Here is a 72,089-nt window from a genome sequence, read left to right on the forward strand (position 1 = left end):
ACTATGTGATCTATACAAAATTCACAGATCACAACCCTATATTCAACCAATGATCCAGATTCAATTTCTGATCTACATATTGTATTATAGAATTCTCTTCGTACTATATGATACAAGTGGTCGAGCATTCATATCAATTGGTATGATATAATTGTCCTTCAAACTGTGCGATATGTCCATTTCATATTGTATGACCCACATGTACAAATGGATTACGAAGAATTAAACTCGATTAGTGTGATATTATTGCACTTCGTACTATAGGAACAGCCGTTCGTACTGCACAAATATTTTCAACAAAGGTCGTACTGATGACTCCTCGGAACGAACGTAATTCCTTCAAATTGTACTGTATAATTTGACCACCTTTTCCAAACCAATCCTCCAGACAAAATAAGTGCATATTCGTACTATACGATACTTGATCGTATTATATGATACTTGATTGTACTATACAAATAGTTAAGAATCTTATAAATGGGAGGGGAAACTAGATCATTTCACTCAACCTCTCCTCACTCCATTTGTCTTTACTTATTTTTACTCAATTGCGAGCTCAATCAAACGAGGCTGAATCATTCCAGGAAGATCCTCTTCCTCTCATCGCCATGATGATGAATTTTTTTCTGTTAAGGGAGGCAAATAATATGTTTAAAGCATGCAATATAACTCCTCATATGCTAAACCAAGCAGCCCTCAACTTTGAGGTGATGAGCCTCGTTTCTTCCACTACCTTCCAATTTCTTCTCACCTCAGCTTTTCCATTCAATTCTGAGCTCTTGTATTAGTTCCTTGGAAACTTAAGGATAAATATAGACAACCTGACCCTCACTTCCTTTGTCTGACGTTAAAATATAGAAATCACCAAAGTAGATCTCACTTAATATATCGAGCTCTCTAATAAAAGACGTCATGCCAACTCTTTCTTAATAAATGAATTTAACTGGAGTTTTGTCAATTTGGTTCTTAGAAATGTTGCTTTTAACCAACACAAACCTCTTGTCCGGTCCTTAACCCAAAAAACCCGCATCATCCAACATGTTCTTAGGATATCCATAATACCCAAAGTTGGAGATAGGATACACATGACCCCAATCCTGTCTATTGTCACTTACCTAATTATGTCAAATACTAGATTTGATGAAAATGAATTAATTATTGACTATATCTGGAACGTGACCCAAATTTTCCTTCCTAGCACCCGAAGAAAATTCAATTTAGCCCTCAATCATCTCGTATGATACATTTTCACCACAAATACAAGTTAACTTATCCTAGATAACCCAATAATGTTCTTATTTGTTATACAGATGCCTCCTTCAGTTTCTTATTTTATTGAGGCTAAATGCATGATGAGCCAGATTTTGATGAAGAAGGGGAGGCTGCTCTAGTAGGAGAGCTTGCTCCACCAAAACGACCTGGTGCATAAAGAGGACCTACACCTTCTTATCCTTACGATGACATCATTCAACGACTACACCAACTAGAAACTAGGTTTGAATCTCATATCCGTGAATAACACCAACAGCACGAGGAAGATATGCAATGGTTTGGGGAAAGATTTTCATCAATTGATCAACAATTCAAGTCCACCCATCACTTCTTTCAGCCACCTTCACCACCAACTTATAAGGATCCTCCTTTTTGACTAAGTCTAATCTATTTTAAGTTTTTTTTTGTACTCGTCTTTTTGGTTATGTCGAAAGGGGAAGAAGTTTGTCTATCTTAGTTAGTATGCTTTCCTATTGCATATCATATTTTCTATTCTAGTTTTTAACTTAAAATAAAATCCATGTCTTCTTTTCTTGTTCATGTTTCTATTTCTATTTTTTTGTTCATGTTTTTAGTTATGTTGATTACAAAAATAAATTGTAATACTATTTTGCCTATCTATAATATTATTTGATATCCTCAAAAAGAGGGAGGTTTTTACAGTCTATGACCCCTAGTTTGAGATTTTGATGATGACAAATAATGTTGATTTAATTATCTTTTTATTCTTTGAATATTTTAAATGTTATTTTTGTCTCTGAGTACTAATATTTTAGAAAAATCACATACTGCTCAAGATAATAGAAGACTTAAGACTTGATAGAATAGGATGTGAAAGAGTATGTAACTTTATATTATTTATTTTCTCTATCTCTTGTGTCTGACCATAAAAGTGTATGCAAGTTGAGTAACCATACAAACACATAAGTGGAGAGTTTTTTTAAGGGTAAAAAATATTTTTTTTGAAGATTGTACTATATAATTTTAAATTCTATTATGCAAAACACTAGGCTCAAATGACTATATTATGTGAACTAATCATATTGTACGATCACGATAATACTGTACGATTCATTTTCAATCTGAAACCTTAGCCAAAATATTAATTTAAGAAAGTTTTTAAATCGTTACATTTCGAACTGATCATTTTATGATTACATGATACTGTATGAATATTTGAATACTTGCTAAAATTAACCCCATAATTAGTCAATTAAATCAAGGCTTAATTATTAATTGGTGATCATATTGCACGACCTGGTTCATACCTACGATGAACTTAGGTTATTTTTTATCAACCCAAAGATCATACTTGATGATCCCTTTATTTTTGAACTAATTGTACCAGACGATGTATATATCATACCAGATGCCCTGAAGATTTGTACTTATTATATTGTACGAGTTGGATCGTACCAGATGATGAATAGAGATAAATTTTGGTCATCCCAGCGTTCATCCTGTACGAATAGGTCTTATGCCTTCTCTAGAAGGGAGAAAAATGAGAAGGTCTGCTGCCATCACTGGGAGAGTTACATAGCATTTGGTACTTCGCCACACCAGAGAAGGTGAAAGTGAGTTTGTGTAAAGGCTTCTCCGTCTTACTGTGGGAGCAGAAGGAGGATTACTTTAGAGTAGTGAAATTCTCATAGTGGAGGACTATATGGAGTTGATGTAGGTCAATTGATCGAACCACTATAAATCTTTTGGTCTATTTTTTTTCATTTAATACACTTTATTTTCTTTTTGCATCCTACAATTACGATAAGTGCTTGGTGAGAAATCTATTTTAGAACTTTGTTGTGTGATTTAAAATTTCATTACCGATGTTGCAATCTGGTTTTAATCAATAACTTCAGCTTTAAGTTAAGTTATTTTTATAAAAACAAAAAAAAATTAAAACTCCTATTTAGGATTTGCTTTCTTTCAAAATATACAAATTCATCCCCCCCCCTCTTGAAGTATCTGATACTTTAAAAAATTACTTTTAAATTAAAAAAATATATATAATATGTCAAAATTTTTAGAATTTAAATTCCTTTAATTTAAAATTAAAATTATTTTCAAATATATCATATATTTTAAATAAATTTTAAATTTTAAAATCACTTTATTTTAAAATATTAATTAATATTATATTTTTTTTAAAATATTAAAAATTTCAAATTAAATGTTTAAATTTTAGGTGATTTTCAAAATATATAATTAAAATTAAAGTAAATTAGCGATCTATTTTATTTTTTAAGTAAATTTTTATTATTTTTAAGCTTAAATATATAATTAAATATTTATATTTATTAATTATATTTTTCGAAAATTAAATATTTTATTTCAAAATCAAGGATTATTCCTTTTTAATATTTAATTTTAAATTAAGTTTAATATAAACAGGTATTTTTATTTTAATTAATTTTTAGTTAATTAAATATTTGAATACTAATATTATTTAATTAAAATAAATTTAAAATTTCCTTAATTTTTATAAAATTTTATTTTTAAAAAAATTATTCTAAATTTCAAAGAGCTTTTAAAATTTAATTTACATTCAATTTCTAATTAATTATTTTAAATATGTTATTTTAAAATTTTTTAAATCCTTTTTAATTCCATTAAATTTAAAAATTCATAATAAAAATCATTTTAAATTAAAAAAATCATATAGTTTAAGATTTTTAGACAAATTAATTTTAGAGATTAAATCCTAATTTTTTCTTATTATTCTTTATTATTTAAATTACTTTAATATTAATTGCTATTTAACTAAATAATAATTAAAGAGTATTTTTTAAAAATTAAAATTTTAAACCACTTTTAGATGACCACTGGATCTCTCAAAAATACATTTTAACTTATTTTTAATTATTTTATTTTTAAACCTTTGTATTTATATAGGTTAGTATATAGGTATTTTATAAATATTTTGAAATTATGTTTTTATTTAAACCTTTCAATTTTGAGAGTTCCCAATGAAATTTTAAACATAGATCATGCATGTGAATAGAGTTCAAGGGAAATGATTAGTGATTGTGTCTCAATTATTCACTAAATAAATTACTAATTCTGTTAATTATCATTTAAAATCTTTCGCATGTGTAGGATGCCCGAGCACTTAGCCTAGGCTCTTTTAGTTCTATGGATATGGTTTGTGACGATTTGTTGAATTTTCCCTTTATGTTATCCCAGGGTTAGTCATGACATTTGATTGAAACCTATTTAACCAAACGATACCTTAAGGACAGTAATTAATGACCCATCTTAAAAAATTAGAGAAATTGTACTAGGGTACACCTCCAATTAAAATAAAACTTGAATCATTTAAATTAGTAACATTTCAAACCCCTAGAATTTTTTAGAAATTTTTAGAACCCTTCAAGCCACTTAATTAACAAACCATAATTTAACTCTTTAATTAAACCCCAATAACTTCATAACGTTCTAATAAATCCAAATTAAATCTAAAAATTACTAATAATTTATCAAATTCTTCAAAATTATATTATTAATCCATGAAAATTAAAAGACCATTGATTTTACTTTAATTGGAGCACTAATTTAATTTCAATTAAAAACTACCCCTTTAATTAAATTATTGATTAAAATTTATTAAAAATTCTAAAATTTTCCCAAGCACTTGGAAACTCTTTCTTTAGTCATTCTTGGCCTTTGGAGATGATTCCAAGGGGTGTGGAGCTGAATTGGATCAAAATATCTAAAATATGCTTAATTAAACAGTTTTAATAATTCATTAAATACTCAAACTTTGAAAATATAACTAATTCTAGAAAAATTCAAATTGATTAAACTAAATGGCATTCAACTTCAATTAAAGTATAGTATTTCTTAAAAATATAAATATTCTAGAAATCAACTTAAATTAAAAATTCAACTCCTCGGGCAACCGTGGCTCAATTACTAGGCCCGCAACTTCTAAAAATCATAACTTTGTGTAGAAAATTTAAAATCTATCAAATTCATAGTCTAATTACTCACCTTAAAATCTAATAATTAATAAAAATACTAGGACCCCAAGACTTTGCTTGTATCGAAAAGTTACCTTAAGACCCCGTCGACCTAGCGGGCAAGATGACCCTGAGCCTTCTAAAATCTGCTAATTCAACTTAAATTTAAGAGAACAGGACCCTAAGCATTAAAATTGATCAACTAACAAAATTAATCAAAATTGATCTCATAACATTAATATTTAAAATTTAATCAAAATGCCCCTTCGACCATTAATAAATCAAATCACAAAGAATTTGAACTAATTACCCAACATGTGACATATCCAAGGCCACACAATTTACTACACACACAGAATTATTTGTTAGGACACAACCTCTAGCTCTAGGTCAGGCTGGTGTTTTCTTTCAGTTTCTTTTATGTAACACTCTACATGTGGCACATGTGTTGGTTATTTTGATTTTTTATGATGATTACTGTGAAACTGAGATTTATTATCATATTATATTTATGATGTGGTGTGTGATAGATTACCCATAGGTTATGGGTGATCTTGCTACTTATAATATTTTTGCAGTTGGCCATACTCATGCAATGCTAAAAAAGGGGGCTAAAATAAATAAATTATATATATATATAGAAGGACTAGAAGATGAAGATCGAGATTAAATGCCTTGTTTTTAGAACTTGCGTCATTATATTGGATTAGAATTCATGTTGTTGTCCATGGAGCCTGACCACTATTTCTTTTTCGTAGACCATGAGTTATACATTATATAGCAGTTTCCATAGACTTTTGGAATTTTTCTTACTCTAGCTGATATTTTTATTGATGTGTTTACTTTACTTATGCAGTAGAAATTATCTAGTTTTCATATGTTTCTTTCTTACATGTATGTGCGCCTGATTTTGCTAGGCCCTTTAGGGTACAATTTTTTTACTCGTAAATAAAAAACCAAAAATTTTAAGAATTAAATAATATATAAAGCTAATGATCTAGGGAATAAGCCGGAGATCGTTCGGGGTTGCATGTATATTATTCATCCTCTCTTTTCTTATCTTAAGACACTTCCTTACCTACTAGTAAAGTTTAGATAATCTGACCTGTAAGGATGAGGTGCTGAACCTAGAGAAGCCTATTCTTCTAAAAAAATATTTTTAACCCTTTCTGAAATTTCAAGCACTCATGATTTAAATACTTTAACTAGCATACATTAATTTAGAAACTAACTAAATTAAAATTTAATTGTATTAGTTTTATAAGTATACTACCCTTCATAAGTACAAGACCACTTAGGAATCTGTCTAAATGTCGACCTTGATTTCTAAAGATACAGCCACCCTCCCATCTTTCATAAAGACCAAATAACATGAATTTAATATGACTAGGTGGTTAGCTTGCTTTCATTTTCAAGTAAGATATAAGTCAAGAATGCATTAGATATGATACAGGTGTTAGTTTTGTGTGAATAATATTAAACCAACTTTAAATTTTTCAAGGCTACTACTACTAGTGTCCTTTAGTATGCCTCATCAGCAAATAAGTCTTCTATCCTTCGGGGGCTATAAATCATGCATATCCGCATCACATGGATGACACCACCTCTATCCTTCTCTCTTGTATGCTCTGAGTGCAATGTTGACTTTTTTCTAGTTTCTTTTCACTATCTTAGTCCTTCCAGATGATGATGTGAGCCGTGTATGTTGATTAAGCCAAGTTGAACCTTTCTTTCCCTTTGAAAAAGAACTTCCTAGATTCCTCCCTACGTGCCAATTCCATATGAGAGAATAATGTATAATCCTTAATCAAGAGTCTTTTAGGCCCCGACTTATGATGTAATTAATTACTGGGGCTTGTGCATGTAAAAAAACTTAATCCCACATTAAATAAACTCTACTCGAGCTAATATATCGAGTGGGGGAAATTTCATGACTCTGATCAAGTTGTACATATTATTACCCATCAAGGTTCGTAGGTGAGAGTTGCTACCCTTAATGGTTAGTTATATGTATGATCTCATTTTCCCTCCCATTAGTTCGCATGTAAAGAGTGCAAAGGCCTGTGATTATTTTATCTTATGGGATAGTGCAATTGTACCCTCTATACTTTATCCCCCACTAAGCGGTGTCCTTTCATAGGACCACAATTGGATTTCTTTTTCAAAAGAATTCTGATCAAGCTACACTTGTATATTGTACACGCTTTAATTCATCCTTTGATTGCATAAGATTTATTTTGAAACAAGGCCTAATTTTCTAAGGACATGATGAGTCTTGAATATAAAAAAATCAGGGTAATTGTTTTGAACTAGCATAGTTTCTAGCAAAACATAACAAAGATATACAAGATGTGGTGCCAAAGAATGCACCTGATAATTTGAAATTAATTGCACCTTATATTTAGAAAGATATTATAAGAGGTTTTGCTATTACAACTATAAAGTTCATATATGAGGAGATTGGTGATAAGTTTTTTTCAATTTTAATGGTCTGAAGGCTCTATTTCTTAATAAAAATACATCAACATATTATATTTATTGTTTCTTACATAAACTTTAATTAGCATTGGTGGTAGTTGCAAAAAGTCATGTTTAGATTATTTTATTATTTACCATAATGCCGAGTGTGATAAATATTATTGGTGTTTCTTGTAAGCAGTGTGATCATACATGAGCTACAACGTGAGAAGACATTAAATGCATTACAAAGTAAAAAACTTATAACTGGGCAAGGCTTAAATAAAAAAATAACTCTTAGGCATGCATGCGATACATAGTGGAGTTTAGATTATGAATCAATAATAAGGTTAATCACCATGTTCTCTACAATAATTGATGTTCTGAAAATTATTTTGGAAGATGGTGTATGCTTGGAATAAAAAGGTGAGGAGTATGCATTATTAGAGTCATTACAAATCATTGAATTTCTTTTTTCCTATGTTTGATGAAAGATGTACTTGGTATCACTAATGAACTATCACAAGCTTTGTAGAAAAGAGAACAAGATAGTGTAAATGCTATGTTTTTTATACATATATGTAAAATGAGACTACAAGATAAAAGTGATAACAAGTGGGATGACTTCATCAATAATGTAACTTCATTTTACAAGCAACAAAAAATAATTATTCCATAAATGGATGATAAATGGGTTGCTCGTGGTCGGACTCGCCGCAGAGCTGAAGATATAACAAATTTATATCATTTTCAGATTGAAATTTTTTATAGAGTTCATGATATGCATCTTTAAGAGTTGAATAATTATTTTGCTAAAGCAAATACCGAACTGCTTTTGTGTATTGTCTGTTTGAAACCAAATAATAGTATTTCACATTCAAAAAAGAAAAGTTGATTAGAATGATACATTTTTATCCAATTAATTTTAGTCTTTTTGATCAGACGATTCTTAAAAATCAATCAATACTTATATTATGGATATACGATTTGATGATCAGTTTATTCATTAAAAGATATATGAGTCCTTGTGAGAAAATTATCCAAAGTAGAAAATATAATATATATCATGTTATTTTTAGACTACTGGAATTGGCATTGAAATTGCTTGTTGTTATAGCAGGTGTCGAAAGAGCATTTTTTACCATGAATATTATAAAAAATCGACTGCATAATAGAATTGGAGATTAATAAATGAATGATTTATTAATTCCTTATATTGAAAAGAAGTTTTAGATTCTATTGATAATGAAATAATCTTTCAACTCTTTTAGAATATGAAAAATATATGTTATAAATTATAAGTTGTTTACTATCTCATATTTAATATTATATGAAAATTTTTTTTTTTGGAAAATTTGGGATCCTAAGCTCATATATTAAAGAAAAATTGAGTTACAAGTAAGAAACAAAATTCTGTAATAGAAAAAGAAGAGTGAATCCAAGGAAAAAGAACCAGGATTCAACTCAAAACAATTACAGCAGAAGAGGGAGAGGAAGAAAAACAACAGGGACTCAGGCAAAAAGAGAGCACCCAAAAAACTCATCCAGTATCAGATAAAGATTGTGAATAGAATTTGGGAAAGAGTCTGTTTCCCTGGTTGCCACCGCCATGCAAAAAAGAGCAAAAACAGGAAGTGAACCATCCAAGGGGAAAATCCAACAGCGCACAGTCAATTGGTGCTCCCAGGTCATCATCGTCCCTCCAAATTCCCCCTCCAGAAAACTTGCAATGAAATCCACCAGACAAAGAACTGGTCAGAAAAGATAAGGGAACTTTTCCTTAAGCAACCACATTTTTCCAAGTGCTAGTTTTCTTCCTAATAACCAATTTGATGTTACCAGTCACCCCAAGAGGAGCTAACCAAGAATTTGAGAAATGCCTGTTGTTTCTCTCCCTCTATAGATGATAAATAGTGAATGTCATAACAGAGAAACAAAAGTTTTTCTCAAAGTTGGAAGGAAATTTAGAGTCAAGACAGTCATAAGCTTGCATCAAGGTAGGTCTTAATAAAAACCTATCAAAAATCAAAAAAATTAATAACATATAATAGAAAGTGAAATCGCATTCAAAGAAGATGTGGTTATGAGTTTCCGGCAGATTAAAGCAAAAAGAGCAGTTAGGAGGAACCGACAACCCCCTCCTAATAAGCAAATCAACACATTTCAGTTTATGAGTAATAGCCATCCAAGCATAACTAGCAAACTTAAGTGACCCCTTTTTGTGCCAAATAAATCTATGCCAAGCCACCTCTTCCAAATGGGAATAAAAAAGGGCAGATAATTGCTTAAAAGTAGGACTAGAAGAGCCATCCCAAGTAATAACAGAATGATCCATGATGCCCACATTCAAAACAACATTACTAAGATGGGACGACAAGAAATCCGATAAAACCCACTGATCATTCATGATAAAATCCACAACCAGTTTAAAATTTAGTCTAGAACCACAGCAAACATCCCCCAGCAGACGTCCATCCAGCCAAGGATCCCATTTGAAAGAAAAATTGTAGGTGCCACCAACAGAAAAAGATAAATGCACTTTAATATTATGAGCAACAAAACAAATCACCTTCCAGAATTTAGAAGCAGAAATAGGGGGAATTTTAAATGGTGATTCAAATTTAGCTTTCAACCAAGAGCCAGCCAAGGAAGGAGATTGAAACAAACTCCAAATAAAGGAGCAACTCACCGCAAAGTAATAAGCATCGAAAGAGAGGATGCCAAGGCCCCCATAAGCCTTAGGCTTAGTAATGTTATTCCAAGCAATTAAATGCAATTTCCTATCTTCAATTTTACCGTGTAACAAAAATTTAGAGCAAAGCTTACTAATTAAAGAACGACAAGCTTTGGGTATTATAGATTCACGAATCTAGTAAGCAATCATATTGGATATAGTAAACTTCAGAAATTGCAACCTTTCGGCAAATGATAAAAACTTCACTTTCCAGCCTGCAAAAAGAGCCGTGATCTTGTCCAAAAGAGGTGAAAGTGGGAAAATTTAAGTCTGTTAAGGGAAATAGGGAGCCCGAGATAAGTCAAGTAAGTGTTGGTGTTATCAATACCCAGAATATCAGCAATAAGGCTAACAGAGATAGAATCCTTGGCAAAAAGGATGGAGCTCTTACTAGGATTAATATGAAGATTAAAACCAATCCCAAAAAGATATAAAGCATCCTTCAGATAATTGACATTCTCAACCTCAGCTTTACCAAAAATCAAAAGATCATCCACATACATAAGATGGTTAATGTCAACTCCATTATAAGATAAACTCGTGAAGTGAGGGGAGTGAAGACTCGAGGAGAGAGCATCCATGGCAATACAGAACAACAACGGGGAGAGGGAAGCCCTGCCTTAAACTAGAAGAGGATTTAAAAAAGCCTTCAAGAGAGCCATTGATACAAATAGAAAAGTAAACATCAGTATATACCCCTTAATCTAGGAAATAAAGATATCAGAAAGCCTTTGAGCTTAAGATGATGTAACAGAAAATCCCTTGATAAAGAGTCAAACACTTTCCTAACATCCAGTTTAGCATAAAAAAGATTAGAACCATCTTTAAATTCCCTCTGCAATTCTGCCGCCAATATAATGTTATCAGAAGAGTTTCTTTTGGAGATAAAACCAATTGGTTATCATAAATGATGTGAGGAAGAACTACCTTCAAACGGTTGGCAAGAGGCTCTGCAATCACCTTATAAAACACATTACACAAAGAGATATGTCTATAATTAACAATATGAGAAGCATGAGGGCCTTTAGGGATAAAGGCAAATGCAGTGGTTTTGGTGGCTCTCGATAAGAATCCCGTAGTGAAATAACTTTTTATAGCCCTACAGAGTTGGGGGCCCAACAGATGCCAAGATTTCTTATAAAATTCAAAAGAGAAACCGTCGGGTCCAGGGGCAGCCATAGACTTCCCAGAAAAAACAATTTTCTTAATCTCCTCATAAGAAATAGGCGCAATAAGAGAGGGGATAAGCCGAGAAGGAATAACATTTCCAACAGGGATAGAGACATCCTCTCCCAAAACTAGATTAGGAGCATTAAACAAAACATTAAAGTGAGAAATAATAGGTTCAGAAATGCAAGGATGAGATGAGAAAGTACCAGAATCAGTGGTAATTCCCTAATAATATTCTTATTATTCCTAGCTTTAATTTTGGCATATAAGAAGCCCAAGTCATCTTCCCCTTTCGTAAGCCAATAAGCTTTAGCACGCTGAGTAATCCAAGAGGTCCAAGCCGAATGATGAGTATCTAATTTCTCATTAACCTATTTAAGATTGCTGTTTAAAGAAGCACATAAAGGTTGAGCTTGAAGATCCTTTAAAAGATCATTTTGAAGATTCTGTAAATCCAAGATAGAATTAGATAAATAATTGGCAGACACCCAATTCTTCCCCTTGATAGATCTTTTAAGGAGTCTGAGACAATAACCCCATAGGAGGTCTATCAAAAGCATTGATAACCTCATCCCAGAAAGATTCAAACTTAACCCAATAATTTATAAACATAAATCTTGGCGTAATGGATGAAGAGGCATTGTCAAAGAAAATCAGGGGAGAATGATCAGAACCTCCAGGAGGGGCCACTTTGTAGAAAGCAGACTGATAAAGATTGAGAAGAGCCGGGTTCACTAACACCCTATCCAACTTAATGTGAATTGGAGAATCAATCCTTTAATTGAACCAGGTATAAAAAGGCCCAACAAAAGCAAGGTCTTGAACACCACAGTCAAAGATGCACTTAATAAGCTCTCCCAAATTTGAAGAATTAATAGGATTCCCACCATCTTTCTCGTAATAAAATCTACAGCAATTGAAATCTCCAAGAATAATCCAAGGTTGATCTTCAGAGGGAACAATATTACGGAGGTCATCCCAAAAGATTTTCCTGTCATTCAAATCATTAGCAGCATAAACAACAGAAAGTTGAATAGGAGGCGAATTACCAGCAACTAAGATGCCATTGATCAGCTGAGAAGAAGTAAACGTCGGGTTAAATGTGACAAAGGATTTGTCCCATTTAATCCAAATTCTCCCAGCAGAGGAGAAGCAAAAATTGTTGTAGGAGGACTCATCATCAAAAACTTTGTGGGAATTGAGAAACCAAGTGTCCAACGAGGATTGAACATGAATTTTGGCCTCCAGAATACACAAAAGTTTGAGACTAAAAGACGAAACAAGCTCTCTGCAAAAACGAACTTTGTCCGGGTTGTTAAACCTCCTCACGTTCCAACTAGCAAATGGTGTGCAAGACATTAATAACGAGAACCTTTAGCCTTTTTGTCGGGTGTAGGCTTACCCTTCTTCGATTCCTTGGTGGTAATAGTTTTGCTTTTAGAGTTGGAGAGATTCTCTAAGGACGAGCATTGCTCATTAGAAGAGGACAAGAGGTTGGAAGGAGAAGAAACCAACAAGCCATCATCCAAAATAGGAATTTTCTGTTGCAAACTAGAAGAGTCATCTAATTTGTCTTCATCAGGAAGTAAAGTCAAAAATTTGTTAGAGGTCGGAAGCATAGGAGGGGGAAGACGAGAAGGAGACGGGAGATCCGAAGACAATGAGGTTTCTATGGGAAGGTTGAGATTAGGAAGAGGAGGTCCAACAACAATAGGCTAGGAAGGTTTGGGGGAAGCACATGGTGTGGAGGAGGCACCAGAGGTAGACATAGGCACTAATTTTGAAGGGGTGGTTTTAGGGGAGAGCAGTGAATTGGACGGGCCAATTCCAGGGGGAATAAATAGTAGGCAGTGTGGGAGGAGGGGCTATGATAGGAGCAGCCAAAGTGGGTCTGGGAAATGGTGGTTTAGATGACATACTCACATTCCTGGAGTTAGGATGACTACTAGTGCTCCTACCACGAGGACGGTGGTTGGTGGGGATAGAAGGTTTAGGATTTGGGTTAGAAGAGCAGAGAGAGAAAGGGTGAAACAGAGAGCCGCAACCCTCACAAGGAGAAGGTTCACAAGGAGAAGGTTTTCCGTCGTAAACAACTTTGAGGTCCAAGTCATCTCCGTCGATCTCAATGGGAATCCCATAGGAGGTCTTCATCAGGAAATAAAAAAAAAAAAAAAAAATTTTAATCAAATAACATAGAATCAAATAATTAAGGACCCCTCAATATATTTTCTCGACAACTCTCCAGATCGATCTCTGTTTCAAGAGTTCGGTCGTTGCTGCTCTCAAGAATGTCGTGGAAAAACCCATTGGTCACTGCCGAAGATCATGGGACAATGCTATCAAAGATTTTTGCCTACTGTTTTGATGATTGCGTGACATAGCCATCAAGGATAAGGATCTGGTCCCGCTGCCGTTGTTGCCAAAGATCTCCTGGTCTCATTGATCTTCAAAAGCCCAAGCTGCCGCAAATCATTTCCTTGAACCCGAAACTTCTTGGCATCTTTAATCCCTTTCTTGAATTAGAAACTGACTAATCGGGGTCATATTTCTTCCTTCAAAGATCGTTCACACACCATTAACCCGCAAATAATCGTTCAGGTAATTTCTTCTTTTGAAAATATTTTGCTCCACTGATTCCTCTTAGAGCGAAGTCATACCTCACAATTTACAGAAAGTAATGCCATTTTGTATTAGAAGCTATTTAGAACTACTAGGTTTTTATGGTATCTTGGGTTCTGTTAGGAGACATGCAATCTCATTTTATTTTTTCTTTGGGATATGGACTTGTCATGAGCGCCTCGTGCATGTGATTGCTTTTGTTTTCTTTTTGGTTTTTTGCTTTTTTTTTAAGTAAAATTTCTTGCAATTCCCCAGTGTTTTGGTTATCTTACTTTTGCAAGGAGTTCTCAGCAGCCTTTTGTTGAGAATGCTACCTACTGCTGCCATTCTTCTAAAGAAAGCAAGCGGAATACTACTCTCTTAACACTTGTATAACTAAGCCTCATTTATCTGATAGACTGTGGCTTTTCATGATTGTATCCAGTACTGCTTGAATAGTTCCAAGTTCCAACACTTCTTAGATTTTTAGATTCTTTGACTCATTCTAAATGCAATGCCTTGCTTCAGATGCATGAGAAATGTTATCTGATATTTCTCTTGTAACTATCAATGCTTATCTTAAATTTGTTTTTGAAAATGTTTTTTTTTTTCTAAATTTCCTAAACTGATATACATTAGAAGAGTTTTGAAGGCAATAAAGTTGTCAAGGATGTCATCTGTGGTCCAAGGGAGAAAAAATATCATTACTATAAGGGTCGTGCATTTGTTTTGGACTGTTAGAAGCATTTATGATGGTTAGTGTAAAATTCATGAAAATGCTCAATTTCCTTTTTATGACATTTGGAAGCATAGCGAGGCAGTGTTAATTTTTTATATATGCAATTTATACGTGTGTGCAACATGCCAGTGACAAAATACATCCATATACACCGAAAACAATATCATTGATGTTTTTTTTTTAAAATCATTGATGTAATTAAACCTTAGATTCATTTTAGTTTATCCACCAAAATAAATAAAAAACTAATTTTTAAAGCAACATAATGAGGCCAATGTGAAACTACTATGAAATAAAAAAAAATTCAAAAACTTGAATTTAGTTCCATTACTAAGGAGATTATTGCTGACAACCTACCACCCACCATCGTGGCTCAAAACTGAAAAACAAAACTAATATATCATAAAAAATTAATCATGATCAGGCACAAATCTCAAAGCAAAGTTAAGTTGGAAACTTTCAAAATTAAATACATGACCATTCTAACTCTGATTTCAACAAACTTATAGTCGAAATGAGCTCTCAAAAGGACGAACCCAACGACTCCAAATTCGACTCAGTCTGAGCTCAAACGTGTCCAACTTGAAGGCTCAAACCATAAATTGATGACCAAACTATTTCCAAATGTGACATGCTTATAGTTGAATCAAGCAGCTTGATGAAATGAAACCATTGAGCCCAAGATCGTTGAATTTTGACATTTTTTAAGACATTCAAATATCTAGTAAATAATACACGATCAAGGGGATCAATATCTACCGTCCATTCAAACCACTTCCAACATACCCTTGATCTTCCTCATATTTATTGGTCATGCCGCTCTAGGAAATTATAAATAGACCGCTCATTTTTCATGGAACGAGGATTGAAGCAAGGAATAGGAGGAGAAGGAAGAGAGAGAAACTAGTGTTCTCTTGCCACCAAACTCCTCGACCACCATCGAACCACTGCCGTTGTCGGACTTCTACCTAGCCATCGACTGACCCCACACTTCTACCCGGCCATCGACTGACATTTGATTTACGCCTAGCCACCGGCTGATCTTAAAGTTAAACCTGGCCACTGACTATCATTAGTTCTTCTGATCTCCGTCGCCAGAATAAAATCTTTTTAATCACTATCGCCTGCCGGCTACGATCCTTCCGACCTTTGTCACTAGATAATGATTTTTCTGATCAATGTCGCCTGTCAATTACAGCCCTTCCAACCTCTATCGCAGAACAATGATCTTTCTGACCACTTCGCCCACAGATTAATATCCTTCCAACCTTCGTCGCCAGACTACGATCGTTTTAACCCCCATTGCCAGATAACGATCTTTCTGATTATTGTCGCCCGCCAAATACGGTTCTTTTGACATTCATTTTCAAACTACGGTCTTTCTGACCTATATTACCAAACAGTGGTCTTTCTGACCACTGTCGCCAGACTACAGTCTTTCCAATCTCTGTCGCCAAACTATTCTTTCCAACCTCTATCACCTGTTGACTACGGTTCTTCCAATCTCTATCACTAGACTGTTGTTTTTCAGACCTTTGTCACTAGAAAATGATCTTTCTGACCACGTTTGCCCGCTAACTATGGTCTTTCCGACCTCCATCACCAAACAACGATCTTTCTAACCATAATTTCTCATCAATTGCAGTTCATCTAACCTCTGTCACCAAACTGATCTTTCTGACCTCTGTTGCTAGACAAAAATTTTTCTGACTACTATTGCCAGACTAATGTCTTTTTGACCTTTTGTTGCCAGACATAGGTCTTTTTGACCACCATTAACGACCAATTACAGTCCTTTTAGTATATGTCATCCAACTACGATCTTTCTGACATCAATTGCCTGATAATAATCTTTTTTGACCTTCGTCCATGGGCGATCATTATCTTTCTAACCTCCATTTCCACACAATGGTCCTTCTAACCTCCGTCGTCTAACAATGATCTTTTTGACCTCCATCGACAGCCGACTATGGTTGTTCCAACCACGTCATTCCATTATGATCTTTCCGACCTCTGTAGCCCGCCGACTATGGTCTTACCGACCAAACAAATATGTCAATACTGATTCTTCCAACTCCCACCATGTAATGAACTCTATGTAATGTATGTTTGCTGTGTCAAATAAAGGCCTTCCTCCATGAAAGACCTTCATTTGTAATTGATTGCAAACACTAGTGGATTCATCAAACTAGGCTAGGTTCCTTTTTTTCCCCTTTTCAGGGCTTTCCATATAAAAGTCTGGTGTCTCTTATGAACGCTACATCCTTTATTTTTTCTAATTATTGCTGGATCTTTGTACAAATCTAAAACATTAAACTTTATATTTTTTTAAAGCCATAAATATTTCAGGATGCAACCAATTTGGTGCCTTATGTAAACGTGGTTCCTGATCGGGTAATTTTCGCATTAACTTTAAAAGGTCGTTTATGATAATGTCCTTACATCAGCCTTTGCTAAATCAATTTTAGAGGAATCATATGAATTAGATCTGAATTGGTGGGCGACCTTGGCTGCAATTATGGTAAAGAAAATTACTCTAATACTTTCAGCATCTAATATTTTAGGAAACTCCTAGCAAATGCAAGAATGATTCCAATAAATGATAACCTTTATACAGTCCCTAATTGGACTTCTACTCTTGTACAAGGTCTTAACTTGAACCTCAAAAAGGTAACAATGATATAAAGATTAATCATTTTTCACCTTTGATTCGTGATACAAGTGGCATTCACCCTCTCTCGAGTAAGGCATAATCGATCTCAGGGGATTCGATTTGACATCTTCTGCATAGGTTAACGTTAACGAATAACGCTCTGACAAACAATCACAGATAGGTCAAAATCCTAGGAAGATGTCAATCAAATTTTAAAATATTTGAGAAATACATAATTTTTATTGTCTTGATCGCTGGAGATCAATTCTTAGGGGATTCGATCCGATGTCTTCCAAATAAGTTAACTTTATCGAATAATGCTCTGACAAACAACCTCGGATAAGTCATATATTCTTTATATATTCTCTCAACCTCCTCTATATAGGTTAATGTCATTGAGCAATGCTCTAATAAACAATCTTGGATAGATCAATTATCCTTTGTTGATTTCTCTCAACCTATTAAAATCTTCGAGCAATGTTCTGACAAATAACCTAAAAAAATCTCACATATGAGATAACCTTAATAGGAAAGCTAATAGTGGTTTATATTTTAACTAGAAAGACTAAATGAAAGTAAGTGTTTGATAAAGTCTTCACTCCTATAAAAACCTTAGCAGGTTAAAAAATCTCGAAAGACACAGGATAAGTTTCCTCTAGGAGATAAGTTCATTTCAAGTGAAATATAAGCATTGAGCTCATAAAATAATCTCAAATTCATATATAATATCATTGGATTTATATAGCAAAATTTATGCCTCCATTCAATTGATACTATCAGTGTGTGGCCAGACTACGAACATTACACACTACTTTGAACCCTTCCATCAAGCATGTTTGATGTCCGGTATGGATGCATATTGCCTATAGCAAAAAATGTAACTTGACCATCGCCATCATTGGCCCTTTGCCTGATGTTCTCCTTCAGTCCTTCACTTCATATACCCATCTAAGGCTTCTCGCTCGACTACTATTAACAACACACCCCCACCTATCTCTTTTAGCTGTCCTCCCAACCATCGAATGCCATTAAACTTCCACTTGATCATCGATCGCCGACAGACTTCTACTCAATGTTCATTAAAATTCTTCTCATCTACTTACAATCATTGGTTCTCCTCTTACGTACTATTACCGTCATATCTTCTCAGCTTACCCTTGCATGCAAGAGGTAGTTAATCTTCACCTATCAAGGACATACTGAGAAAGTAAACTCTTATCGAGACTTCTTATATACTTCTTCTATACAAAAAGAGGGGCACTAAAGTTTGATAAGGGATGTACCTATCTTAGATAGTGAAATACCTCTAATATAAGAAGAACATTAGATGAATTCTACACTAAAGAAGGGAATTGAATTTGGATAGGGGGTGTCACCTATTAAAAATAATGGAAAGACTCTAAAGAAAGAAGAAAAATAAGGAAGTGAGAGAGAGAGGAAGGCTAAAAACTTTAACTTTCACACAAAGGGACACTTGTACTTAATAAGTGGTGCAACATATTCAAGATAATTAAAATCCTCAATTGCAAAAAAGCTAGAGGAATAAGAGAGAAGGAGAAGTGGGACAATTTTTCTCCTGCCTTAGGGGAGTATTTGTAGGAAAACACTAGGAGAAAATTGCCAGTAAATTAGTTTAAAATATTTTTAAATTTTTTGATTTTTTTTAGCCTCATTTTGAAAATTTTAAAATTCCTGAAAAAATAATTATAGGTGCCCATAAAAGAAATTAAAAATAAAAAGTATAACTGCAACTGATTACAAACAAGTGTAATTGATTGCACGCCTCAAAGGGCACGCCTTTACAGACACATGGAGGCATAAGAGCCTTCGGCGGCTGCAGCCGACATCCGACCACCTATTGGTCAGTTCGGCTGCTGATTTGTGTTTGAGCCCAATTTGGCCTATATAGTCAAATCAGACATTTTTGGGATTGGTGGAACCAGTTTTTGATGTTTCAGATTCAATTTTGGCAATTTCGGAACTAAACGGAACCTCTATAATCAACTTCGAGCAATTTTAAATGTTTTGGAGTGCAATTTTTTAACAATTTTTGCTCTAATCAATGCTCCAACTTTAGGGCATCTTCAATTTAAGATTAATGATATTTTACTTGGTTCACAGCCTCGAGAGGAGGTCCTTATTTACATCCAGGGAATGGTCACGCAATGAAATTATTAGAAAATTATATTCTGTGTTGAAACAATTTAAAGAGCTATGACACATATTTTCAGACTTTGAATGATTTAACGTCAAAAAATAGTGGGGCAACTGATATATCATAAAAAAGTATCATGGCTGGGCATGAATCTCAAGGCAAAATCAAGTTAGAAACTTTCAAAATTAAATCTAGCACCATCTGATCTCTAATTTCAAAAAACTTATAGTCGAACTGAAAGCCTAAAAAAGACAAACCCAATGAAACCAAATTTGACTTAATCTGAGCCCAAATAGGTCCAAATTGAAGACTCAAAGCATATTTGAAAGGTTCAAACCATAAAGTGGATGACCAAATGACTTTCAAATGTGAAATAACTATAGTCAAATTAAGTGGCTCAATGAAATGAATCTATCAAGCCCAAGATCGTCAAATTTTGATATGATTAAGACATTCAAATACCTAGTAGATGATTCACGATCAAGGGGATCAATATCAGCCATCCATTCAAATCACTCACAACATACTCTTGATATCTTTTCTATTTACTGGCCATGTCACTCTTAAAAAATTATAAATAAACTTCTCATTTATCATGGAAGGGGGACTGAAACAAGGAAGAGGATGAGAATAAAGAGAGAGAAACTAGTGTTCTCTTGCCACCAGACTCCTCGACCCCTGTCGGACCAAACAACTATTATCGCTCTAAAACCAGTCTTCTACACGGACACTGACTAATCTTGGATTTACACCTAGCCACTGACTATCATCGGTCCTTCCGACCTCCATCGCCAGATTATAGTCTTTCTGATCATTGTCGCCCATCAACTGCGGTCTTTCTGACCTCTCTCGCAAAATTACGATCTTTTTGACCTTCGTCACCTGACAATGGTCTTTCTAACCAATGTTGTCTATCTACTAGGGTCCTTTCGACCTCCGTTGTCAGATAATGATCTTTTTCACTAATGCTGTCAGCCAACTACAGTCCTTTCGACCTCCGTCGCCAGAAAACATTCTTTCTGACCACTATCGCTAACCAACATCGGTCCTTACAACCTTTGTTGCCAGACTATGGTCTTTCTGTTCTCTGTCGCTAGACAACGATCTTTCTGACCACTATTGCTTGCCGACTACGATCTTTTCGACCTCTGTCATCAAACCAAGGTCTTTTTGACCACTATCCTCCACCAATTATGGTCATTCCAACCTTTGTCGCTAGACTACGGTCTTTATGACCTCTATCTCAAGTCAACGATCTTTTAGACCACTATCACCAACCTACTAGTCTTTCTGACTTGCGAAGCCAAACAATGGTCTTTCTGACCACTATCACCTGCTGACTACAGTCCTTCAGACCTCCATTGCTAGATTACAGTCTTTCCGACCAATGTCGCTAGAGATTGGTTTTTCTTACCACAGTTTCTTGCAGACTATGCTCCTTTCGACCTCCAATCGCTAGATTACAATTTTTCCGACCTCCTTCTCCAAACAATGGTCATTTTGACCATTGTCGCCTGTCGACTATGATTTTTTTGACCTCCGTCACCAGAAAATGGTCTTTCTGACCACTGTCACCTGTCGACTACGATCATTTTGACCTCCGTCTCCATGTTACGGTCTTTCAAGCTCCTTCGCAAGACAGAGGTATTTTTTACCACTGTCACCGCTGACTAGAGTCCTTCCGATCTTCGTTGCCAGACAATGGTTTTTCTGACTCCTGTCGCTCACTAATTACAATCTTTTTGGCCTCCGTCGATTGTTGATTATGGTTTTTCTAACCTTCATTGATTGCTGATTATGGTCTTTCTGACCTCCATCGCCATACAATGATCGTTCTGACCTCCATCGCCTAACAATAGTCTTTCCGACTCCTTCGCTCGTCGACTATGGTCCTACCGACCAAAAATATATGTCAATGCTGATTCTTACAAATCCCACGTTGTAATGCACTCTATATAATGTATATTTGCTACATCAAACCATGGCCGCCCCCCCAAGGAAGGAATTTTTATTGCCTCAGGTTACCTGACGTAGAGATACATCAGGTAGCCTATAATATATCGCCACATGCTCTTACTTTTTACCGCGCGGCCCGACGACCCAACCCGAAACGAATCCGGGATTACTATGTTCGCGTATTGCTCGGTATTTGCTCCTTGCTGGAGATGCAGGATCAGAACTCATTTTTTCGTTAATACTACCGAGTGCAGTCTCGATGAGCCGAACAGAAGTCTGCTCCTGTTGCAGAGAATCAAGCTTGCTTTGAGTTGCTTGAAGCTGAATCGATAGAGCTTCTGCTCGATTGTTAGCCTCAGCAAGAGCAGCTCGCTCTGTAGCCAACAGAGACTCGAGAACATGTATTGTGCTGGATCTCTGCTCATTGCTTCTGCACATCATCTCCTCAATCTCTTTATCCCTCTCTTCATGTCTTCTCTCGATCAAATCTGCTTTGGAAGTTGCTTCCAGTTCACATGATCGCAGACTCCAGGTTTTCAACTTGTCGCTGAGCTCTTTCAATTATTGTAAGTCGTTGATGAAAATACCGAATAGTACCTAGCAATACCGAGCAAATACCGAGTAGTACCTAGCAATACCAAGCAATAGGCGAACATAGTAATCCCGGATTCGTTTCGGGTTAGGTCGTCGGGCCGCGCGGTAAAAAGTAAGAGCACGTGGCGATATATTATAGGTTACCTGATGTATCTCTACGTCAGGTAACCAGAGGCAATAAAAATTCCCAAGGAAGACCCTCATTTGTAATTGACTGCAAACACTAGTGGATTCATTGAAACTTGGCAAGACCTCGTGGTTTTTCCCATTTTTAGGTGTTTCCGCATAAAAACTCTGGTGCCTCGTATGAATGTTGCACCCTCTCTTTTATCTGATTTTTTTCTGGTTTTTTATACAAAGCTAAGTCGTTAAACTTTATATTTCTCTATCACATTAAATATTCCTGGACGCAATAAGAACGAAAGCTTGAGATCCCAGCTAAGCAGGTGTATGAATAATATAATAGTTAAGAGACTAATAATTTGTCACATGCATATCTTCTACCTTAATTGATAATAATCTTTAAATAAGCATTGACAATGAATACACATTCAATAATAAGTATAGGAATAGGCATGCCAGTATGTAAGAGCACACCAAAAAAAACATTTGTAATTTAATGCTTTCAACTAGCTTTATAATTTTCTTCAAAAAAACTAGCTTTATAATTATTTCAAATACATTGTAGATACCGTTGGCTTTATTTTTTTTCCTATTAATGTTTTTTATTGTAGTGAGACAAAGGCTTAATATTGTTGTTGTTGTTGTTAATGTTTTTTATTGAAAGTTTCTTGTTGAGTGTTACTTTCTTCAGTATTACCTTAAATTTGTTAGTGCTACATCTGCTTGTACAGTCATCAACCACTGTTTTTTTTTGTCATATTAACCATCATTTGATAAAGTTTCTCCACTATCATTCGTTGAGCTGAGATTGGGTGATTTTGTCTCTATATATAGTAAACTATGTGCGTCGATGTAGAAGATTTAAAAAAATGATCTTGAGGTCAGATAAGTTAATTTTTGATTCTCAGATTAACATCTATTTACTTCTTTTTGTGCTTTCTACAGAACATCTTAATCTTTTGAAATGTGCAATTTCTCGTATTGTTATTGTTGCCAGTGGACCAAATTCATTATAAAATATTTGATTTCTTTGCCACTACTATTGTGAAATTTTATTCATTATGTTGTATACTGTTGGAAATCACATATTAATTTTCTTGTGATAATGTTTGGTTAACATGCAGTTCCTGATTTATTGTTAGATGAAAATGGCCTAGTAGAGCTCAGCAATATAAAAAAGATGTTATTGGAAGTTGCTGAATGTTTATGTTTTCATTAATTGTCCATGTTTTTGTGTTTTGGTGTAATTCTTTTGATGGACTTTCTTGTTGCAGGTTAATGTGGTAGTAGCTTGCTTAAGTTATTTTTATGTACTTGATCCTCTATAATTTTTTTGGGTCTTCAATTGCACTAAATAAGATTAACTGATTTAGGGAGTAAGTGATTATATCTTTCCCAATGATATACATTTGTAGCTTCTCACATAGCGGTGAAAAGTGGGCAGCTTGCTTTTTCACTTGTTCCTCAAATGGGACTATTGTTTTTTACCATAGTTTTGTAACAAATAGAGAACTGGACATCTGTTGATAAATTATTTTGCAGTTCATCATATCTGACAAATCATTGTTGACCCGACGCGACTGACAGATAAGCCAGGGTTTCCCCCGCGAATGAACTTGGGAAGACCAATAGTTAATGAATACTTAAAGGTTCCTCATTAATTGCCCCTCTAGGCGGATTTTGGAGGGCTACCAGCCCAACAGGGAACAACTTGGAGCCGGGCCTTCTTTTCGCCCCAAGCCCATTCCAGAGGAACAACTTAGGAATAGGCATTTCTTTCTTTTTTTTAATTTTCGGACAACTTGTCACTTTTAACCTTTTAACCTTTATGAAAAAGGATTCATGTAGCCGACCCCACATAGTGGGATAAAGGCTTGATGTTGTTGTTGTTGTTGATTTATAGCATAGTTAATTTATTAAATTTATTTATGGTATTGTCTTCTTGTCAGTTTATATTGATTGACTTTGCGCATGCAATTAATTATTATATTCGTGTTCCATTCCTTGATATAATATCATGAAATATTTATTTTCCTTATTTCTCTACAATATAAATATTATTTTTGGTGATTTTAGAACCGGACCCGTATTGTCCAATTTGAAATACTTGATCGTGGACCAGTCATATTATTTGTCAGGCTGACCTTAAGAACCGCCCCTTCCAGCAAACAAGTAAGAATCAATAAGAACTGCCAATTTGGCTGACGAATGGATCTCGATTTCTTAAAATTTGTCTATTCAATTGCTACCCATTAAGCAATTAGATACATTAATTTAATAAGTTTAGTATAAAATGTTTAGCTTAAAACAAGTTAATTTAAAATTAACATGTTTTTATTTATAATGAGCATTAAATTTCCACAATAATTATTTATCAGAAGTGCCAGAATTATAAAATTATGAAGAGTTGTAAAGAGTTATGATAGTTGACCCCAACAGGAATGCTCCTTTATCAATTAGTTTCTCACTTGAGATTCTAGCCTTTTTTTTTTGGAAGAAAAATGCATAAAATTGCATTAATAATGAAAAAGGAACAAACTAAGAACTCTCTACACTAGATTCCTCCTTTAATATAGTCACAGAAAGAGGAGGAACCTTATTCTTGATGACATCTTCCCAAATAAAAAAACTCATAATCCCATAGTTAGCACATAAATCCGCTAACTTATTACATCTCCTATCAACACAGTTAAAAACAATTTGATCAAACCCACAAATAATTGAATATTGTCATACCTTGAAGTTCCCTTTTGTTTTGTCTTTTGCAAGAACTTCATCACATTAGCATTGTCTCCTTCAATTATAATACCCTTATACTTGAACATCCAATCCTTGATCACCTCCTTGATTGATTGAGTAGCAAGAAGCTCCAAAGTAGAAATATCCTAGTGTACATATGGTTTACCAAAAGCTAAGAAAAATCTATCACGTACTACCCCTCCAATTCCAGCTTCATAAGAAGGTAGTAAGGCTGCATCCACATTGACCTTTAGCCAATCGGGTGGAGGGGGATACCAATGTAAATTGGACAGCCTTGACGACTAATTAGCATCCCATTTGCCAGAGAATTTATTAGATCCTTGAGCCATGAATGAGGAATAGCTCACAACATTTGCACCAATAACCAAAGAGCTATCTTCTTTACCATTGTGAATCATCTTGTTACTAGATTTCCAAGTAAAGAACACCACATTACAATATAAATTGATCATGAAAGAGCATTGTTTTGACATCCAATTGCTGCACTCCATCAAGGATTCAAATACAGGAAATTGAAATCCCCACTTCCCAATTTGAAGAATAGCATCTTTCAGCTTCAAGCACCTAGCCGCAACATGATCTGTGTCTTCTTCTTCTAAACAGTTACTCGGGCATTGATTGCAACATTGCAGTCTTCTATACTCCAGAAATTTGTTAGTGGGAATAGCATCATTAAAAATCCTCCACCACAATGTCTCTACCCTTGGATTCAATTTGGCTTTTTTAATCCAGCTCCAATACTGCTTGCTTCCAGTAAGACTAGCTGAATTTTCAATGATCATAGCAGAAATTGATTTTCCATTCAACTGATGCTTCAACTCAATGTTGTCTTCAATTGTTTCAGTGTTAATCTTAATTTGAGAAATTAAGTTAACAAGATCACTTCCCATATGATTTCTAATTGCTTCCACATTCCATCTTCCATCACTGATGTAATTAGAAACCGAAAAGATGCTACCATAATTTGGAATTACAAACGTTGGCCATTTGTTTATACTCTTGTCCAAGATCCATGTATCATTAAATACATTAATGCCTACTCCATTGAAAACATTCCATCTAACAATTGGCCTAAGAGATTTACCTCCATCCGCAATGATCTTTCAAGCAGAAGAACCCGTCCTCCTAGTAGCTCCATCTTCCAGTACACTTCCATATTTCGGGTAGAATGCTTTATGCAGCAGTGACTCCTTATCTACCATGTATCTCCAAGCCAATTTAGCTCTCAAGGGTCCTATACTTGAACAAGAGTGAAGCCCTCTTCCTCCCCAAATCATTGGTAAACACATGACATTCCAATTGACATAATGGATACCATGTCTACCATTGGATTTGTTGAATGACTTTTTATCTACTATCTTAAAATTTGCCGCTGAAGTTTGAGAGAAGAATAAGATTTTTAAAGCTGATTTGTGTGTAGAACTGTAAATGGGCTACAACAGTTTCATTAGGCACTCATTGAGCTAAATGTTCAAAATATTTTTTGCAAAATATTTTGTGCACTTTATTTGAAACTTCTGATGTTTTTGATTTACAGAAGTTGATAGTTAGGAGCTACAGATGAATTTTGATTTAAGGCATAGGGTTTGAAGCAATGGAAAGAGTTGAATTGAAATTAAGTTTAACCCTCTTGTTTGGTTGAGGAAAATTGGACATGGATTGTAGTTAAATTTTCTCCCATGATAACATAGAAAGACAATAAGGCAGACTTCATCAATCATTGCCTTCTATTTTGCTCTTTTGCCACTCTCTCAGAACCTTATCTTCCTCCTTTTTTCGTCCAGGTGCTGAATTTCAAACCAAAGATCTGGGCTTGTTGGTGGAGAACACATCAGTAGAGAAATTGGGCACTGCAAGGAAGGTCACAATCTCATCAAGCTCCGCTACCATTATTGCAGATTCAGCTACTAAAGACAAAATTCAAGCGAGAATTGTCTGGATAAAGAAGGAGCTTGCTGTGACTGATTCAATATATGAGTTTGAGAGAGACCTGCTTTAATGGTATGGCTACTCCTATTTTGGCTTAAGATATTTTCAGGTAACTATTGCTTATTAACTCAATGTGACTTAAAAAGGCTTCAATAAAGATGTTGAAACATTCATTTCCTGAGGTTTATAATTTAATTCCATGCAGTTTTTGCTCTTTTGGACTGTCACATATTTTCTGACAATGTTAGGTGGTGCCAATTGTACATATATAGAAGTAAAGGGGTTCTATCGATTATTTTCTGCTGCTATAACTTCGTCTCTGCAACATTAATTCTTTTAGCTGTGAGATCTAGCATAATTTAACCCAGCTTTTACCTGCTCCTTTACAGTAGTAGCAGCGAGGGTGTACAAGGCAAATTAAGTTTCTAAGTATTGAAATGTTTAGGCAATCGAAAACTTAACAACATCCGGAAAACTATTGCCATGCTTGTTTTAGAAAGACATGCAGATAAAATCAAAATTTAAATTTGAAATTAGTACAACAAGCCATTAATTATTACTAATGTATTTTATAGTATGCTAGTGCTGAAGGAAAATGCAAATGCATTTTAAGTTCCTGCTAAAGAGCAACATAGGTGAATATTTGGTAATGTTTTTCTTCTTAAATGCTTAGTGTGTTAATTTGCTCATTGAATTATGTAAATACAAGTTAAATTTTACTGTAAATAATGGTGAAGGGCCACCACTGTAGTGAATATCTCATATGATGCAATCGGCCAACAACTGGATTGTCAAATCGATGCAGCAGAGGGGTTGTCAGACTTAGCCTAGAAGTTGAACAGCTAGTGAAAGGTGTATCTAATAGCCTAATGAATCACTTAGATGGCAGTTTTCTATGTTATAACGTATTTTCTATTTTTTTAGCTGTTTTTTATGGCGTCTTTTCTAATGTTTTGTAAATGGATCTTTTATAATATATTGATCAGGCATGTAATATGAAGTAGTCTATTTTAGACAATAAAAAGGTGAAATATTATGTAATTTTAGATATATGAAATAATTTTTTTATTTGAAAAAAAGTTTTTTTATATTGTTATATGTATGATATTTAGATATTTGATATGTACGGTTGAATCTTCTTTTTGGTTTTTTTTTTAAGATGCAGAAGCAATATTATTAAAAGGAAAAGTGATTACAAACTAAGAAAATGTTCACATTCCTCGTTTAGCAAGTTAATAAATAGAGGAATAGAACCCAACTAAAGCTATTCCAAACAAAATTATTACAATGAGCAATGTTAGTACACATATTAGCTAACTTATATTTTTTTTTTTTAAGAAATGCATATAGCATTGAAAAAGAGAAACTATTACAAGCTAGAAAACATAAGCAAAAACTAGCCCTTTGAATCTATTATAATGGATATGTTGTCCACTAATTCCCATTTTAAACCCTTTGGCGTGATGGGGACACCAAGTTTTAAAACAACCTAAAAGGTTGATTAGTGTCCCAGAGTTTCCAAAAGGAAGAAAATAAGAACTAGTAAGAACCCCACATAACATTATTTTAAATTCCCAAAGGCATAAAACAACTAAAAAAGAAACAACCAAATAAGAGAAATCAACTACAAGAAGAACCCAAAAAAAAAAAAAACAATTACAAACAAGAAAACTCCCAAAGAACCATCTCCAACAAACATCATATCCACACCAAAGCCCTCTAATTCCAGATTCGAATAGACTTTAGCACCTTTGAAGAAGAACACAGCAGCAACGAAACCGAAAACACCCAACAGAAATAAACCTGCAATCAACCAGGAGTGATGTAGTAGATCTAAGTTTAATAAAACAACTAGCCAATGAACTGGCAAAATCCGATGCTTCCCTCTTAGAAGCCCCTCTCCCACACCAATCTGCACAAACAATCATCCGGCTGAATCGGGAAACAATTCTGCCCCAACAAGCTTCAATTCAAAACTCCTCTTCCTCGGGCAGCTTTCAATAGGACCTAAGAATTTAAGTTGTTTAGTGTTTTTTTGTTTAACACTACGCAAGCTTAATTTCTTAATATTATCATTAACAAAAGGAGTTGAACTAAACTTAGAAACTTCACAAGCAGGAGAATGATTCAAAAGATCCAGCTGATCGGACCCTTGCTTATTAACTTCCTTGTCTACAAAACCTGAATTAACCAGGTTACCTTCACCATTTTCCCCTTGCAAACTGATGCCATCTTCCACTACCGCCTGCATGACACCTTCTGCTGGATTTCCTTGATTAGTAAGTTCCACGACTATAAAATCAGAACTAACCGATGTTCCTTCAGCACCTTCTGCTATAAACCTGCTGCCATCTTCCAGAATAGTTTGCATGACATTTTCTGGAATCTCCTTTTCTGATGACCCTCTATCACTTCCTGTAACAATACAAGAAGCTCTAACACCCGGTTCTTGGACAGCAGTAGAATTCTGAACCTCAACAGCATTGACCAAATCACTCGACTTGTCAAGGTTTAGAACATTAAAACTATTTGTAGAATCCAACTCCACAGCCGCATGAAGCTCTTTAGGTCTCTCATAATTCCTATGCTTCACAGAATCAGCATTTTGGACACCATTGACAAATTTCCTATTAAGCTTTTTAAACTTCACATGCATCCAAGGACCAAATATGTTCTCAGAAGTAGAGAAATCATATTTTCCTTTCACTGCATTTGTAACCTTACTAGTAGCCTCCCCCTTCTCTAGGCAATCCCTATTCTTTGCTTCTATAATGTTATCCCCTTGGTTCCTCAAATCAGGGCACACTCCCACAACATGGCCAATCTTACCACACTTGAAACAAAAAGAAGAGATCTTTTTGTATTCCACTTTCTGGAAAAATTTACCATATAATCCTTCAATCCAAACTCCATGAGATAAAGTAGAGTCAAGATCTATACGAACACAGGCTCTAGCAAATTCCTGCCTCCCCATTTAAGCAAGTTCCCATCTAAAAACATAGGAGTTCCTATCTTGGACACAATCTTAGTAATATTGGTCTCATTCCAACAATGCAAAGGTAAATGAGGCAAACAAATCCAAATTGGAGAGGATAGACCCTTCAATGACAAAGGAGCAAATTGAGGCGTCCATTGATCCATTCCAATAACGTGATTTCCCACATACCAAGGTCCTCCACTAAAAACTTCCTCCATAGCTAGGGTTGAATGGAAAGAGCACAATATCCAATCAAGACCCAAAGAGGTTAGATGAAAGCTTCCAAATTTACTCCATTGCCTTCTCAACTCAATACTATAAATAGAAAAAGGAATTTTTTTACCAAATACCTTAACAACAAGAGATTTTTGTGGACGTTGAAAATTCTCACATTCCCTATGAGCATTAAGTTTAATAACCCCATCACCTTCTAAATCATCCGAATTATTCTCAACAAAATTTATTCTTATATGCTGAGTTCTCACCCACGCATTTCCCGATTCTACCTTCTTGTTAGCTGCATCTTCCGTCAAAAACTCAGAACCACTTGTAGCTTCTGAATAAGAATTCTCAATCACTTTTTTTGAATTCAAACTTTCCTTATTTTCTGCAAAAATAACAAGATTTTCCGGAATTGAAGAAGGGATCAAGAAACGATTAACCTTTAAATTAAAACCTGATGATGTAGATGCTTCGTAGTCATTAGCTTGAGCATCGGACGCCATTCCCGCCATTGGTGAAGAATGGGAAACCTTAGGAGAACCAATCTTCTTCTTCTCATTTGAGATATGAACAGCTACAATTCCTTTGCCCTTTCCTTCCACCGGAGATGGATCGCGAGCTGGAGGAATGCGACCTTCATCAATCACCAAAGGCCGTTGTTTAAACCTTGCGAAATTGGAATCATCCCGTTCCACGATGCTTCTACCTTTTGATCCCCAACGAGGGTTAGGAATCTTGGTAGAAAGGGGATTGGAGGTATTCCGGTCATCTTCACCGGCGACCCTCCGCCACCATAACGTAGCCAACCGGGAAACAAGGAATTTTTGAAAAAAGAAAAAGAGTTTTCTCTCATTAAAATCCTGGAGCTTCTCTCACTCAATCAGTTATTGCAATAAGTTAGCTAATATTTTATGGGAAGGAACCATTGAATATTAGCTAACTTATTGCAATCTCTACTCACTCTACTAAAAATAACATGCTTGAATCCTTTGAGGAAATCCATCTCTTCCACCCCAATTGTAATCAACATCTTGGTCGGATCTTTATTAAATTTAAGAAGAAAGTTAATGACATTTGCATTGTCACCTTCAATAATAACTCCTTCATATTCCAACATCCAATCTTACAAAATGGCCTTCAACACTTGAATAGCCAATAATTCCAACTGTGCGACGTCCCAATGCAGTCCCTTAAATCCAAAAGCCAAAAGAAATACTCTTTTAAAGACCCTGAATACTCCTACAATAGTAGCCTCATATGAAAGAAACAAAGAAGCATCCACGTTTACTTTGAGCCAACCGGGGGGGGGGGGGGGAGGGGGGGGGGGGGGGGGTGCCAACTCCTCATCAACAACCTATTTGGCTAATTAGTGCAATAGTAGCATGATTTGAGAGCTCCATTTTCAACAAAAGAAGAAAGAGAAATAGTTTGAGCTGCTATATATAAGCAAGAGTCTTTATTGTATCCATAAACACATTTACATCTCGATTTCCAATTATGGAAGACCACAATGCAATAAAGTTTAACAAGTAGAGGAATCTTAGCAGCACTTCTTTCCATCCGCGTACAACATTCCTTTAAGGAAGCAAAAACTGGCAACAAGAAACCCCATCTATTAATAGCTTGGATTGCTTGAATCCGTTTGGAGCATCCTACCACAACATGGTTGATATTTTTCTCCTCTAGGAAGCCCATAGGACAAGCATTGTTCGTTCTCAATCTCCTATTCAAAAGAAATCCAAAGGTTGGGATAGCTTCATGAAACAGTCTCCACCAGAAATTTTCCACCCGTGGCATAAGCTTGAGTTTCCTAAGTCAATTCCAATAAGTCTCTCTTCCCATTAGATCACCTGAAGCATTAACTTTTGAAACAATAGCAGAAAGAGTTTTCCCTGTCTGAAAATGAATCAACTCCAAAGTATCATTCGGAAGATCAGAATAGATCTGTATTTGAGAAATTAAAATTACTAGTTCTTCTCCAAAGCAAGTCTTCTATTCTTCTAAATTCTAGCTTCCATGAACAATGAATTTGTCTAGTTCCGTGTCGTCCATCACATGGACCAAAACAAAAGTTTGCCACCTAATAAGACATTTATTCATTAACCAAACATTCTTAAGTACATTGATTGACTTCCCATCCTTCGCCTTCCACTTGACAACCGGAGCAATGGCCATACAACCTTTCAACATAATCTTTCAAACCGAAAAAACACCTTTCTTAATTTGGGCATTCCAATTACACGGCCCATACTTAGCATCCAAAACTTGGTACAATAAAGAAGAAGATCCACTAAGAAGCTTCCAAGCGAATTTAGCTCTTGAGGGACCAACCTTATTCACACAAGAGTGAAGATCACGACCACCTAATTTACCAGGCATACATAGAACATCCCAGCTCATATAATGAATCCCATCCTTTCCATCCTATTTGTGCCAGATAAAATCCCTGCATATTATATCCAACTATGAAAGTATGCTCTTAGGAACGAGAAAGGGTGAGTTACTTTGAAAGGAAGGAAGAGATAAAATAACAAATTTCTTTAAAGTTAACTTGCCCGGCAAGGAAATATATTTATTACTCCAAGTGTGAAGTTTACCCAACGACTTTTGAAGAAGAAAACTAAAATCATCAACTCCAAGTCTCCTTAATGCAATTTTCACTCCCAAATAATTCATCTCCTTAACCACTCTTAAATCCATCAAACGGGATATCACTCTTCTCTTCCTCTTCTTCACTGATTTCCCAAAGAGAACTACAGATTTATGAAAATTAATACTTTGCCGCGTCCAACTACAATATTCTATTAAGATGCTCTTAACCTTCTTAACCATTTTAAGAGAAGCATTAGAAAAGATCACAATATCATCGGCATAGAGCAAATGTGCGATACTAGGAACATGTGAGTGAATTTTGATTCCAATCTTGCCCCCTCTATGAGCCAATGCATTAGAAAGAAAATGAGATCAAAGGATAAAAAGAAACGGGGATAGTGGGCATCCTTGCCGAAATCCACATAGAGCCACTGCCAAAACTTCCTCCCATGAAATTTCCTCCTCCAAATAGACTCTATCTTCTTCATTCAGCATATTCAAGGGTGGAGGCCGACCATTCAACCACCATTTGTTACTAAAATAATCAAGAAAGACCTGTTCAATTTGCTTTGGATATTCCACTATATCTCAAAACCCATCTTTAATCATATATATCGAATCAGAATTCCTTCTAGCTCTTGCAAAAGAATAAAAAAAAAAAAGGAATTTAGATCACCTTCCGCTAGCCATCTCACCCTTGAACATTGTCTCCACCAAGTATTTAATATTGCTAAGGTACAATTGAGTTCCTCCACCTTTGATATAAGAATCATCATCTTCTCCACCAAAAGGCTACCTTCAGTAGATTCCTCCAATTGCAGTTCCATGATTTCCTTCTTACTAGAAGCTTAGCTTTACTTCAGAAAAATAAAGCTCTCAAAGCCCTTCTAGACTTAATGCTAAGGACTTTTGAAAGGCTGCCAACAACTTTCCTAGACAAAGCTTTGGCCACAAAAGCATATGAAGCATGATATGAAGCTCAAGAATCTTCAAAACTGGTTATCTTCCTTACCTTGAAATTATTTTTCAACAAATTGACCAAAATGGGGCAATGGTTAGAAGCCGCCCTTGCAAGATGTTTCATTACCACACATTGAGAAACTTCAATTGCCTTTGAGTTCAAAAAACATCTGTCTAACCTCTCCATGATCCAAGCCCCATCCACCCTTTTTGTTAAACCAAGTGAACTAAGGCCCAATAAAGTCAACATTATGATAATCATTATTAATAAGAAAATATTTCATCTCCTTAGGACATTGAGGAAAAAAGAATTTTCTCCCTCCCCTTTAACAAACAATTGAAGTCACCACCCACAACTAAAGGTAAGTTCTTGGAAGAATACTATTCAACTTTCCTCCACAGTTCCTTTCTTTTAGTAATATCATTACTCCCATATATAGTAGAGATATGCCAAACACCCTTGTTATGAACATCAAGTTTCCCAATAATGCCTTGAGAAAAAAATTGCAGAGAATTAAAAGAAGACACCTTAGAATTCCACAAAACAAGAATTCCCCTTGATAATCCTTCAGCATGAACATAACGAAAGTCCCAATCCACTCCAATAAGCTTATCAACCCCCTTCATATCTATGGAAGAAAGCTTGATTTCCAACAACCAAAAAAAAAAAAAAAAAAATCAAACTCCTTCACAAACTCCTTAAGATGTGGAGAAGCATGATTTTTCCTCGCTCCTCTACAAATCCAAAAAGCGATTGAAGCCATTTATTTACCTGAGGGGGAAACATCACCCACACTATCTTTCTTTCCCAATTCACTCCTATTTCTAGACAGCTTAACATGACATAATCCTTTTAGTTCTTTAGCCAGCAACCTTTTAACCCCCTTCCAAGCATTTTACCTCAGAGTCATCAGGAATTACCTTAGGAGAGTCCCCATCTCCTAACTCCATATCAACACATTTCCCCAATTCTTCCACTTCACCCTCCTCACATTCCATAATTGGGATATGAATAATCTCCTCACCGCAATCATCCATCACACTAAATTTGTTTACATAATGAATAGGAGTAGCTAACTTACAACCCGTGACCATTCCAGGTTTGACCATAACGTCTGCTGCTTTTTCCAAAGCAGGTAACGTCACTTAGCCAGTTTGAGGATTGATCACCTTATCAACCTTCATCAGACCAGTAGTTTCTCTAGCAGCCTCCAAATCATGCTTCTTGTTAACCATTCCCAAAACATTCTTATTAGACCCATTCACCTTAGCAAATTTAGCAGGAATTGTAGCATTCCTCCGTCTCACAACATTCTTCAAGTTACCTTTCTCAAAATTAACATGAATCCATTGTCCATATGTAAATTTTGGTTTAGAAAGACCATCAATTCCACTAGCACCTCCAACATTTACCTTTACACCATTATCCAGAGCACTAACTTCATCAATAGTTGAGCATTTAGGAGATACACTCTAAACTTCCTTCAAGCTAGAATCAGCACATTTACTGCTCAGATGGCCAATTCTTCCACATTTAAAACTGAAATTGGAGATTCGTTCATACTCAATATTTTGAAAAAACCTACCAAAGCTCCCTTCAACCCACACACCCAAAGGAAGCTATTTTTCCAACTGAATATGAATACAAACTCTAGCAAACTCCCTCCTCCCCCACAGGAATGCATTACCATCTAACATATAAGTTTATCATACTTGTGAAGCAATCTTACATATGTTCACTTCATCCCAATATTACAATGGTCAAATTGGCATCCTGATCCAAACAGGAGCTATTAGGCCCTTTAATGATCCTAGAGAAAAACTCGGCGACCACTATCAATACCAATGATGTGGCCATTCACATACCAAGGTCCTTCAGACAGAACAACATCTGCATCCTCTGATTCATTGAAAGCACAGAAGATCCAACCCATTCCCAACATAGTTATATGGAATTTACCAAAGCGAGCCCATTGTCTACACAATTCACCACTAATCACATGTTGAGGAATATTATCTCCAAACACCTTCACCAAAACTAACCTTTGTAGCTTCAAAATATTTTCCCTCTCATTATCTTCATTCATATTAATAACTTGTCCATCATCAGTTAAGCAAGTCCCAAAATCAATATTATCAATCCTGATATTAGGATTTTTAATCCAAGCATTCAGCAACACACTCCCCTCTAGATCTTTAGAAATAGGCAAAGCTGCAGTTTTGGCCTCTTCATCCACTAAATTCAATTCACCTGAAGTACAATCATGAACTCTATTGCGATCATCACTCAGAAAAACATTCTCCTTAGAACCAACATCCTTCTATGCAGAATTAATAATATGACCTTCATCAGCCTTTGAATTAAAACATTCATGAATTGAGACTAGAATTGTTACAGAGTCCACCAAGTTGCCTTCCGAAAACTTATCGCCATTTTGACTAACATTTTTGTTAACCGATTTCAAGGAATTCACATTTATCACACTATTGCCAGGGATTGCATTTGAATTTCTGAATTTGTTGAAAAAAATTTTCATACATGACGAAGAAGCATCAAGATCATTCGATTTCAAAGTTGACATTACAGGAGACCTCAACTTTCAAGGTGTATTGCATTCAGAATCTTGTGAAATACCTTTACCCTTACCATCAACAAAAGTAATCTTTTTAGGAGCATTACCACCATTTTCCTTTATCACTAATGAACCTGTAGAAATCCTCTTATTTGCTTCCGCAACCTCATGATCCAAGCCAGCATGACGATGAATTATATCTCTTCTATTCTGATCAACCATACCACCATTTTGGGTGTGCATTCGCAGTTGAGACTGCCGTTGGCCGGCGGCCATCCCCTAACAATTTGCCGAAAAGTGGGACAAAACTGGGAATGAAAATTTAAAAAGGGGGTTTTCTCTCTCTAGGAAGGACCTTCTCTCTCTAGCCAAGTTCTCTGTATAAGAGAGTCAATAATTGAGGACCTTGGGCTAGAAAACTTAGATCAATCTTCTTTTTGTTGGATGAAGCATATATTGAGGCACTTAATATTGCCATTTTACAAAAGTTATTTCATCAAGTTGAAGTGTTGGTAAATTACACGTTTTAGGGCAATTAAACTGTGACTTATTATTAAGCACCTTCTATTAAATAAATGTATTTGGAAAGCTCATCTCTTATGACAGCTAATATTTATAGCATTTATCTACATTTTTTATCAAATGAATGTGTTGGAAAAAGTAATCTATTAGGGCATCTTATGAATGCCATTTGAATATTATATTCCATCAAGTTCATGTGCCTAAAAAATTTAGTTGTTTGGGCACATAAAGGTGCCCTAACCCTATGTCAACACTACTTAAGTGACATCATTATAAGACGTTTCAATAGATAAAGAGCACTAACATATAAAGTGCCCTAATAGCTATTTTTTTTGGAGTGGTTGTCTGTTATTGACTGACAAAGTATATGCATTTCATCTTGATTTGACAGACAGATCCAGTAGACAAATTATCATAAATATATGTTAGAGATATTATCAGATTACACAGTGTGCTAAATGTGATTGTATTTGATTGTGATAGCTATTTACTTTCAGGTTATAGCGAGTTATTCAATAGGGATTAGGTATGAAAATGCTCTTCAGCATAGCTTTTTATTCGCAGACAAATGGACAATTTGAGAAGTCTATTCAAGTATTGGAGGATCTTCTGAGAATCTATATTTTAGATTTTGGTGGTAGTTAGGTGTTGACCTCAACATAATATACAAAAAAAAATTGAAATACCTGCAAACTACTAGCTGCACATCTCAAAATCCTATTGATTTTTTTTTTTCTAAAATTCTCTATATTCCAGCAAAAAATCTCAGAAACCTCATATCCCTACTGGTTCTATCAAAATCCTGGGTATCTCACTGACTAACTCGATAGAGCTTCCATTCTTGTTGTTAAAATGAGACCCTCCAGAGCCTTCTCATCTTCTTCACAATCGTGAATCCTTCCAGATCCTTTGCCCCTATTCTTCTGAAATCCCATCTCTGCCAAACTCTCCTGTCACGCAAATTCCAGTCTCCGATTCGCTACTTCCTACTTCAATAGATCCCCCATCCGATCCCCTCTCAACCTTTGAAGCCACAAAACCTCTTCATCCTTGCCAAACCTGAACCCCAACCTCTGCTTCGGCCTTCCAACTTCCTATCTGCATCTCTAAGAATCCTATCCAACATTCAAGGACCAAACGTATTGACATAAGACATCACTTTATTAGAGACCTTGTGGCCAAGGAGACATTGAGTTACACCATGTGACAATTGAGAATCAATTGGCTGACATCTTTACTAAACCACTGGCTTTTGACACTTTCAGAACCTTAAGGGCTAGATTGGATGTGATTAACTTAAATGTATGAACTTGTTTCTGAATCTTCTGTTTTATTGTTTTTTTTAATTTCTCTTTGCTTACTAGTTTTGTTTCTCTTTTTTAGTTTTTCTTCTTTTATGATCACTATTGAAATGATATTTTATAACATGTTTTGCTTTTTAAAAATTTATAATCAATGTTTTATATCTCTTAATCTATTAAAAGGAGATAACACCGTTGATTGTGTCTCTTTCTCTAGCCCATTTTAGTGGTGTAATTTTCTTTTCTAAATAAAAGTCTATCTCAAATTAACAATAAGACCTTGCTATTGAGATCTTTTCTACCTTGCTATAGTAATCTTGCTTATACTTATAATGATCAAAGTTTTTATATTACTTTAAGATTTCTCGTTATCCTATCATTGCATTTATCATATTATTTTTAATTCTACTTTGTGGTTTGTTCTTCCCTATATTAGAGAGTGAGTTTTTCTTCTCTAATATCTAGAAGATATCCACACAATTAAGAATATTTAAGAGTTTTTAAAAGAAATATAGCTTGCAAAAATATATATATAAAAGCGCCCAATGATGCCAAAACAAAAGATGCGCAATGACGCCAAATTGAAAAGTATACACAAAGTGTATCAAAATAAAAAGATGCGAAAAGTGTGTCATTCAAATTGACAAGAGGCATAAAATGAGCCAACAAAAAGGAAGTTCTCTTCTCTTTTCGAACTTTTAAAAACTTAGAAGAATTCATATATCACTTGAGATTTACAAATGATTGATTTCGAATTTTCACGATTGTGACAAATTACTTTGATACATTATTCTATAAGATATTTTTTTAAAACCAAGTCTTGAATGAATCTCTTTTTCTTATCCAATTGAGTTTTCTAAGTTAGGTCTTTTAATTTCAAAGGATAGTTTTGCCCTACGAGAAGTTTGAGATAAGAGTTAACAAGATCGAATATTTTACCATCTTTTTCAGATTTTGACGTTATTAACTCAATGGTCTTACAAATCATTAAAATCATTCACCTGGAGACCATGTCATATTCATGCTTTGATTTAAAAAAAATACTTTTCTTTCATTCTTTTTTCTATTCTTTTTTGGTTTTTTCCTCCTTTATTGTGATGTTAAAATGGGAGTAGTGTTTGTAGTAGTTTTTTTTAGATTTGATTATTTAATTATTTGTCATCATAAAAAAGGAGGAGATTATTGAGAATCTATTTTTTAAAGAATATAATTTTGATGATAGTAAATACTTATATTTCTCTACGACTGTCTTGCCTTCTAACATTTTAGGTCTACAAGATCAAACTGCAATTTGAACTAGCTCAAGATTGGGTAGCGTAGGTCTGAGTCAGTTTGTATACTTTTTCCTTTCTTGAATCTATTGTAATCGAAGTGGTTCCTGATGCTAAGTAAACTTACACACACACACTTGGGAGAATTTTTCTGAATGCTTTTAGAGTTATCTATTTTTGCTCACATCGTCCGGGATGATCCAACTATGGTCCTGGAAGATCAGCTGAAAATAGAAACTCTAATTAGGGCATCCTGGTTCCTTGGGGGTTCTAGAGAGGTAAACTTTAGCATTTGATTAAGGTTCTCTGTCTGCTTTAGGAGGAAGCAAAAGAAGTTGGATTTTCTACCTACTTTTGGAGGAAGCAAAAGGAGTTGGGTTCTCTGCCTCACCTAGGTTGGTGGAAATGAGGTTTGTAAAGACTTCTTCGCCTTGCTGTGAGGGCAAAAGAAAATACACTGAGTTTAGTACAATACTCGGAGGGCGCCTTCGGGGAATGGACGTAGGTCGTGTTGACCGAACCACTATAAATTTATGTGTTCATTATTAGTACTTATGCATTTAATTTCTGCACTCTAAATTTTTGTGGTGAATCTTGATTTTTATTTTAAGATTGTGTTTTGATTGAAAGATTTTTTAAAATACCAATCCCCCCTCTTGGTTAGCCTTGGGACTAGTTCATAAGGGCTTAATATTCCTAACAAACTTTCAGGGGAGACGACGAAAGGATTTTGAAATTTTGTCTGAAAAGGAAAAGGACATGAAATAAATATGGGACTTTATTTGGACTAAATTTGGACATCAAATGAACTAAATGAAACTTGAATTCAAACTTGAGTACAAAGAACTTCGACTCAAATGAAATTGCACTTAGCTTGAATCAGGGATTTAATTAAATGAATAATCAATTTAGTGATTAATTTGAATCGTAATACTAAGCTCTAAATAAAAACAACATTGAAGAGTATCATTTCAATTTGAAAGTGAACACCAAATAAACTTGTTTAAAATGTTGAAAATGAATCTCAAACATATAAACTTGAGACTCATGAAGGAAGCTATCCAAGTATGATCAACATACAAGCAAGAATCAGGTGGAAGTGCGATGAACATGAACTTAACTCGAAGTTGAACATGACTAGGATAAATGAGCAACAAAGAAACTTTATTTGAACAATAACAATCAATTTGTGGCGATCTTATCAATTGAAATTGAAAATATTGAGCATGATATCTAACCCATCATGTATATGAAAAATCCTATTTGAAGATAAATAGCTTGCAAGTGAAGATTGTTACAAGCAATAAGAAGACTCCACGAGATGTGGTTTGATCACAAAATCATGATCATTGATCTTGATTCATCCAAAAGAAAGAACTCATATGAATCATAGTAAATGAAACAAATCTCCTACAAACTAATTACAGTTGTCTTAGAGATGCAGACGATAGTCCCTATAAGATTTGGAAGACATGCACAATAAATTTAGCAATATCTCTACCCCACACAATCATGCAAAAACAATCAAATAAAAGACTACATTCTCGTTCATGTTCTGAAGATTGATGTGCTATGAGCATAGAAAATTTCTGGCTAATATGCACAAAGAAGTTGTTGATGGTTATAATTCAATCGTTACTCAACATTAACATACGAACGAACATATTAAGCTTTCCATGAATGATGAGCCTTGCATACAAATAGCGAGTATCTCGCTGACTACCTCTATAAAGCCTCCATTCTCATCGTTAAAATGAGACCTTCCAGAGCCTTCTTTGCTTCTTCATAATTATGAATCCTCCAAATATTCTGCCCCTATTCCACTCAAATCCCATCTCTGCCAAGCTCTCCTCCCGTGCAAATTCTAACCTTTGATTCTCTACTTCCTACTTTGATAGATCCCCCATCCAATCCCCTCTCAACCTTTGTAGCCACAAAACCTCTTCATCCTTGTTAGATCCAAACACCAAACTTCGCTACGGCCTTCTAGCAGCAACCTCATGCAAGATCTCCGGCCTCAAGCCCACACAGTCGAAGACCTCTACTCTTCTGATTCCCCTCATAGACAAAAGCCATAACTCCATGCCACTTAAGCCTCTCTGCCCTCATAGACCCAATCTAAGTTCTTCAGTCCAGAGAGAGAGAGAGAGAGAGAGAGAGAGAGAGAGGGCGAGAGAACTCCATACCTCACAAATAGCCGAACAAGTCTCTACCTCCTGCTATGATCCACATAATCGACTGCTTATAGCAAAAGACCCCAAGATCTTTAACCTTCGACCTCTACACCTTAGCTAGATCTGACGCCTCTATCCTAGCCTCCTTCCCTATCCATAGCCATTTCTAGTAGCCAAATTAACCATGATCTCTATAACCCACTCTGCCTCTTCCTCCATCCAATCCAATCTCTTACTTGTTGTGCCTACTGTGACGCCCCAGGCATCCATAGTGAAAGGATTCGTCGACAGTCTCAATCAATCTCCATTCCTTTAACCATGATCTCTATAACCCACTCTGCCTCTTCCTCCATCCAATCCAATCTCTTACTTGTTGTGCCTACTCCTCAAGCCCCAGTTGAAGACCACCTCTCGCCGCTTGCTACCCAACGCCTCCTACTCTTCCCATTCACAAATCCACCCCTATCCTCGACATAAATCCCTATTCAAAGCCGCATGCTTTCTAATCTTCCTCAAGCCATGATCACTATCTGTACTCGCAAATCCTGCTATCTCACCCGATCTTAGGTATATATTTTTATTTCATATTATTTATTTTTATCAATTGTTATTAGTTATTAATTATTATTATATAGTTATGTGTGTGTGTGTGTTAAGCAAAACAAAGGAAAGAAAGTGTTTTCAAAAAAGAAAAAAAAAAAGAAAAAGAAAAAAGAAAAAACAGGAAAAAAAAAGAGGAAAAAAAGAAGAAGAAGAAATTTGTTTGTGCATTTTCCCTCATCATAGTCGCCACCAACATTGCAAATTTATAATCTCTCCAAATTGGGGAAAAAACATTTCGACACTTGTAGCATGGCGAACAACCACACATGCATGCTTTTCTTAGCACAGTGGAAGTAAGTTTATCACGATACTTGTAGTGAGACGAGTAATCCCCTCATAAAGTCCTATTTTTGGTGTTCGCAGCGTGATGATGGGCCCCCTATACACGCTTTTCTCTAGCATGGTGGGTGAAAATTTGACGTGGCACTTACAACGAGACAGGTGAGCCTTATGCGAATTTCTATCAAACTCTCCTCCCATTCAAATTCCAGCCATTAATTCGCTACTTCCTACTCCGATAGATCCCCCATCCGATCCCCTCTCAACCTCCGAAGTCACAAAACCTCTGCATCCTTACTAGACACGAACCCAACTTTTGCTCCAGCCTTCCAGCTGCCAACCTTATACAAGATCTCTGACCTCAAGCCCATATAGCCGAAGACCGCTACTCTTCTGATTCCCCTCATAGATAGAAGCCATGCCTCACTGCCGCTTAATCCTCTTTACCCTCACAGACCCCATCCAAGTTCGTTAGACCAGAGAGAGAGAGAGAGAGAGAGAGAGAGAGAGAGAGAGAGAGAGAGAGATGTGTGTCTGTGTCTGTTAAGCAAAACAAAAGAAAGAAAGTGTTTTCAAAAATGAAAAAAAAGATAAAAAAGAAAAATAAAAAGAAAAAGAAAAAAAAGGAAAAAAAGAGAAAGATAAAAAAGATGTAGAAATATGTTTGTGCATTTTCCCTCATCATAGCCACCACCAGTGTTGCAAAAGTATAATCTCTCCATACTTAGGAAAACCTATTTTGACACTTGCAGCACAATGAATAACTACCCACGCATCCTTTTTTTAGCAAGATAGGAGAAAGTTTGTTATGGTGCTTGTGGCGAGGTGGGTAATTCCCTCATAAAGTCTTATTTCAAGTATTTATGATGCGCCGAGGGACCCCCTATATACACTTTTCTCTAGCATGGTAGAGGGGAACTCGGTACGACGCTTACAATGAGGCAGGCGAGCCTTGTGTGTGCTTTCTTAGTAAGGCGTGACAAAAATATAAGTACTCGTGTGCGAGGAAAAAACAACTTTTTCAAGTAGGTGCCCGAAGACCAATGCACGCCTTTCTCTGGCATAGTGGGATTGAAGACTTTTGGCCTCAGTGTCATCCGATACCACCCATTCACTCTTTTCTCTAGCATGGTGGGAGGCCTAGACTTTTGAAATTTCCCCCAAATAGGGGAGACGTTAAGAGGCTGTCGAACGTTTGTCTGAAAAGGAGAAGAACTTGAAACAAATAGGGGGCTGTATTTAGACATCATATGAACTAAATGAAACTTGAATTCAAACTTGCCTACAAAGTACTTAGACTCAAATCTGACTTGGACTCAAATGATATTGCACTTAACTTGAATCAACAATTTAATTGAATGAATAATCAATTTAGTGATTGATTTGAATCGTAATACTATGTTCTCAATTAAAAAAAAAGAGAAGAGTATCATTTCAATTTGAAAGTGAATACTAAATGAACTTGTGGAAAATGTTGAAAATTAATCTCAAACTTACAAATATGAGACACATGAAGGAAGGCTTCTAAGCATGATCAACATGCAAGCAAGAATCAGGTGGAAGTGCGATGAACATGAACCTAACTCCAAGTTGAATATGGCTAAGATAAATGAGCAACAAAGAAACTTCATTTAAACAATAACAATCAATTTGTGGGGATCTTCTCAATTGAAAATGAAAATATTGAGAAATTTGATATCAAACCCATCATGCAAATGGGAAATCCTCTTTGAAGATAAATAACTTGCAAGTGAAGTTTGTTTGCAATCAACAAGAAGACTGCAGGAGATGTGGTTTGATCACAAAATCATGATCATTGATCTTGATTCATCCATAAGTAATAACTCATTTGAATAGTAGGAAATGTAGCAAATCGCCCTACAAACCAATGACAGTTGTAGATGATTGTCCCCACAAGCACTATAAGACATGTGTAGTGAATTTAGCTGCATCTCTACCACTCACAATCATGCAACAATAAGCAAATAAAAGACTGCAGTCTCTTTCATGTTTTAAAAATTGATGTGCTATGAGCATAGCAAATTCATAGCTAATATGCACAAAGAAATTATTGAAGGGTATAACTCAATCGGTAGTCACCATCAACATGCGAATGAACACATTAAGCTTTCCATGAATGATGAGCCTTACATATAAAATACCAACAGGCTGTTATAATAGGAGGTGATAAATATTGCAGTATCTCCACAATAAATGCCAATTAAATATCCAAGAAGCATGTAAATTCCATACAGATGAAGAAATCTAAGGGAGAATAAATGTAATGAACTGTAAAGTATATTACATACAAATAAGGGCATTTATAAGAGGATGTAAGAGAGCTCTCATTCAAACAAAAGTCCAATCAAAGGTGATGGAAAATAATATGAGGTGGATACTAAACCGCCTCATAGTCATCAACTACTTAATATCAATTAAAAGCATTGATTCCTTATAATCAGAAGGATTTGATACATAGTCGAAATGAACAAACTGTTAGTATAAGATTGTGGCCCTAACTCCTAAACCTAAGGTATTAGTAAAGACGCAGTCATCTAAGGTTGAAATAATTTATTCTTTATTTAAGCCAACAATAGAAGATAATGATGATGACATAATCAAGGAGTTGCCTGCTAATTCCTATAGGAGTTCTAGGAAGAGAAAGCCAGATCAAATCATCATGGAGTGAGTGAATCTCAATTCAACCAAGTTCTGAACATTGAGTTGGATAAGATTATGATCAGTTGTTGTGCATCCAACATACCTCCTATGAACAAATATTAACATACTACGACAAACACAAACTTCTACAAGCTATCATAGAAGACCCGTCAAATGTTTAAAATTTTGCACATGAATCGTAATTTGTATACACATGGTATACAAAAGGGGTTAGTACAATCATGAAACTCTCATGTTTCAAGCGTGTTGTAGGAATAATTATGACATCTAGGGATGTTTTGTGGGTCAATAAATTTGAATCAAATCCTCCTGAGTAGGTAAATAGGAGTCAACAAGGTTCAATAAATAATTATAAAATGCCCCATAACACCCTCATGGGCCCTGACGAGCATGTTATAGGTACACATCTAACGTCAAGGGTTGATGCGCAGGTTAATAAATGAACACATTTTGAACCCAATCATTTTATATGAATAGATAGGAGTTGAACTACTCAAAGTATCAAATAGATATACGGTCAGTGTGTTGACCGAAATATCTATTTTATACTTTTATATAAGGCCTTCAAGGCCTCCAACAAAAAAAATTCATTAACAAAACTACAAAGCCACTAACAAACCTAATCCTTTATTGACAATTTGGCAGAGTTGACAAGGCTTAATTCTTAAATAAAAATGATCTCAAACACAACAACGATGGCCGTGCTAAATGCAGATCTTAATCGAAGGGGTTAATTTCAAATACGTCCCAAACGCCCACAAAAGCTTAAAAAAATCCAAAATCCCAAAGATCCAAAGAGGTTTAAAATTTAAATAACCCATCAAATCATTTAAAGTAAAATTCATCCACTCTCCATAATAGTTTTTGTTGGGATGGACAAATTAGATTTTACTTCAACTCACAGAGAGCCAATGCCTAGTCAAAATATTACTAGAATTCATTCTCAAATAATCTCATACCAATAAGGACATGGTACGTATCCTCTGACCTGCGGTTTAGTAGCCAAATGGCACTGCAGGATAAATGATTATGACCCAAGGCCCTCTGAACTGAGTGGTTTTTTTGCCAAATGGCACCACTAAATTACGATTATGGTTAGAGCTAATACATTCATTAGTGACATTAAATCCTTGAGATATGAATCATATGATATAATTGATAGGGCACAAAACCCTTTGTTAGATATGGTTGATTCAAATTTATCCCCTTAGACATACATTAACCCCAGGTCTATATCCCCTTGGACGAAGAAACCTATAGCTATCAACAAGGATCCTTTTGTCAGGTTGGGTTGAATGCCTCCTCTGACTAAGTAGACCAGGGACTACGATGACACGAGATGATGGAACCATGGGATCTTTATTGGGTCCATCATCCCTTACCCCACCATCTTCTTTAAGTGAAAGATGGCGAAATTCTAAATTTTAAATACCAAAATTCCAATATCTAAACCCATGCAGCTACTATATGCCAGATAACACGTATCTTTGCGTATATTATCGACGACTAGCCTTAATCAAAAGTTCTCTCTTGTTATCGGGAGGGGTAATTAACTATAGGGGCCCTCGCCTATAGAAAACCAAAACTCAGATCATAAAGTCCTCATAAAATGATAGTAAAATCTCTAGGTAGTGTCTTATCTACAAACCCATCCGCCTTCCCAAAATTTACCCCAAAACTTATTCCGTTAAAACTCCCCTGAAAAAGCAACGAGAGAGGCCAAAGTTGAATTTTCGGAGCCCATATTAGGAATATCATACTCTTTTGATAGAGTTTACTTTTGATAATAGCTATCAGTCTAGCATAGGCATGGCTCATTATGATGCTCTGTAAGATAGGAAGTAAATGACTCAATTATCTTTAATAGAAGTGGGTGATCGACATACGATAGGATCGATATTTCTAAATGACACTACAAAAAAAGATCTGTCTAATCAAAGAAAGATTGAAGGCTACATAGGATAGGTAGAAGAAATATTATAATTAATGACACATGATAGACAGAAGAAATATTATGATTAACAACATAGAATAGTTGGGTTTCAAGTTGGTGATTTTATTTATATCCTTGCAGAACTATGAAAGGCATTAGAATATTTAGAAGAATCAGTAAGTTGAGTTCCAGGTACATTGGACCTTTTAAGGTTATTGAGAGAAATAGTTGTTCTGCTTATAGGATATTGTTTCCTGATCACATGTCAGATATACACGGTGTATTTCATATATCTTCTTTAATTATGAGTAAGTACGTATTTAATTCTAAGAATAAATTATTTGCTGATGATATTGAGGTTCTTCCTAATCTACACTATAAGGAAGAGCTTGATATGATTCTAGTATATAATGTCAAGAAATTAAGGAGCAAAAGGATTCTGTTGGTTAAGATATAGTGAAAACACATGACCGCCGGAGAGGCTAGTTGGAACAAGAAGTCTTAGATGAGAAAGTTAAATCCATATTTTTTCTGACTTATTTTGATTTAGAAATGTCGATGATGATATTTTTCTGAGGGGAGAGTTGTGGTACCTCCATATTCAATATTTAAATCAATCTATTTTAACCCAATTCAAAAGAGATAATTGCTTGAATCTTTGCATTTTGAGCTCTTTTATATGTGTCTCAAAATGATTAATTTGTATGTATGCAAAAGTTCTGCATTTTTTCTGGAATGGGATTTAAGTTTTGAATGCATATTAATGAAATCTGGAATTTTCCCCCCTGAATGCCTAAGTGTTATGTTTTCTGGCATCCTAGCATTAGTGCCCGATGCTCAAATAGTGGATCCTAGACGTTCGACAAAATTTTGTACTTAAAATTTTCCAAATCCACTATCATTCTGTTATGTTCCTTTTGAGCGGTGCCTAGATAGAGAGGGCTTTTTAGTGAGATATCGTCCATTTTAAGAGGCTTCACATTAATTTTAGTCATCGGCCTAGTTAGAAAAGTTTCTCCAATCGATGTAGATTATATTTTATCTATTTAAGTTTTCAATAATTGGATGTTTTGGGGATTTTTTTTTGATTGAATATTCAAATTTATAATTTGGTTTTACAAAAATAAAAATTTATCAAATTCTAGTAACTTTTATCTATGTATTTTTTTAAATGTTATTAGTATGTATGTTCTAGTCATTTTAAATATTTATTCAAGATTTTTTGTCTAGTGATTTTGAAAAGTAGTGAGTTTTATTAATTCAAAATTTTATTTTGACATCTATACACAATCTCTTGTAATTTGGTTAATTTTTAAAAATGTGATTTTTTGATCAATAAGATTTTTGGTGCCTACCGTTTAGGCATTTTGAAAAGTTTTGAATTTTTTTCAATTATACTTTACTTAATGTAATGCACTGAAATATATGTATATTGATTGAATGTGAAATTCTTTTAGCGAAGATAAGAGATTCAGTTGGCTGAGAGACACTTTGTTTTTTTTTTTTTGAAAAATGCAAATAGCAATTGGCATTAACGAAAAGGAAACTAGTTACAAGAGTAAGAGTCCTCACATTCCTTCATAGTTAAACTAGATAATTTAGAAGGAATGTTGGCAAAAGAAAAACTATCAAAGTAAAAGTCATTGCTTAAAGCTAAAGTAGCACAACCATCCGTTACTTTATTACAATCTCTATGAATATGATTAAAAAAAACCTTATTAAAATCATTAAGAAAAATAAGATCTTTTGTAAGATTTTCCTCATACCTTGTACTCGGATGGAATTTGAACTTATTCAAAGAATTTTGAATGAAATTGATGATATTAATGTTATCACCTTCAATGATGACACCTTTTGCCTCAAGCATCCAAGGTTGAATGAAATCCTTAAGAATTAACACAGCATCAAGCTCAAGTTTTGAAATATCCCAATGAATCTTCTTTTTGCCAAAAACCAATAAGAGTCTTCCTTTGTGGTCTCTAAAAATACCACCAATACCGGCTTGATTTGTTTTCAATAAGGATGCATCAATATTTATTTTGATCCAATCTACTGGTTGAAGGTGGCAAGAATTAGAAAACTCCCTAAGGAGATTAGCACCCCAGCTATCTAGATTAGGAAATAAACTTTGATTTGCCAAAAAAAGTACATTTGCCGCTACAAAAGAGCTAGAAGGAACTGAATTACCGTGAACTAATTGATTCCTGTTTTTCCAAGATAGAAAAACTGCTGTAAGATAAATCTTCACCATATTAGGAAAACGAGAATAGAGCTTTCTTAATTCTTGAAGGTAATTATCAAGAGATTGAAACAAAGGAATAAAAAATCCCCATTTCCTTATTCTGAAAATAATCTCTTTTAAGAATTTGCAATGAACTATTATATGCTCATAGTTCTCAATCACATGACATCCTCTTGGACATTGGTCATTAAGGATTAAATTCCTATATTTGAGAAATTCAAATGTTGGAATAGCAAATTTACTCAATCTCCACCAAAAAAGTTCAACTCTTGGATTAAGCTTTATTTCTCTAATCCAATCAGTAAAATCACAATCACGTTCCTTGGATTGATATTTTAATGATTCTTCGTAAGCCATAGCAGTTATCGTCTTACCATTATTCAGATTTTGGTTTACATAAAACATCCCATGCAACATAATGTAAACCTTTTTTTCCCCCACTTTTATGCCAAATGAAATCTTTGCAATATTGATCCACTTGATGCAAAATTTTCTTAGGAATCAAAGAATGAGTTGATAGAAAACTTGGCAAAGTTAGAAGAGAAGATTTAACCAAAGTTATTTTACCCACCATAGAAAGTTGTTTGCATCCCCAAGCATTCAACCTCTCTAGGATAGTATCTATCATTTGCTGAAAATCAAACGATCTGAGCCTTCTCAAAGCCATTTTAACACCCAGGTAATTCATCTCTTTCACCTCTTTGAAACCCAATTCCTTCTTAATATGTTTCTTCATATGAAGCTTAACCATTTTCCCAAATAGGATATGGGATTTGGAAGCATTAATATTCTGTCCTGACCAACTGCAGAAATCAGAGATAATGATTTTTAGTTCATGAGCTGCTAATGAAGATGCTTTGGAAAATTAATACATCATCTGCAAAAAGAAGATGTGTTATTCTTTGATTTCTGGGTGTTAAACAAACTCCCAATTGATGGCCTCTTTGATTTATTGCAAGAGAAAGAAGTTGAAAACACATTATGAACAAATATGGAGATAGTGGGCGGCTGCCAAAGCCCACTTCCAGCTTTAATCCAATTGGAGAGTTTCCCATTTAAGATGATTGAGAATCTGACATTCATGACACATTCCATGATGACTTTGCAAATGGATGTAGGGAATTTGTAAGTTTTTATGACTTGAAGCAATGAAAGCCATTCCATACTATCAAAAGCTTGTTCCATATCTAATTTTATAGCCATTAAACCTTTCTTGTCTTTAGAAGTCTTGAACTTGTTGAAGATTTCTTGAGCAAGTAAGCAATGATCGGACATGGATCTCCCTGGAATGAAAGCAATCTGTTCTTCCGAGATTAATTTGGAGATACAGAGCTTTATTCTATTAACAAGCATGGTTGCAACCAATTTGTAGGAGGTTTGACATAAACTTATTGGTCTGAAATTTGAATGAACAGTCGGATGCTTGATTTTGGGGATTAATACTATTAAAGTATCCTTCCAATCTTCAATCATGTAACCAGATTTAAAGAATTTGTCTACTGCTCTCCAAGTTGAATCTTTTACAATATTCCAAAAATTTTGAAAAAAGACAGGCGAAACACCATCTAAGCCCGGAGATTTATTTCTCCCTTGCTGAAAGACATCAGTTTTACGCTCTTCTTCAGTGAAATCAGAGCTTAAGAATTTAATGTCCAGATCATTGAGCTTTTTATCTTCAGGGAAATGTGGCCAATTATCTAAATTGCAGTTTTTTGAATACCATTTTTTCTCAAAGAATCGCTGAAAAACAGCTGAAATCTGCTCAATATCTTCTACCAAGATATTCTCATCATTCTTGATTTTTCTAATTAGATTTCCATTTCTCTTTGCTGAAGCAAAATTGTGAAAGAAATTTGAGTTAACATCCCCTTCTTCATGCCATCTAACTTTGGCTCTTTAATTCCACCATGTAGATAGTCTTTTCAAAGTTATGTTGAAATCATTCACTTTAGATCTAAGTAATTTCAGTTTTTCAACTGATAGCCCACCAAGAGATGATTCCTTCAGCTGGAGATTAGAAATTTCCATTTTTAGCTCTTCTTTAAGAGAGTTGAGACATTTGCATTTGTTTCTACTCCAAAAGTAAAGAGACCTCAAAGATCTTTTAAGCTTCTTTTGTAGAATCTCCATATCATTTCCATAGTCAGTTTTCCTCCAAGCATTAGAAACATTGCTTTTAGCAGCAAGGTAAGAATTCCAGGTTTCTTCATATCTGATAAAATTAGTCTTAAATTGAGAATCCATCAATTTGAAGGCTATTGGACAATGGTCTGAAGCAATTCTTGCTAGGTGTTTGACATGAGCCAAAAGAACTTTTTGAAGAGCAGCGGTATTGAGAAGACATCTATCAAGTCTTTCCCATATTCTCAAATTCCCTTCCTTGTTGTTGCACCAAGTATATTTAGGACCAATGGTACCTATATCATGAAAATCATTGTTAGTCATAAACATTTTCATTTTTTGAGGACCTTTAGAGAAAGGAATCTCTTCCCCCCTCTCTTATCATCATTTGATAATAAACAATTGAAATCTCCTCCAATAATTGAAGGAATGTCTTCTATTGTTGCCTTTTCAATCATCTCCCAAAGATTTCTCCTTATCTGATAGTCTTTGTTTGCATATACAGTTCCCACCATCCAATTGCCAAATAGAGGAGATTTAAGCATGCCAATAACAGCTTGAGATGAGTGATCCAATACTTCAAAAGAAATTATGTTCTTGTTCCACAAAGTAATGATTCCACCTGAATTGCCTTCAGAAGGATGGTGAAAGAAGTCCCAATCTTTACCAATAACTTTATCAACATCAATTCTATCAAGATTAGTGATTTTGGTTTCAACAAGACTAATAAAACAACCTTCATTATCTTTTACTATCTCCTTGAGATAGAGGGAAGCCTCCTTCTTATTGGCCCCTCTACAGTTCCAGAAAATAAGGGAAGTCATTGATGCAAAGGTGGGTGTACATCCCCACCTTTCTTTTTGTTTTTGATCAATCCTCTTCTGCTCTTAAAGAGATTCTCAACGAGACCCAAATCTCTGATTTCTTTTGATAATTTAACTTTCCCTGATGTTGTTTTGATTATATCTTCAGCTTCACCTGTAATAACATCATTTGTTGTTAACAAATTTTGATTGTTTGAATTCTCCGGAGAAGCAAACTTAATAGCTTTTGGTAACAGAATTTCTGTTTGAATATGTTCATCAACACTAGTATTTTCCAATATATCTTCCTTCCTTGTTTCATCAAGTGTTTCTTCAAGAGCACTGAAATTATTCTGTAGACGTATATCAGAGTTGTTAAAAGTAATACCTCTAGTATCAGCATTTTGTTCAGAGTTGTTAAAAGTAATACCTCTAGTATATCAGAGAGACACTTTGTTGGAGGTAAAAAATAATTCTAATATTTGTTATGTGATAAAAATTTTGATGCCTAGGGATACTATGATATTTTCTATGATGAGATTTGTTGGCAGAGAGAAAATATTCTATTTTCCCCATGAAGGGATTATGTTATTTGTTTGTATATACTAGAAGTTGGAACCTGAGGACTATTATGATATTTTCTATATGATATTTGTTTATGTTTTACTCTCAGCACATTTTCAATAGTTATTTAAATTCATATTACAAATTTAATATATGTATCTATTTTAGTTTTAGCTTTTTGTATAGTGCTTCAGTTTATTATTACAACATCGCAATTTTAGTCATTTTGGTTTAAGTTATTGTTTTCTATTTTAGGCTATGATAGTCAACTGACCCGTGTTAGCTCATTCTTGCTTTTGCTTTCATTTTTAGGTTAGGGAAAGGATAAGGAGTGAGCTAAGTACTTTGATAGTAGGCTCGATCTATGTTGTAGGCATGCTTCTTTGTTAGTTTCATTTTCATAGGATTGGGTCTATTTTATTATACTTTATATTATCAAGTACTATTATAAATAGACCTCAAATTGTACATGTATTTTGGAATGATATATAAAAAATTATTTTTGAGATTTAATTTTCCACTTTATATTATATTCAGTAATGGCTTTGTGAAATATAAATTAGAAGTTTCAAATTTTTAGTACTTCTCAAACTAGTTCTTGAGATCACTTTCTTGTTTTTGTCATGATCGGGCATGATATAACTTGTGTGGTATTCGGTCATATTGGATTCGGTTGTGACATTGAAGTAGTAATCCCTTGGTAGAGTAAGTCACCTCTAACTATTACTTCATGTCCAAATGCTAAAATTCTCACTCTGACATGATATATAAAGACGACTACTCAAAAGGGTTTAATAGTGGTCGGTCAAAGATTGTGTTGTACATAGTTGGTGCATCAACTATTATAAAATAAAAAATGAAAGTGAATAAGCCCTTCTCACTAGGTATTAAATAGGGCAATTACCCTTCTATTTTTTTACTAATCCTGGACAAGCTAAAAAGAGAATTAGAAGTTAGTCACAGGCAAGATGCACCAATATTCATTCTCTAATAGAGACTCTCAAAAAAGATATTAACCAACCTCTATGCATATATAAGAATAATGTAGATGTGGTAGTTAGTTTTGAGTATTAGAAGTTAGTCACAGGCAAGATGCACCAACATTCATTCTCTAATAGAGACTCTTAAAAATGAAATTAACCAACCTCTTTGTGTATATAAGAATAATGTAAATGTGATAGTTAGTTATGAGTATTGTGATGACCACTACATTATTGTAGGAATTACCATTTATCGGTCAATCAGCTTTAGTAAAATAATAAGGACCCTCAAGGTATTCACCAAGTTCACTTCTCATAATCTAGGACATTTATGGGTAATTATGTGGGAAGTCTTTTCGCAAGCTCTATAGATGATGGGAATCATTCTAGTAATGAGGACCACTTATGCTTGAATCGGTTTGTTGTAAACTTACTCCATTGGCACCTTCCTTGATCTTAGTCCTGCATAAATAAGAACAAAATTCTTGAAGTTTACCTTTTTTAATGAGTTGCTTTAGTAAGATTCATTGGTGTTGATGTTTCATATAGTAATGGTCATTTCCATAATGAAAAGCATAGTCCCAAAGGTGACTACTGGCCCTCATAAGCATTGACCTATTAAAGAAATCCTTATTTTAAATGACATCAATTGACTCAATCAACAAGACTATCGCAGTAGAGTCATAATCGATAGTGAGTGAATTGGAGGTAGCAGTATACCCTTCACCATGGTGATAATCACATTGCTCCTTAATGTATACTCGCCAATCAATGGTATGAGTTCTCTTATGCTATGTGGATCTTTTGTAATCATAGTAGAACCTCCTTTTGCCCGACTCATGGGCCAGCTTCTATGGTCCAGAAGGTTACTTCAAATTTTTTATATATGACTCCTCTCCTTTCTCCTGGTCGTCATATAGACATTGCTCTCAATATTGCACTCAAGATTTATATAATTATTAGCAAGTTTTGAAAACTAGGTTAAAATCCTAGATTACTACAAAACGAGTGCATATTAGATTGCCTTATTGAAGACCTTGGGTAAGAGCAATACAAACTATATCCATATCCAAATCTATCACATCGACCATCTCCTTATGAAACTGAGTGATAAAACTCCTAGTAACTCACTAGACTTTTGTCTCATCCTTAGTAAGGCTTGAGAGTTTTTTGGAAAATTGTACGTATTAACAAACCATGTAATGAACATTCTATTGAACTCAACAAAAGATATGATCAAGTTGTTGAAAGACATGAGAACCACCCAAAAGGTAACTCTTTAAAGTTATTAATAAATAACTTGCAGTTTAATGCATTGAAGTGAAATAATTGACTCTGGCAAGAACCATCATTACCTTATGTGAATCCAAATGGAGGATCTTGAACATAACCGGAGGCCCTTAAGATTTGTGCCGTATTTCCCTCCCTGTAAAACTTGTGCCGTGAAAACCATCAAATGAATTGATCATCATCTTAAGTTGTCACTCTCAATAATACAACTACTAATTAATCTTTTATATTAAATTGAGTCTTCAAATTATAGAGAAGGGCAATATCTTTTAATATTTATGAATCAAATTCTATGATTTTCTCTATCCAAATAACCACCCATAGATTTGATTTATAAAAATCACATTTAATACTACTCTGGCAAACGTTTTAGTCAAAACTAAAGAAAATAATAATAGCCCATCAGCAACCAATAGATTTGATTTAACTATTTATTCTTTTAATATAAAACTTATGCAATTATAAATTTTTGTTTGTTTTCTGAATTATCATGTCCGAATTTTCTGAATTTCTATGTCCAATTAAAATAATCATATTTTTTTCGGATAAAATTGATACTACTCATTATAATTCGATCTAAATTGAAATTATATCAGATCATTTTTTAGTCAGATCTATTAACTTAAATTGTCACTAATAATTCCATTGTCATTTCTAACGGCTCTTTTTTCGGCTAATAAAAGAGATTCATAAACCGGCTCTTAAAGGAAAGCTAGCCGACCGTTGGCTCTTCATCAGCTATTCAAATATTTAAAAAGGGATCTGTTCTACCATTCTAAGAAACACCAGAGAAGACTTCTCTCTCTCTCTCTCTCTCTCTCTCTCGATGGTTTGTAGCGAGCTTGGCTGCTGCATATTTGTCCGGCGATCTTCATCACACCGCTACCAAACACTTCCGGCAATCGACAGCAGCTGTTCTGCTCTTCCAGTAGCAGCTTCCCAAGCAGTGAGGGTGGTGGTGGGGAAGGAGAGAAGGGAGTTCTTAGTCGACCCATTTGTTTTTCAGACAGAGCCATTTAGGGTTCTAATGGAGATGGCGTGCAATGGAAGGGGAATCATTGGCGATGGAGAAGCTTTATTCTTCCACGTCGATTCCATTCTCTTTGATCATATGCTCTGGTCTGTCTATAACGACTTCTCCGATGATTCGTATTCATCTTCTCCACTGTTTCGGCTCAATCTTAGGGAAATCATAGAGTTTTATTCTCAGGATTTATGAAGAGATAAGCGTTTTTATTTTTTATTTTTTATTTTAAATTCTTTGTGAAATCATGTTTATGCGTATTTATAGGATTGCATCTGCAAATGGATTTATGTTATTTTTTTCGATATTTCTTTTTTGAATTAAGGCCATATAATTTTAAAATTGGAATTTTGCAGGTAGGGATCTCTCAAGTCAATCTTATCCTGGCTCAATTGGACTTAGAAGTCAAGTCAAATTTATTTAGGACAAATTTTAAGGAGATAAATTAAAATTTTTTAAAATAAAAAGTGTCATAAAATATATTTAAAGAAGAGCAAAAATGTTTAAAATAAACATAAAATTATTTTACGTTTCCTTGAAAACGCAATTTTATGTTTATGAGAAAACATAATTTTATGTTATTTTAAAGAAACTGTAATTTAATTTCACATTTTCTAAACAAAATTTGAAATTATACTATGTCTAACATTTGATAAATATAAAACTTAGTGAAAATGATATGAAAACCCAACTTGGGGAAGTGGTGGGAGAGGTTTGAGAGATTCAACTTAGAATCTTGTGTAAACACAAACCAAGCAAAATCGAAACAAATTATGATTTTGCTTTGTTTGGGATAGCTATCTTATTGTTTCTTAAAGTAGTTTTCTAGTACAAAAATTCTTTGCGACTATCACTGAGAAGATTCTTTGATCTGTAGAATCGAGATTTTATAACATCACAATTATTATGAAGGAGACCAAGGATTTACAAGAGATGATAATAGAGCCACAAATGGTTTCATTGCAAACCTATGAAGAAATAAAAAGATGATGCAAGAATGGATTACTAAACAACACCTCATGTTAGCTCTCAAATCAATTAAGAAAGAGGAAAGATTCAACAACGACAATAAAAGTTAACATGGAAGAGGTCCTGTGGAATGTTGAGATTATTATGCAAACAAAAAAGGAAGGTCAACAACAACAATAATAAACAAGAAAGAGAAGAAAACATAATAAAAGGATGTGGTAGAGGACACTCAAACTTGAGGTACGGTAAATCAAGTTAAGTGCTATAACTTTGATAAATTTGTGCATTATGCTAAAGAATGTAATGCACTCAAAAATAAAGGTCATAAAAAATTCAATTATTTGGAAGAAAGAAGAGAAGAAGACGACACCTTATTGCTAGCTTACCAAAATAATAAAAGATGTGAAGATGGAACATAGTAAATAAACACTAGAGCAAGCAAGCAATCATATGTGGGAAAAGAATTAAACAAGTGACGAGGAAAGAAAGATGATGAATGAATGGATTACTAAACAACTTCTCAAACTAGATCTCGAATTAGCTAAGAAAAAGGAAAGTTTTAACAACAACAATAAAAGTCATTGTGGAAGAGGTCATGAACAAGGATGAGATAATGCAAAGGAAGAAGGAAGGTCAAAGGAACAAGGAAAGTCAACAACAACAATAATAAGCAAGAAGTAGAAGAAAACATAATAAGAGAGCTTGTTAAAGGACAATCAAATTTGAGGTACGATAAATCTCAAGTTATGTGCTATAATTTTGATAAATTTGGGTATTATGCTAAATAATGTGAAGCGCTAAAAAATAAAGTTCATGAAAAAGTTTCATCTATATGGAAGAAAGTAGAGAAGAAGATGTCACCTTATTGCTAGCTAACAAAAAATAACAAATGATGTGAAGATGAAACATAGTACCTAAGCACTAGAGCAAGCAATCATATGTGTGATTGATATATATATATATATATATTCATGTAACTTGATGAATCGATGACAGGCAATGTGTCATTTGGAGATGATTCAAAAATAGAAGTAAAAGACAAATGTAACATCCTCTTTTTTTTTTTTTTAATTTTTTAAGAAAAAAATTTAACATCCTTATTCAATAAAAGAATGTGAAGTATAAATTCATTTTCAATATTTATATCTATGCCAAAAAAAAAAAATTGATACTTTTACGAAAAAGATATAATATTCATTTAAAAGATATATTTTTTTTTTCGTAAGGGATAATATTGACAATTTGAATCAAAGGTACCAATGCCAAGAAATAGAATGTTCTTGCTAACTATATAAAATGTTGTTGCCAAGTGTCTCAAAGCCTGGAGGACTAGAACTACTTTCAAGAAAGAGGATGGTAAGAGGTCTGTCTTGCATCAAACATCCCGATCAATCATGTGAAGCATTCCTACTTGTAAAGCATTTAAAAAAAAGCCAAAAGAATTAAGTTCAAGAGCTTGAAAGCCATTAAACCTCATGCATACAGACATTTGTGTACTAATAAAGCCAAACTAACTAAGTAAGAGCAATTAATTTCTTCTCTTCATTGAAGATTTTTCAAGAAAAACAAAGGTGTATTTCTTGATGAAAAAATCATAGGTCTTTAGAGTATTCATGAAATTTAAGGCTATCATTGAGAAAGAAAGTGTACTCAAGACGAAAGCTATGTGATCTAATCAAGGAGGAGAATTCACTTGAAAGGAATTTCAAGAATTCTTTGAGGCAAATGGAATACAATGATCTCTAACTATTTCATGATCCTCTCAATAAAATGGGGCAATGATAAGGAAGAATAGAGCCATCCTTGACTTAGCGAGGAGCTTGCTTCAAAGCAAGATATTACCAAAGGAATTTTAGGTGGAAGTAGTCTAATGAGCAATTTATTTGGCTAACCATTCACAAATAATATGTTTGTAAGGAATGATAGCACAAAAAATATAGCCTGGAATATCTCATTTAAAAGTTTTTTAAAGCATAGCTCATGTGCATGTACCTATCATGAAAATAAATAAAATAAATGACAAAAGCAAGAAATTCATTTTCATTGATTACGACAACAACCAAAGGATACAAGTTCTATAATTCAAAATGTTGGAATGGTAATTATCAGTCTAGATGTTATATTTGATGAAGAAAGGGAATAGGACAAGGGATCATAAGATAAATATTATAAATTTGAAGAAGAAGAAGAAGATATTAAGTAACCAAGGATGGAACAAGCAAGAGAGGGGCCTAATACCCCACCAGTAACACCAACTACATATAATTAATCAATTTCAAGAGAAAGAGTACCACACTTTAGGAGCTTATGACATCTATATGAGGTAACCGAGAATTAAAAAAAAAAATCTCACTCTCTATTGCCTCTTTGTCAACTATGAGCTCATGGATTTTTAAGAAGCCATACAAAGCAAGAAGTACAAAGATACTCTAGATGAAGAAATCAAGTCAATTGAGAAGAACGACACATATAAGCTAGCTTCATTTTCTCGAGGATACAAGGGGATTGGCGTGAAATGGGTATACAAAATATAAAATGATACCAAAGGAGAAATTGAAAGATATAATGTAAGATTAGTTGAAAAATGCTACAATAAAAGACACTACAGGAAAATCACTTATTACTGACGGTTTGTTCTGGCGGTCACCATTAGTTTTTCGGAAGTTTTGAAAAACACCAGCGGCTTGTCGGCGGTTCAAAAACCGTTGGTAAAAATGGTGCCATAAACTTTTTCCGAAGTTGTTTTTCTAGCTATTTCTTTAACCGGCCATTTTTTGGCGGTGTATACCGCCGGTTAGGTTCCGGCGGCCAAAGCAGCGGTGACCACTGGTTTTGTACCAGCGGCATACCGGCTGTTCAACCGTCGATAAAGTATCATCGTTATTATAGTGTTGACTGTCGGTACGCCGCTGGTAAATGCCGCCGGTTATTTACCGGCGGCTTACTGGTGGTTCAAGCCGAAGGAAGTGCCGTCAGTGAGACCGGCGGTGAGACCGGCTGTTGCCAGTGAACCGCCAAACACCGTCGGCATATTGCTGGTATGTACCAGTGGTTTTAGTTGTTTATCGGTAGCTTTAATTAGCCGTCCGATATTAAACTTTCTGGTAGATATCAAAGTTTCTGGTCGGCCGCCGGAAACCTGTAGCATCGGGAAAAAAATTGACAGCCTCCCATCTATTTTAAAAAAATTTTCACCCTAAACTTTAAAATTGCACAAAAAATATAGTAATTTCGGGTAACACGCCACTATACTTAATCACGATAGTTATCACAAATATATTCATTAAAATAAATTATTAAGTGAAACCAAATAAGTTCATAAGTTTAACCAAATAAGTTCATAACTAAGTTCAATAATTGAAATCAAATATGTTTACAATAAATTCATCAAACAAAAAAGAGTACTAATCCTCCTCCGTATTCTTACTAACTGGTGATGCATATGACTGCTCTTGCTCTTGTTCTTTCTTCTTTTAACTTTCATCTATGTAGGATCGTAGTTCTTCCTTCATCTCATTTTGTCCTTTCTCATCTCTTCAATCTCACTCGTCAACGCTGTAACCCTTTGGCTTACACTTTCTTCAGCTCCACTAGGATCTTAGAATATTGAGGTGGATGAACTACCCTCATAAGTATAGCCTTGTGAACCCAAGCCATATACCCTCGCCCTCTACCTTCCTCTAACAACATCTGACCATGTATGATACTTAAAAATCTCAATCGATCCTGAAGATGATCCCTCACCAGTGGACTGACGACCTTCTTGAGCTCGTACAAAATCATCATGCTAGAATAAATCCATAAAACATATTAATATTAGAATTAGTTTTATTATAATAAATTTTTATTCCCAAACTTTAAAAATTATACTCACATGAGCCTTTTTAGCCTTTTCATAAACCTACTGATGGTCAGCTTGATGTTGATGAGTTCTCGCATGTAACTTCAGCGGTGTTGGCTCCCGACCAATAAACTATTTCTAAAAATATAAGATATAGTTATAATAAAATAAATATATTTAATAAACTAATTTAAAGCTTTTATTAGTCATCATCTATATTTCGTATGAGGAATAGAGCCACCAGTATGAAGTGAGCTTTCTAAACTCCCACAGTCAGATGCTTTGTTCTGCTCACTCTGCTCTCTTATTTTTATGAACTCAGGGGTCACCCATGTTGCGGATCTATTTTCATGGATTATAATTTTGATGATAGTAAACACTCTTATTGCAAACACTCTAATTATGATTTTGATGATATGTTCTCTCTGAATGCCTTATTTACTAACATTTTAGGTCCACACGATCAGATTGCAATTTGAAACAAGCTCAGGATTGGATAGACTAGGTTTGAGTCAGTTTGTACCCTTTTTTTCTTTCTTGAGTCTATTGTATTTGGTGTGGCTCCTGATGCTTTATAACTTGGAAGATTCTCTGACTGTTTCCTAAAGTTTACTATTTTTGGTAACATCGTTCGGGATGATCGGTTGTCCTAGACGATCGGTTCAAAAGTAGAAACTCTAATTAGAGCATCCTCATTAAAGCAGCTGTCATTATGCAAAAACATCATCCTAGATGATTTTGCATTGGCCAGGATGATATGCTCAAAACAGAAAGAATCTGCCACCAGATCTATTTAGGAGTTACTTATTTTTGGACTTCGTCTAGGAGATCATCTTGGACTATAAAATATCGTCCAGGATGATCCAGCACAATTTTTTCTAAATTAATCTGGCATTTAAGAAAAGCAATTATGACTTGATTAGACAATCAAATCGTCCTGGACGATTACAGGATCGTCCGAGACAATACGCTGGACGATTGGACATGAGACAGCTCTTTTTCAGGGAGATGTTCAGGATGATATTCCACGATTTGTACTGATCGTCTAGGATTATATATTATTGTCCTGGACGATATAGATAAATTTCTTCTGATCGTCTCAAATCATCCCGGCTGATTGGGCTTAGTTTGCACTGATCATACAGGACGATAGGAATATCGTCCTGGACGATAAAGTCAGCAACTTGCATTAATGAGCTCGTTTTGCGATCTTCTATTTAAGATTTTGATAAAGAACTTTGTAAGTGTCTTTGGAAGCCATTGTAGCTTTATTCTTTTGGGGGAGACTTGAAGAGAGAGCTTGAAAGAGAGTGAGAGAAGGGTGGAATTTGAGAGAGGGAGAAGATCCTGTGAGGGGGAACTCAAGGGAGTGTGGAGGGGGTTCCACATGGTTGCTCCGACAAGCTCGCACCTGAATACCGTCGGATTCAAGGCTTGTATCGAGGGAAGTTCACCAAAGAAGAAGATCTCTTTGGTGTCAAAGGACCCGGCTACTCTGCCATACCGGGGAAGGTGGAAGTGATTTTGTAAGGGCTTCTCTACCTAGCTGTGGGGGCTAAAGGAGAGACACATAGTTTAGTGCAATACTTGGAGAGTGCCTCCAAGGAGTGGACATAGGTCAAGGTTTGACCGAACAACTATAAATATTGTATGTTCTTTCCTTTATTACTTCCGCATTTATTTTTTCACACTTTTTTATTGTGGTGATATTGGTTTTGTTTGAAAGATATTTTTTACCAATTCACATCTCTCTCTTAATTAGCTTTGGGCCATTTCATAGGGCCTAACATCCATAATGAATTTTCTAGTGCTATCAGAGCACTTTCAAGTGATATCAGAGCGAGATTCATAAAAACTGAGTTTGAAAACATTTTGAATTTTGATCCATGGCTAATTTTTTAAATCATAGTATTGCGGAAGGTTATTCAATTACCAGACATTCTTTATTAGAAAACATTTCATTTGATTTTTGAAAAACTTGTATGCCTATTTTTTTGCAATCAAGTGATTTTCACATGTGGCATATGATTTTAACTAGTTATTCATTACCGTCACGTATTTTAGATGAATTAAAACTGGCATTCCTTTTAGTCAATGGAATAAAGATGAACGAATCGATGCTCAATTGAATGCAAAATCTTTAAATTGCTTTTTCTATGCTTTAAATTTTGAAGATTTTATGTTAGTATCCACGTGCACTACTAGTAAGAAAATTTGGGATAAACTACACACCATATACGAAGGCACTAGTGAAATCAAGCAATCCAAGTTGAATGTTTTAATGCATGATTATGAAATGTTTTCTATGAAACCTTATGAAAAGATCTTAGAGATGTATACTAGGTTTATCCAAATTATGTCATCATTGCATGCTTTAGGAAAAGAATTTTTAAATTTTGAAAAAGTTAATAAAATTTTTCGTTGTCTATTAGATAAATTTGATGCTAAAGTTATTGCTATTTGTGAATCAAAAAATTTGAATGAATATTCTATTGATATTTTGATTGGCTCACTCATTACCTAATAGCAAAGTTTGGGTCAAAGACTTTTGGATGCAGGTAAAACGATAGTGCTAAAAGTTGAAGATACGGAAAGAGTTAGCTTAATTGGGGATGAAAGCAATAACTGGTCAAGCAAATTAAAAAGCTCACCAAAGCATAAGCATCAACAAAAGTGGAATAAAGGTAAAAATGGTAAGAATGTCAAGATTTCTTCTTACGTTGTTTGCTTTAGATGTAGGAAGCCTGGACATATGAAAAATCAGTGCCCTAATTTGAGAACTCTTCCTACAAAAGAAAAAGCTAAAGAAAAGCAAATTATAAACTGGTCAAATAATGAAAAACAAAAAATTTCTTGGATAGACTTGGTCTCTGAAACATCGGACCAGGAGCAAGATGGTGCTTAAACCTTTGTTGTATTTTTTTGTTTCCATGTTTTGTTTGATCTTTTGTTTTTGTGATTCTCTTTTTTTTATCTATTTCTTTCTTTTCTTTTTTCGTTAAATTTTTTTTAGGTTTCTCTCTGATCAACACACACGATCACTTTTTTAAAAAATGAAAAATCTACCTCATGTATTTTTCATGAATTCTTATAAAATTATGGTTGATTTATCTAAAAAAAGTCAGAGAAAGAAAACTCATGATTTTATTTCTCTTTCTCTCTTCTTAAAGAAGTTATTTTACTTTGTATTCAAAATCTTCATCATATTTTAAATTGGATTTTGAAACTGATTTTTTTTCTTACATTTTTTCTATCGCATAGGAATCTTTTGCAAAATTGTTGAATCCACCTTAAAATTTTCTTAATCAAGTTGTTCGTGTTGTCAATAATTTGAGTTTACTTTAGTTTTGAAAATCTAAGAAAGAAAGAATATTTTTTGAAAAAAAAGTGGCCAATGATGCCAAACCAAAAGATGCGCAATGACTCCAAATTGAAAAAAAAATACACAAAGTATATTAAAAATCAAAAGATGCTCAAAGAGTCATTCAAGTGATAAAGGGCATAAAATGTGCCCACAAAAAAATATGCTTATTTTTTCTTATACTACTAAAAGCCTAAGAAAATCCTTGATATGTTCGAAACTTGTGGTTGAAAATCTTGATTCCTGATTCAGCAATTCGTGCATTGATCTTCTATTAGATATGTTTTATGAAAGGAGTTTTGAAAAATTAATGTTTCTTTTTTCCATTTATTCCTTGATTTGGATATGAAATTAAAATATTTTTTGAGCATTTAAAAGAACTTGAGCTTGGATTAACAATTTATGAATTTCTTACTTTTTTCTGGATTATAAGTTGTCAATCCATTCCTCACTAAGTTTTTGATTAAAATCAAGAGGTAACTTTCTCATTTTTAGAATATTTATTTTAGTCACTAGATCAGTGATCATTTTTGCCTTTTAATCGATTTGTTCTTATTGTTTGTGCCCCTTCTATTTTTGATAATGTCAAAGGGGGAGAATGTACTGTTGAATTTGTATCCTTTTTCTTGAATTTTTTTTTCTTTCAAAAATTTTTTTTATCTCTCCTACTTTTAAAAGTTTTATTCTAGTGAGGGGGAGATTAGGAGAAAATATTTCCTATTTTCAAATTTAAATCATAATGTTTGCCATCGCAAAAAAAGAAGAGATTGTTGCGGATCTATTTTCATGGATTATGATTTTGATGATAGCAAATAGTCTTATTGCAAACACTCATATTATGATTTTGATGATATATTATCTACGACTGCCTTATTTACTGACATTTTAGGTCCACACGATTAGACTGCAATTTGGAACATGCTCAGGATTGGATAGATTAGGTTTGAGTCAGTTTGTATCCTTTTTTCTTTCTTGAGTCTATTATATTTGGTGTGGCTCCTTATGCTTTGTAACTTGGAAGATTCTCTAACTGTTCCCTAAAGTTTACTATTTTTGATAACATCGTCTGGGATAATACTTATATCGTCCTGGACGATTGGTTCAAAAGCAGAAACCCTGATTAGGGCATCCTCATTAAAACATGCATCATTATGCAAAAACATCATCCTGGACGATTATTTATCGGCCAGGATGATATGCTCAAAATAGAAAGAATCTATCGCCAGATCTATTTAGGAATTACGTATTTTTGGACATCGTTCAGGAGATCGACTTGGACTATAAAATATCGTCCAGGATGATCCAACATATTTTTTTCTAAATTAATTTGTCATTTAAAGAAAGCAATTATGACTTGATTGGATGATCAAATCATCCTGGACGATTGCAAGATCATCCGGGACAATACGGTGGATGATTGGACATCGGACAGCTCTTTTTCAGGGCGATGTTCATGACGATATTCCATGATTTGTACTGATCGTCCAGGATGATATATTATTATCCTTGACGATATGAACAAATTTCTCCTGTTCGTCTCAAATCGTCTCGGCTGATTGGGCTTAATTTGCACTGATCATACAGGACGATAGGAATATCGTCCTTGACGATAAAGTCGGCAACTTGAATTAATGAGCTTGTTTTGAGATCTTCTATTTAAGATTTTGATAAGGCACTTTGTAAGTGTCTTTGGCAGCCATTATAGCTTCGTTCTTTTGGGGGAGACTTGAAGAGAGAGCTTGAAAGGGAGTGAGAAAAGTGTGGAGTTTGAGAGAGGGAGAAGATCCTGTGAGGGGGAACTCAAGGGAGTGAGGAGGGGGTTCCACACGGTTGCTCTGGTAAGGTCGCACCGGAATACCTTCGAATTCAAGGCTTGTCTTGAGGAAAGTTCACCAAAGAAGAAGATCTCTTTGGTGTCAATGGACCTGGCGACTCCGCCGCACCGGGGAAGGTGGAAGTGATTTTGTAAGGGCTTCTCCGCCTAGCTGTGGGGGCTAAAGGAGAGACACTTAGTTTAGTGTAATACTTGGAGGGAGTACTTACTTTAACATCTTTTGAGTGCTTGCACCTCCTCCTCCCACCCCAGATCAGGGTCCTTCTCAGTGATTATTAAACTAGTTTTATGTATTAATGTAGTTTGTGTTTTAGATGTGTTTAAGTAAGTTGGTTGTATTTTCTTTAACTTTAGATGTTTTGTTTCTGTATTGATATCCTGACCTTAAATTGTTAATATCTTCATAGTGATATCAATATATTTCACGTGTTTTGTATTAATTGTACTGAATGATGTGTTAGCCTTTATTTGACAATTCATTAGATTTTTATTCTAAATAGTGCTTATACTTTGAAGTGTAAGTTTTAAATTAAATTCATAGAAAATCAATTTTTTCTAAATTTAATTCTGCTTATAACTTGATATAATTAGAATTGTCAATTTCATGTCTCTTATTTAGACAACTTAATTCTCAATATTATTATAGCAAACTATTTGATGTTTTTATTTTATATTTTCACTTATCAATAATATTTTAGCACTTAAAAAAATTTGAAATTTTTATATTATTGATTTTGGGAAAGATCAAATTACAGAAACAAAACATCTAAAGTAAAGAAAATACAAACCAAACTTTACTTAAAACAAGCGCGCGATCCAAAGGACCACAAAAATGGTTTGACCACCGCATTAAATCTTACCGAACATACCGGCTACTTGAACTGTCGGTGGTGTTAAAGTAAATTTATTTTTTGGCTATTCTAAATTATTGGGAGCCACAAAAAGATGCCCCTAGAATAATCGCATTGCGAGCCTTCCATTTCATTTCTCGATTCCTCTCTCCTCTCCTCCGTGATGCTCCCCCCCCCCCCCGGTCTCTCCACCCTATCGCGATCGAGGACGCCAATCCTCGACGTCGCGACGACCTCGGCCGCCAAAAGTTCTTCGCAAACAAAAGATCCACCCCACTGGTTAGCCGGAAGGCTTCTCCCCGTCCCGTGCGCCAAAAACCGGCCTCCGAGGTTTACATTTTAGTTTTTTTTTTTAATGCATTTTGTTGTATTTTAGTTAGATTACATTCAAGGATCAACCTGAAGCCAATATATTTTTTCTTTACTCATGGATGTTCACTAGACATTTGCGAGAGATGTACATTATTGTATACTTTTGTTGATGATATTCTTCTTTTTTGATAAGACTAGAGGGAGTTTATGTAACTGAATTATGGAGGGTTCAACCATAGAGTCTAAAGTTTTTTGGCTTGAGTAGATGTTAAAACTAAATATATGAGTGTAATTTTATAGTAATAGACCTAGTGAGGGTGTGACTTGTGGCGATCAAAGTCATTAATAAAAGTTACACATTTTAGATATGTTTGGATCTATTATTCAGAGTGATGGTTGAATAGAAGGGGATATTATAAGTAGAATTCAAGTTGATGATTGAAATGGAGGAATGAAATCGGGCTTGTTGGTAATAAAAAAGTCTCCCTCAAGTTATTGAAAATTCTATAAGAGATGGTGAGATCTACAATGGCTTTATGGTGCCTGAACTGGTCATTAAAAGAGAAGCATTAATACTAAGTTAAGTGTGCAAAGCATGAGGGTGCCAGGGTGGATGAGTGGCTTTTACCCCTATAGATAGGATAGAAATAAGCAAGAATGTCCTTTTTGCTTTAGTCATAGATGTTCTCACAGACATTTGCGAGAGGATGTACCTTAATGTTATGCTTTTTGTTTTTGATGATATTCGTTCTTGTTGATAAGACTAGAGAGGGAGTTGATGGAAACTTAATTATAGAGGTCAACCATTATAGTCGAAAGGTTTTTACTTGAGTAGATCTAAAAAACTAAATATATGAAGTATAAATTTTAGTAGTAATAGACCTAGTGAGGGGGTTTGCGACTTTAGGAAAATCAAATTCATTAATAAAAGTTACATGTTTTAGATATATTAGATATATCATTAAGATGATGGTTAAATAGAAGGGATATTGATCAACGGAATTCAAGTGATGGTTGAAATTAGAGGAATGAATCGGGCTTGTGTGTTGTTAATAGAAAAGCTCCCGTCAACTTAAGGAAAAATTCTTATAAGATGGTGGTAGATCTACAATGCTTTATTGGTGCCGAATCTTGGTCATTAAAGAGAAGCATATACTAACTTAAGTTTTCCAGAGATTAGGGTGCTTAGTGGATGAGTGGCTTTATTCCCTGGAGATAGGATACGAAATTGAGGAATGGACTTTGAAAAGGTTGGATTAGCTCCAGTGGAAGATTAAGTTAGAGAGAGTTGCTTTTACATTGGTTTGGTCACATTACACAGAGGCCTTTTGATGACCGATAAGGAAAGTGAGATATTAGAATTTGACTTATGTTAAGAAAAGGTAGAGTAGACTAAGCATTCCTTTTCTCTGCAACACTTAACTTAGTATTTGGCTTCTCAATATAAGCATTATTAACTCCTTCTTTTAAAGAACTCTCCAAGCAATTCTTCTTAGACTTCGATCATATTGCTTTCTCTAAAATCAATAAATATCATATAAGATGGTTGTGAGACCTATAATGCTTCCAATCAAGTAAAGTACATTTGTTCGAAAGTTATAGCATGTACACTTGTTAAGGGTGCATATCTTTCTAATAATTGTTTTCATTAACTTGTTAGGAGATGTTTGCTTCAACGTCAAATGACTATCCCTCAAGAGAGATATTAGATGAAACAGATTGTTCATCGGGTCTAAAAGGATTGATAGATGCATTTATACAGGGAGTTGTAGGACTTTCATCAAGTTGTCATCTCAACCTGCCTTCCTTTAAGTCAATAAAATAATAGATGTCCATGTTCAAAAACATAAAAAATCAACATCCTCAAGCCCGAAATGTGAAGCTTGACTATATCGTAGGGATTGCTTTCAGACTATGGGATTTGGACATCACTATTAAGAGAGTTGCTATTTGCATGTTTTACATTCTTTGCAACCTTATAGTTTTGGATGATTCTAATATTATATATTTTATGTGGTAGTTATCTCCTAACACTTTTTGAAAGTTTATTGCTCTTATGTGTTACTAACATTTTGGAAAATCAAAACTCCAAACTTACTGAAGACTTAATCAAATTCAGCATTGAGATATTTTTGTTATTTGAAGTTATAATTTTTGTATGAATTAAGTTTAAGAGGGGAATGATGTATTGAGTGAATAAAATAGACCACACACACTTAGGAGATTCTTTAAAAATATATTACTAATCGTACAGGATTAAATACAATTCGTACGGGACTATCAGGTCAGTATCTCCTTGTAATGAGCAATTGGATCGAACTATTTTGGAGAAAATTTTCTAAGTTCATAAATCGTCAAGGACAAATTATTTTTGTCCCAAGACGAAGCTATGGCTGTAAAAATTTTTGGTCAGACGAAATTTATAATTCATGCGTAGACGAGCTAGGCTCTATAAAATTTTCGTCAGACGAAATTAATCTCCCCGTGACTAGAGTTAGGGAATCTGTAAAATTTTCATCATAGATTGATATTTATAAGTCCTGAATGCCTGGGACAAGTGGTAAACTTGCTCGCATAAAACAATTTCATAGACTAATATTCTTGCGAGTTCTTAACCATCTGCCGGATCGCATAGGGTAACTGACTATAAGCTAAAAGTTGGTTAGCATACTGTAGTTATTTGGGACCACGACATGATTCTTGAGCATGTCAATATGTAATGTTGGTATGCATAGTCCCCCAGTATTGAACCTAGTTCGTACGGGATTGATTATGTAATTGACGAACATTAGTATCGTACGAAATATCAAATTCCTCAACTTAGGATTCATTTCCACACTATTAAAGTTAAAATCATCCAGGGATGAGTCCCCGCATCGTTCACGGGATCGATCCTCTCATTTCAGTTTGACTTCAAAATTTGTAGTTTTTTGATGATTTTGTCTCTTGTCTCTTCTATCATAAAGTCCAATTTAGTCTGCCATCCAATATTATTTGCTGCATTGATCTTCGTCGCCTATTAAAAGAAGAGTCAAGGAGAAGATGTGAGAGAGCATTCAAAGGAGAACTTTACTACTCGGAGCGTGAAGCTTCACTTTATTTTAAAGTAAGATTCTCTACTTGTAATTTTTGGATTACTTCGCTCTTTTTTTTTTGCTCTTCCTAGCAAATTCTATGAGAAAGATCTGTTAAGAAGATTCGGTTCTTTGCCGACAGCTTGAGAGTGTGAATAAGCCGCGGGTTATCTCTGCCCACACTTAGGAGAGTGTGAAAGGATGAAGGGTTCGTCTGCCTACACGGGAAAGTGTGAAAGGAATGAAGGTTTCTCTCCTAACATCAGGGAGTGTGAAAGACGAATTGGTTCTGCCAACTCGGAGGGATGTGGAAAGGACAGACGGTTCTCTGCCCGCACCTGGGGATAGTGTAACGGACACGGTCTCTCCCGCACTGAGGGGGTAATGGTGAAAGAGTTTAGTAAAGGGCCCTCTCCACCTTACTGTGGGTGCAAAAGGAAGAGTCCACTTAGTGGTATTAGTGCAATACTTAAGGGGGTTGCCCTTCGGGAGTGGAATGTAGCGTCTGGTTTTAGACCGAACCACATAAATCTGGTGTCATTATTTTTTTGCTACTTTTTGTGATTTAACTGTTTTAAAATTGTGGTTGAAAAACTATTCTACAAAATCATTAAAAGTGTAATTTTGTTTAAAATACTCCAAAGAGGGATTAAATTTTAAAATACCTAATTCACACCCCCACCCCCTCTTGGTTAGCCCGTGGACATAAACTTAGCTTAACACCTAATTCATAGTGAACAATTTCAACAATCACATGGCAGTATGAAGCCACACAGAGATACTAGTGCCGGTCCATCAATCAGCTTGTTAAAATATTTGACTGAAGATTAAAATGAGTAGGCCGTATGAAGAACTTATTTTTCGAATGTAGCAAGTCCATATTTATAAGGGCTCGTGTGGAGAGCCACCAAATACAGAAACCCAAAAATTCTTTGATCTTACTATATCAGCTCGAAATCAATTTGGGATGGGTTACAATACTCATTTCAGGAATTGTCGATTGCAGTGAGGGTGCTAAGTATTAACACTGAAGTATAATATTCTTGATGATTATTTCAATTAATTCTCATTAGTCTCTCAAGAATACTGATCCATAAATAATTTAATTCTCTCAAATTGTACCGAATGAAGAATTAATATCCAAGTTTGTCTCACTGCTATAAAAATTAATTATTAATCAACTTGATGTATGTTAACTAGCAATGAAGCAACATAATTATCTATATAGCACCTATAATGTTTCCTCGTTTAAGCCAAACTTGGGAAAACAACTTTGTCAAAAGAAAGATGTTTCCATATTCCCATTTATTTTTATTGACCGATGATTTAATAAGACTTCAGCAACTCTATGCATCAATGAATTCAGCAAGCCATATGAGATGGCTAAGAAGAAATTATCAAAAGTGGTTGTTCTTTCTCATTCGATCAAGATTACTGAAGTGTAAAAACATTTAATTGAGTACATGATTCATTTTTCTAATGAACCCCATAACATTAAGATGAGATTAATACGTAAATTTATCCCATATAGTCAAGGCAGTTTAACACCTACTCTTATTGACTAGTTATACTAACATCATACAACCTTCACACAAGATATATATGACTACCCCGTAACATGTTTGCTTCACACTT

General features: G+C 34.6%; 1 long non-coding RNA gene across 2 annotated transcripts; it reads left to right on the top strand.

Annotated features, from left to right (window-relative positions):
- Positions 1 to 13,681: 13,681 nt before the first annotated feature.
- Positions 13,682 to 56,013, top strand: LOC110109155. Of its 2 annotated transcripts, XR_002304543.2 has the most exons (3): positions 13,743 to 14,190; positions 26,955 to 27,171; positions 55,872 to 56,013. It is a non-coding gene; the product is annotated as an uncharacterized LOC110109155 (long non-coding RNA). The 2 variants fall into 2 exon arrangements; XR_003702240.1 differs by lacking the exon at positions 55,872 to 56,013 and having other exon boundaries at positions 13,682 to 14,190; positions 26,955 to 27,272.
- The last annotated feature ends 16,076 nt before the right edge of the window (positions 56,014 to 72,089 follow it).

Source organism: Dendrobium catenatum, unplaced genomic scaffold (assembly GCF_001605985.2).
Source record: "Dendrobium catenatum unplaced genomic scaffold, ASM160598v2 fragScaff_scaffold_1220, whole genome shotgun sequence".
NCBI classification, from domain to species: domain Eukaryota; kingdom Viridiplantae; phylum Streptophyta; class Magnoliopsida; order Asparagales; family Orchidaceae; genus Dendrobium; species Dendrobium catenatum.